This window comes from Procambarus clarkii, chromosome 62 (genome assembly GCF_040958095.1).
Source record: "Procambarus clarkii isolate CNS0578487 chromosome 62, FALCON_Pclarkii_2.0, whole genome shotgun sequence".
NCBI lineage: Eukaryota > Metazoa > Arthropoda > Malacostraca > Decapoda > Cambaridae > Procambarus > Procambarus clarkii.
Window position 1 is genome coordinate 24,762,498 of NC_091211.1, and position 60,948 is coordinate 24,823,445.

General features: G+C 40.6%; 4 protein-coding genes across 7 annotated transcripts; all 4 read left to right on the forward strand.

The window, feature by feature from the left end:
• The first annotated feature begins 10,209 nt into the window (after positions 1-10,209).
• On the forward strand, positions 10,210-32,588 carry LOC123766532 (SID1 transmembrane family member 1). Its single transcript, XM_045755760.2, has 15 exons — positions 10,210-11,065; positions 11,971-12,104; positions 14,222-14,392; positions 15,980-16,124; positions 17,090-17,173; positions 18,375-18,604; positions 20,607-20,725; positions 21,865-21,961; positions 22,727-22,874; positions 23,238-23,435; positions 24,271-24,388; positions 24,820-25,059; positions 25,703-25,938; positions 28,048-28,272; positions 30,353-32,588. Exons 1-15 carry the CDS (start codon positions 10,388-10,390, stop codon positions 30,413-30,415), a joined length of 2,886 nt encoding a protein of 961 aa, XP_045611716.2. The 5' UTR covers positions 10,210-10,387; the 3' UTR covers positions 30,416-32,588.
• Positions 32,589-37,397: 4,809 nt separating this feature from the next.
• LOC123766534 (probable peptidoglycan muropeptide transporter SLC46) lies at positions 37,398-42,271 on the forward strand. Of its 2 annotated transcripts, XM_069308349.1 has the most exons (6): positions 37,398-37,464; positions 37,620-38,709; positions 38,952-39,053; positions 39,314-39,451; positions 41,388-41,628; positions 41,811-42,271. In XM_069308349.1, the coding sequence occupies exons 2-6, from the start codon at positions 37,764-37,766 to the stop codon at positions 41,872-41,874; spliced, it is 1,491 nt and encodes a 496-aa protein (XP_069164450.1). In that variant the 5' UTR covers positions 37,398-37,464; positions 37,620-37,763; the 3' UTR covers positions 41,875-42,271. The 2 variants fall into 2 exon arrangements, with proteins under 2 accessions (XP_069164450.1, XP_045611719.1); XM_045755763.2 differs by having other exon boundaries at positions 37,404-38,709.
• Positions 42,272-46,708: 4,437 nt separating this feature from the next.
• On the forward strand, positions 46,709-51,548 carry LOC123766533 (probable peptidoglycan muropeptide transporter SLC46). Of its 3 annotated transcripts, none has more exons than XM_045755761.2 (6): positions 46,734-46,843; positions 46,969-48,055; positions 48,282-48,383; positions 48,642-48,779; positions 50,665-50,905; positions 51,088-51,548. In XM_045755761.2, the coding sequence occupies exons 2-6, from the start codon at positions 47,110-47,112 to the stop codon at positions 51,149-51,151; spliced, it is 1,491 nt and encodes a 496-aa protein (XP_045611717.2). In that variant the 5' UTR covers positions 46,734-46,843; positions 46,969-47,109; the 3' UTR covers positions 51,152-51,548. The 3 variants fall into 3 exon arrangements, with proteins under 3 accessions (XP_069164451.1, XP_045611717.2, XP_045611718.2); XM_045755762.2 differs by having other exon boundaries at positions 46,768-46,813; XM_069308350.1 differs by having other exon boundaries at positions 46,709-48,055.
• Positions 51,549-53,371: 1,823 nt separating this feature from the next.
• On the forward strand, positions 53,372-59,962 carry LOC123766535 (lysosomal proton-coupled steroid conjugate and bile acid symporter SLC46A3). Its single transcript, XM_045755764.2, has 5 exons — positions 53,372-54,964; positions 55,112-55,213; positions 57,060-57,197; positions 57,372-57,612; positions 58,493-59,962. The coding sequence occupies exons 1-5, from the start codon at positions 54,055-54,057 to the stop codon at positions 58,542-58,544; spliced, it is 1,443 nt and encodes a 480-aa protein (XP_045611720.2). The 5' UTR covers positions 53,372-54,054; the 3' UTR covers positions 58,545-59,962.
• The last annotated feature ends 986 nt before the right edge of the window (positions 59,963-60,948 follow it).

The window sequence follows — 60,948 nt, forward strand, 5'->3', positions numbered from 1 at the left end:
ACAGGAGAATAGCTGTATCGAGATTTTTGTCTACATAAGAACTAACTGGAGATTCATATCTCCAAGATAAAATATGTCTGGAGGTTGTTGTCTTGAGAAGAACTGCCTGAAAACGCCTAAACTGCCTGCATAGCGTTTCGGGTCCTTAAGTCTTTAATCCTAATTTTGCCCGGAATACGACCCGCCAAATCGTTTAACAGCCAGGTTCACTGCTGGGTGGAACAGAGGCTACAGTTAAGAATTGACGGCAAGTAAATCCTCCCCGGCCAGGATACGAACCCAGGCCAAAGCGATTGCGAAACGCCAGGCGAGTGTGTTGTTACCACTTAACCACGGGGACTGCAACAAGATAGAAGGGCAGAGCGTTTTATAATATGAACAAGTAAAAGAGGACTTGTGTGTACATGCCTGAGGCTGGGACCAGTAATAAAGGAAGCAGACAGGTGCCTTTATCACTGATAAAACTGATGGAGCTTTCGCAGCCATCTGCATGTTCAGTAAAGTTTCCCCTTACAGTGCGCTTTTCTAGAGAATGTAAATTTACGTTTTCTTTGACGCACTTCATGAGTACTTATCAACCAGTACTTACATATCAGTGTCTACTGGGAAGTGAGATCTTGTTCCCTATGCCCCGCCTACTAGCCTTGTTGTACCCGTTACGTTAAAGCTTCACTATTCTAACAATCAATATCTTTTCCCGAACCTTTCCTTAAAGTTGAGGATGAAAGTGGCTTCCACAACTTCATCTCTTAGTGCATTCCACTTCAAGTTCAAGTATGTTTATTGAGACAAGAAAATACATCTCAAATGGATAGAGTAGCTTAGGTTATTTCTACCCCACTTTACTTCAAGTCCCTCAAGGGGCGCATAAATTCAGTGAGTACAAATCCACAAATCACAGTGCAAGAATCTCATTTAACATTGCAGGTTAATATAGTAAGCACAGCATTTAAGTGTTACACTCTTGGAGCAAAATGCTTGTAGCTCTTAAGTATTCTGTCTATCATACCATTATCGTTATCATTCCACTTGTTGACAATCCGTATAGGGTACGAGTATTTCTTTACATTCCTTCAGCTCATTTGCGTTACCATGTTCCACTTGTTTCTTCTTGTGCTACATTCTCTCTCAGCTTAAAGAAGCTGTCCTTGTCCATCCTCTCTATTTCCCTCGAGATATTGTATGTCGTGATTATATCTCCACTAACTCGCCTGTCCTCTCAAGTTGTTAGGGTCCAGTTCCTTCAACCCATCCTCTCAGCTCTTGCACTAATTTACTGGCAGACCTCTGAACTTTTTCAATGTTTATTTTAAGCTTCACACGGTATGGGTTCCAGGCCGGTGCCGCATATATCAGTATTGGTCTAACAAATGTTGTGCAGATTACCTTGAAAGTGTTCTGCTTTGGTTTCTGATTTACCTGATTTATCTACCTGTCGTGTCGTGGCCAACCTGTACCGTGTCGTTTCTATACGACATTTTAATGTTCACAAGCATCACATATGCTGCCGATGTCACCCTGCCTATTTGTGCCTCTGACATTAGTGTTAAACTTATAACCACTCCCATTCATTTTCTCTCTTCGATTCCTGCAGTTGCCCTCTAGTAATGGTGCAGACACCTTCTGGTCTTCTTCCATTCCCTATCTTCATTGTCTTACACCTAATGGGGTTGAACTCCAGCAACCATTTGTTTGTCCGCTCCTGATGTTTGTCAAAGTCTTCGTGTAACGTTCTGCAATGATCCTCTGTTTTTACATTCATTATCTTTGCGTTGTCAGCAAACATGGACATGTATGAGCTAACTCCTTCGGGTAGATCATTGACATCAATTAAAAGAACAGTAGTGGTCCAAGGGCTGACCCTTGGGACACTCCGCTCATTATTATTACTCCAGCTTGAGACATGACCTTTGTCTGTCTCTGTCTTCTGTCCGTCAGTCACTTCCCCAGTTTAGTGTCTTCCAAATTATCCCAGCTTGCTTCTCCATCTTGTATACCAGTCTTTCGTGAGGAACAGCATTAAATGCTTTCTGACAGTCTAGGGCGGAGTGCCCAATATAGCTTCTTGCATATATATAAATAAATAAATAAATAAATAAATAAATAAATAAATAAATAAATAAATAAATAATAGATAAATATATTTGCAGAGCGTTAACGCAGCATTGATGAGGCTACAAGTGTAAAACAAAATTATGGATAGACCTCTGAGAACACTTTAAGCCCAGAGAAGCTATACACTTCGTAGGAGTTCGGAGCTCACATTCATATAACAGGGATATGGAATACTCCGAATATTTCAGAACGTTATTAAAAGAAGATAAACAACATAACTACTCTCTTAACCAAGTCTAACCCTCGTAACCTACATCTTCAAACACAAAATGTCATTCAGTGACCGATTTAGAAGCTATTGAACTCAAGTAACATACTGAAGTTAATCTATATACTGTACATCGTAAATAGGCACGTAGATGCTTGGCCACTGGGAGACGGTCCTCGTTCTACAGGCAGACTCCGCCATATACCAGCCACAAGTCCCTCGCGCGTCTAGAATGTAGGAGCAGGTCTCAGAAGTTCGGTAATATTTCCTTGTTTTGTACTCTAACTGATGGCGTAATGTTTAAGACGGGCAGAGAAGAACTAAAGTTACGAAATAAGGAGCACGGGAGAAGCAACACAACTCAGTAACTCAGGAAAACTTGGCGCAAAACTTTGTCATTTTCTCGCTACTTTTGCTTCTCTGAATATGAATTTCCTTCTCCTCCTCCTCCTTCTCCCTCTCTTAATAGTGAATATGATCTTCCTCGTCCCTCACCCTCTCCTCCTCATCATTATTTTTTATTTTTTTTTTTTTGAGATATATACAAGAGTTGTTACATTCTTGTACAGCCACTAGTACGCGTAGCGTTTCGGGCAGGTCCTTAATCCTATGGTCCCTGGAATACGATCCCCGCCGCGAAGAATCGTTTTTTCATCCAAGTACACATTTTACTGTTGCGTTAAACAGAGGCTACAGTTAAGGAATTGCGCCCAGTAAATCCTCCCCGGCCAGGATACGAACCCATGACATAGCGCTCGCGGAACGCCAGGCGAGTGTCTTACCACTACACCACGGAGACTGCTATCTTTCTTCCGCTTCTCTATTTCCTACCCATCCGCAGCGGATGGGTAGGAAATAGAAATATTGGCAGATATATTGAGAGGGCGGATGATCCGCTCTCTCCTTCCCAGTCATCTTCCTGACTTCCTTTCTGAAGTCCTTCTTCTCATCTTCCTCCAAAATTTCTTCTCATCCTCTTCCTCTTCCTTTCTTTTAAAACAAGAAAGATTAATCCGTGTAATCACGTCCATCATTCAATATATGGTGGATATAATTATATATGCTGCCTAATTATATATATGGCGGGTAAACCTGGAGTATACCTGGAGTGGATCTTGAGAATTCTTCCACTTGCCAAGCACAGCCTCGGGCCGGGCTTGACTTGTAATGGTCCAACAGGCTGTTGTTTGGAGGAAGTGACAGTGACAGAAAATAACTGATTTTCACTGATAGTGGCAATCACTGATTTTTCTGATAGGGACAGGAAAATCCATGCAGTAATAGATTGTCTGTTACCTGCGGTGACAGACAACCATCAGCAGAGGCAATAAAAGATGCATTTTTTCCTAACACAACTGTTACAGTGATTCATTTAAGGTACCTCAAAAGAAAAAATATGCAGTCATATTAAGAAAAAATGTACTTGAATGAAAATCAGACTCTCATGTGGAAGACGAGATTTACGAAAACAAACAAGTAATCCATAGAACAAGAAAATATAGCCCAATAAATTAAAACAAATATTGAATTAAAGTTGCACATGCAAGGGGTGTCACATTCCCCCCCCCCCACTTCTCCCCAATGCATTAGACCCACTAATTAACGAAAATGACTCAAGCTTTTCTCACTGGCTGAAGAACAACGTGAAAATTACTCACTTCGGTCCTGTAATCTGACTGGTTATGGCGGGTCATTAAGCTGGAACAGCACACGACCTCTTAACTCCATTTGGCGTGACTAACACTTTAGTATACTTGAACGTGTTGTATTCAGCCTGGCTGCACCCTGGCAACTTGTGTTTTGTTTTTAGCGCGGCAATTGTAACAAAGCAGTTAGCTTAAGAATGCGGAAACGCTTGAAGGCCGACGAGACACGAGGTGTAGTACCCCCATTGTTACTTAGAGTGTGGAGGGCTGTGACGGTAATGAGGCGCCTCGCGCGAAATATTCCATTACAAACATGCGATCTAAACTCCTTGTATTCGTGTGTGTGTGTGTGTGTGTGTGTGTGTGTGTGTGTGTGTGTGTGTGTGTGTGTGTGTGTGTGTGTGTGTGTGTGTGTGTGTGTGTTTACTATTTGTGCTACCAGGAGTTCGCTGTTAGCTATTGGACCCTACTTTTCTAGCCGTCGGTTGTCTAATGTACTGACTCCCGACCTCTTCCTACATCATATTTATTACATATATTTCTCTCTAATACACACACACATCCCCAGGATGGGGAACCCCCAGAATAGAGGAATTGATAGAGGGTAGATAAAATCAATTTATTTAACACATGGGGCACACGTACAAGGGGACACAGGTGGGAACTGAGTACCCAAATGAACCACAGGGACGTTAGAAAGAACGTTTTCAGTGTCAGAGTAGTTAACAGATGGAATGCATTAGGCAGTGATGTGGTGGAGGCTGACTCCATACACAGTTTCAAGTGAAGATATGATAGAGCCCAGTAGGCTCAGGAATCTATACACTAGTTGATTGACAGTTGAGAGAAGGGACCAAAGTGCCAGAGCTCAACCCTCGCAAGCACAACTAGGTGAGTACACACAACACACACACACACACACACAAAGTTTCAAGCGTAGTTTCAGTGGCAGTTTCAAAGCGTTATATGACAAAGAGCGCTGGGAAGACGGGACACCACGAGCGTAGCTCTCATCCTGTAACTACACCTAGGTAATTACACACACACACACACAGGGGCCGGTATGTGTGTCTTGCACGTCATTATCATATCTGCACTATTCCTCCTTTCCACCAGTGGAGTGAGGTGCAGTTCCCCCCAGTTTTTCTTCATAGTTCAGTCCCATTAGATTGTTGTCTAATTATGAACCATTCATAGTTTTGTTTTTCTTTAAATATGGGCTCCATGTCGGGCCTGTATATTGAAGAATGAGTTTTAAACAGGATGCATACAGCAATAAAAAAATAAAAAATAAATAAAAAAAATTATTCAGGTAAAGTACATACATACAAGGTGATACAAACATTGATGGATTTATTGATAGAGCTAGTACATACAAAGCCTAAAGTCACTATTACGCAAAGCGTTTCAGGCAGGAAAAACACTTAGACTAAAACTTAATACTAATGGAGATTAAAGTATAAATTGTGTTAAAAAAAATATAAAAAGGGGGGGGAACATGGCAGAAAATAGGAAATATACAATTTGGTCAACAAACAGCATTGTTTAAAATAGTAAGACATGGGTTGACATTTGGGGGTTGGGTAGGTTACATGGAGTTAAACGCGATTTGTACTGCTTGGCAAATGTTCTCGAGGGTGGTCTCTGCCGAAGCTGTTAGACGATTCTGCGATCCAGAACCCACAACCCGGATGATCAGATATAATTTGGAGGTGTTCATAGACTCTCAGAATCTAGTTCCAGACTAGACTAATTTGCCCTTCCTATCTCCATACAACACCTTCCTCGTATCTTTAATATAGTAACATTAAAGCTTGACATTGGGTGACAAGCACTCTTGGCAAGACTTGATAGTACGAAGTCTCTACTCCCTAAGTGGGACATCCCTACTATAGTGTGGACTGTCTTATAAACTTGCCAAAAAAAAAAGGTGTATAAAACCACCCATTAGCTCCACTAATAGGCAAACAGAGGTTGCAGAGTTACCGTAATTAGATTGAACTGGCCTGGTTAAATACTTGCTTGTAGTTGTGTACAGATGGCCAAGTGCGCGAGCGTTCCACGGGACCTATTCTCTGGGTGTCCCGATTACCATTGGGAATTGTGTACTCGCCTAGTTGTTCCTGCAGAGGTTGAGCTTTGGCGCTCTAGTCCCGCCTCTAAACTGTCAATCGACTGATGTAATATATTCCCTAGCCTATTCGTTATATATAAATAAATTCTTACTTGTACAGCCACTAGCGTTCGTAGCGTTTCGGGCAAGTCCTTAATCCTATGTTCCCCAGAATACGACCCAGCCAAATCGTTTAACAACCAGGTACCCATTTCACTGTTCGCTTAAATAGATGCTGGTCACCTGTCCCTCAATTGAATTGTTGGTGCCTCGGTACCAAGATATTGGTACGATTTTTTATATCGTTCGCCTTATGCGTTTTTGTTCTCGTATTGGCATCCTTGGTGATATTTAGCGCCCTCTGATGATTCTGCGCATTTGATGGTGCTACATAGCCTTCCCGGTTTGGTGCCTTCTTTTGATAATTAATTACTTGCGTATCCTTCTCGGCCAGGATACGAGCCCAGGGGACAAAGGGACGCTAGGCGAGCGTCTTGCCACTACACCACAGACTGCATATATATACATTTTAAACTGTGTAGTTTGCCTCGACATCACTGCCTAATATCTTCCATCTTTCAACTAACATCACTGAAATACCTTTAAAATGTTGCTCTTCATGCAGGTCGAAGTTCTCAAAGTGGTTGGGCACCATTTCTACTCCCCACCCCCCGTCCATCCCAAATCTTTATCCTGACCCCTTCCAAGAGCTATATAGTTGAAATGGCTTTACGTTATTCCCTTGATAGTTTCCTCATTTGGGCACTGCTTCCACCTGTCCCTCCCCCTGCTAAATAGGTTTTGTCCACCGTCAATTTAGACATGATCACCTTCATAACTCGCTGTCCTCCAGGGACGTGTCGTTTAGTTCCCTTAGCCTTTTCCCGTAAGTCATACCTCTGATTTGGGACTAGTTTGATCCTTGTGGTTGCCTTGGGCCGGATGTCCAGTCTGTAAGCTATGTATGCAGATATTTGTGAGCTTCATGAAACGAACAGCTTGTTATTACACTTTCCTGAGCCGTGGACACAAGAGCGTGTCCGCCGGGGGTCACTTGAAGTTGCCGAAGTGGACATTTTTATGTCCTACGAACAAATATTTATAAAATTCAATTCTTATCCGATCGACTTGGGGATAGTATGAACATGTTTGTCATCAAATTTACGTTTTCTTTAGTAGCCACATAGCCTATTTAGGAGAACGGCATTGTCTTCGTGGTAAAACTATTGTAGATCGCCGATGTGCGGTAACAGATATCACTTCGCCCACTTCCCACACTCTTGCGGGCGAGTCGCGATCATCATTCTTCATTTATATGCATATGTCCGTGTATGGAATTTTATTGCGATCTCAAAGATACCAAATTTAACGCTGTAGTACAAGTGTGGAGTTAACTCTGAAAAGAATGGAAATGTTCCGAACCTTAATGGAATCTGATCCATATATCAATCAGGTCAACCCATGTGTTGCGTTTCCAAAAGGGTCGCCCATGTTAGAATCGGTGAACGCCCTAGTAATATTGTTGAAAACATCTTAATAACTTATTAAACCAAAGGTCTTTTTATGTCAGAAGAACGGCAGAAACTGGATCTATATATGAAAACTCTTTCAGGACAAAATTTAAATTAAAACTAAAGATATTTGTAGTGGTATAAAAGTTGCATTTTTCATCGGTCGTAGAGCCGGAAATCCGCAATATTCATCTCAGAACAATGCTTATTTCACGCAGAATCGTTAATAAACGTAAGATTTTTATACGTCTCAAGAAAGATAGAAACATAATCTTCATTTTAAAAGGCTTACCATGGGCATATTTGTATTTAAAGCGAAGATACGTGTATTTTTCTAATCGGCGAGCTCCGATCCCGCACAGATCGAGCAACGGAGTAACTCTCTCTCAGAACAATGCTTATTTCACGTAAATTCGTTAATAAACGCAAATGTTTTTATATGTGTTGAGAAAGATAGAAATATAAGCTTCATTTTAAATACTTTACCATAGATATATATAAAGTTCTAATGAAGATACATGTGTTTTAATAATCGCCGAGCTCCGACCCCGCACAGACTGATCGGCAGAGCAACTCTCTCTCAGAACAATGCTTATTTCACGTAAATTCGTTAATAAACACATATGTTTTATATGTCTCGAGAAAGATAGACATATAAGCTTCAATTTAAATACTTTAACATAGACATATATAAAGCTCAAGTGAAGATACATACGTTTTTATAGTGGCATTCAGTAGCTTGTCGGTCATGGAATGCAGAAGCCTACGCACTAGCCAATATAGTGTGTAATTAACAAAGATACGCTTATAAAGCCTAAAATATTATATGCCTTCAGAAAGACAGAGATATGCTCGTTATTATGAGTGCACCAAAGGAAATATATCTTGTTGGAGGACAAAGATATATCAAATCTAAAATAAGTTTCGACTCTCGCTCGGGCGAGAGATAGAACGACTCTCGCCCCATCTATTGGAGATTCTGTTCACATAATGACCAAAAGCTACTCAAAGCCTCCTAGCATTACTTAAATAATGAAGAAATATGGTATATTTATTCACTATAATGTTGGTGCTTAATGCAGAACACGAGAAAACATATATTTACTATAAAATAATATACTTCCATTATGAAATAAGTAAATATGTGGCCTCATAGGAAGTCAACGGTCCAGGTGTCAATGTTGTGGAGCGACTTCAAGTTCAAGTTCAAGTATGTTTATTGAGATAAGCAATAAATACATCTCAAAGGGATAGAGTAGCTTAGGCTATTTCTACCCCCCTCTACTTCAAGTCCCTCAATTAGCATATATGGAAATAAATTACACAATTTATAGGCTGGTGTGAAGGGCTTCACACTCTTAGAGCAAGCCATCAAGAAACTGTACAGTATCAAATGCATATATCTTCGCTTTCACTTCAGTTATATTTATGACAAGTATTTAAAGTGTAGCTTATATTTCTGCCTTTCTGTTGACATAGAAAACTTTCGTTTATTACATTATCTAGATAAAATTACCATTGATCTTCAAAAGGTTGTAGTTGTAACTTCCATTATAAACAACATTATTATTGCAAACAGTAGGAGTTTCAAAGTCTCATTTGTATGGATACCTTCTCATATAGGTGTTGTCCAGCATGATGACACAAACAAGGCAGCTAAAACTGAATGTGATAAGCCTGAAGTTGAGTGGGATATGGGCATTCCAATCTCTTCTGTCAAAGCCGCAATATTTTAGGAAATTAGGGAAGACAGAAGAGCAGTCACTGACACACAAAAGCCAGAAAGCAAGAGTATAAAGAGCTATGACATGTTTATGTATCTCCGGTTTTACTTGAAATATTTGTCTGGTAGAGGTTTTACATATAGATCGCGTTTCTGTCTTTCTTCTGACTAATAAATAATTTTGGTTTAATCAGTTATCAAGATGTTTTCAACAATATTCTTTCAGCGTTCGTCTTTTCCAACTTGGGCGACCCTTTTGGAAGCGCGATACTTGGGTTAACCCATCCTATAGTTGGGTCTGTTTCCCACTGGGGTCGAATATTTGGATTCGTCCGCCATTTAGATGAACCTAGCCTGAGGACAGGTAGGTGAGTCATGTGAAAAGAGTTTTAATTCATAAACAGGGGTTTGGCTTGTGGATTAACGATCATTTGGCCTTTGTTGATGAGGGCAGGCCGTATTTTTTATTTACCCGAAATGCTGTGCATATTAGTGGCTTTAGGTATTGTATGTACCAGCTCTATCTATAAATCCAACATTATGTTTGTAACTCATCTTCTATGTATGTACCTGAATAAAATTACCTGAATAAAAAAAATTAGTTTGATTTTATTTTATTTTGATTTTGATGATGCGCTCATTAATGAGTGTAGAATTGTCAGTAAACAAAGAACAGCTGATATTGATATATCCTGTTTATATCTAACACAGTTTTTGGACTTTCTCGCATCTTAATATTATGTCTGCTTGATTTTCAATTTCTTTCTTTATTGATATATAACAATTCCTATTACGATAAAATGGCCTGATAATCAAAAATAGAGGGCTGTATATAATTCTTAAATTATATAAAAGTCTTGAAATAAACTAATGTGATCATCACAACAAACTGTACGCGAGATAAAGTTTGTATCTCCAATGGTGAGATACGCACATCTTCAGTAGGACGCAAGAGGCTCCTGTAGCCAGATTCCCTACATCAGGGTGGAAATGGATAGCCTATTCTGGTGGACGGTGTTAGTGTAGTAGAGGAACATTTATAATTATATATGTATTGCAGAGGAAGAAGATATGATGCGTGGAGGAGCAGGGAGGGTTGGAAGATGGGAAGTAATGTTGGGTGTTGTGGTGGCCATCTGGACGTTATCCATTGTGGTACTGGCTGATCTACACCCTGAGCCTCGCCAACCACATTACCCTGAGCCACGCCAGTCACCAAACCTCGAACCACGCCAATTACATATTCCCAAGTCACGCCAACCAGACGAGCCTGAGCTACACCAATCCCACATCTCCAAGCCTCATCAACAACACAACTTCAGACCTCACCAAGACTACCCACAAGACTCAAGATACCTGCCCCACCACCAGAGCACCACACAAAATGAACAATATCGGCACGGTCTCAAGTCTCTGGATTTTGTTACTCAGCCCAGGGGTCAGCACGCTGCAACTTATAACCAGGCAGAGCAGGATTTAGATGGTAACATGCTTACTCTTCACAGCTACAATGAAAATGATTATGTTGAACAAAATGGTAAGAAGCATAACACTTCAATCCTGAAGAAGAGTTCTCATCGTGAGCGTTCAATTGAATTGCATGTAAATAAAGTGAATGGCAGCAGTAGTTTGGAAGAGATAATTCATTCTGTTGTGATCGAAGGAAAGTTTGGAGAAGACATAAAGGAGGATATTAACAAAACTTCTGAATACTTGTTTGAGTTCATATATAATGCAACAGAATTGAAGGTAAGCTGCTTTAATTTATGTTATAGACCTATCATTAAGATAAGTAGGGTCCTGTTAGTAAACTTGGGTTTGCTCTCGATTCACAATAAAAAAAATTCTGGGGTTGATTCTCAGGCGGGACAGAAATGGTTGGAGGCATTTCCTATAACCTAATGCCTCTGTTCACCTAGCAGTAAGCAGGTACCCAGGAGTTAATCAGCTTGTTGTGGGGTTGCATCCTGGGTGGGGGGGGTCAGTGATTTGACCTTGGTGGGGGGGACCTTGATATAAGCCTAAAGTGTATAAATACACTCTGGCTGTCTGTCCTACACAAAGAATTATATACTGTATATCCGACTGAAGAAATTCTTTCCAATGTCTCTGTGGTCACACCACCTGGATGATCAGCAATGAGGTGGATATAGGTGTCAGCAAAGATGGATACATTTGTGTATACATACATATCATCTTTTTAATCAGTCTTTCATGTGGCACTAAATCAAAAGCTTTGCTAAAGTCAAGGTACACAACATCGCAAACCTTACCACTATCATCTGCCTCAACTATGCTGGAATAAAAAGATTTGCAAATTTGTTAAACATGAACGGCCATTTGTAAAACCATGTTGTGACTCGTTTATTAATTTTTGTTTTTCAAGATGAGTCTTGAAGTCTTCTTTCTGACCCCTCCACAAACACATATTTCAAGCAGACTTTGTACACATCAACAGTAAATATATTCAATATATATGACCCCACTGATTTCCTCGCAACTGAGTGCTTCCCACTCTTTCTTTCATAAATTATTCCACTGTTCCCTTCCAAAATTCTGGTCATCTGCCTCTCCCATATGATCCCTTCATTTTCACATATATATTGTACTTTGTTTATTAAAACAAGTGAAGCGCCTTGGCATTTATTTTTCAGAGTAGTGCTGTACGTGTGACTGTAAGCAGCCCATTGAGCGGTTATACGTATCCTTTGTTAGTAGTAGTACGGCAACAACGAGGAGTACTGTCATGGCAGATCCCCTTAGAACCTCCAGCCAGCACACAAATTTTGTAAGTTATTTAGATCCCTTAAGCATCTTATTCATTAAGAAGTTGTAAACGTTTTTCTATTCTGGTAGAGCTCCCCTCAATGTCCCTCTGGAGCTAGCTGCCTGGTTAGCTCCTCACATACCATGTCACATTAGATCCTTGTGAGTCATAAAAGCCTACTGCAGACCATAAGCAGTATGTGGTCTGGACTCTATAGACCCGTGTTACGGCCCTATTGGGTCGCAACCGGGTTCTTTCTCTGATGTAAGTAGAGTTTGGGTATCCGGCCCCAAGCTAGTAGTGGCTTTCGAGAGGTGTGTTCCGTAACGCAAGTAAATTAAAGGGGAAGGGATACAAATTAACTAAAACTTAATATATATTCACCGCCACCAATAAATAAATATATAAACAGTCCCACGCTGTTACTATTACTACACTGATTTCCAATCACTTGTCTTCCTCTGAAGACGCAAGACGTTCACGGTGCTCAAGACGAGTGGTCCTGGTTCTCTTGTGGCCTCATGATGAATCCTTTGATTCCCTCGGTGAGTCTACCCCGGCCACAGGCCAGCCAAATCACAGTCCCACTGGGTGCACCGTCGTGGAGGCCATCAACCACAAATCCAGCCTATAGCTGGCAGGTTCCAATCAGCAACGCTGCGTAGGCCACTCCACGACCGATACTAGGGTTGCGAGCCCTAGGCAGGAGCCTCGTGTGATTACACAGATCACTCTCCTCACCACAACACCCCAGTGGTTAGTCTTCTCCACCAGTCAGTCCCGGGTACGACAATTCCTCAACTGCCACGTCACAGGCAGGCTAACACCACAGTGTTCATCCGGGGGGTGACTCACAGCTGCTGCAGCAAACACGTGGAGAGTCTTCGGCTGCCTTGGGTAGACTGATCCAACTTCCATTACAGCAGTCCCAGGTCGACTCTGTAATCAGACATGTCATTAGGGTTGGGGACACTAGGGCACCTCACTTACAGGCTTAGACGCAAACGCCCACCTATCCACTCCATAGATGGCGCTGCTGTCTAAGCGTCACCTCACCAGAGGTCAGCAGCGGCTGTGTTATGAGCTGATCAGGACGGGAAACTAGCCCTTGTGGCCAGTATATCTCGTCCTCACTAGATGGCGTCGTCCATTTGGAGAGGGTTTCGGGAGCTGACCCACAGATGGCGCGGTCGTCACTGCTCCGTGCTCGGACGCTGGGCTCGGGTCCGTAACAACCCGTAATTTCGATCCTTTATTATTTGGAAGAACACTAGAAATATTTAATGAAATCTTGAGGAATCCCTATCTGGTTGACACATTAGGTTCGACGGGAAAATTACAAAATAGATGGGTAAAGCTGTAGGATTAATAAATAATAATTGACTCATAGTTTTGAATAAAATATAGATCTACGTGGTGAGGGAAAGCAAAACACAGGTAAAATCCTCACAACAATGAGGTTGGCACCTCACTGGGCAGCTCAAAACACACCTCCTCCTCCTCCTTCAGCCAGAAGCTGTTCTCCTTTGGGTGGTGGATTGCAGAGTGTAAAGAGAGGCTACTTTCCTCTCATGGGAGAGGAAAGCATGGGAACAAAAGCAAATTATTAAGCGTGGGAACACTACACCAAAATAATAAATTTCTTCCATACACAACATCCCCGGCTAATAGGTATATCGGCCTAGAAGTTTATCCTAATATATACCTTCCATACACAATTTGACATAGTTGTAAACACCTACAATTTATACAAGAAAAACACTGCCATAAAGTAAAAATAAAATAAACTAACATATTATAAAAATTTGGCCTAACCATTTGGACTGGTGTCGATACAATGACAGCCTAGCTTCTTGCAGGTCAGCTTTCACTCTCCGACATCAAAGTGGTTGAGCATCGCTCCTTCCCTCTATCTTGTCTCAGATCCTTGTCCTTATATTCTTTCCAAATGCTGTATAATCATAATGGCTTAGCACTTTCTCTGGATAATTACCTGACCTTAATAAAAATATAAAAAATTAAAAATAATACAGTAAACATAAAAGCTAGACTTGCATACCACCCTGTCTAGCTTAAATGCCTAAAACAATATGTATACTTAGAGCACTTGCTGTACTAATGGCATTCTCTGTCCACAGAAAAGAATATTTCACCGTGTCTCATACCTTGTGTCCAGTGAAGAACTATAAGGTGTCTTATGAGGGAAGTCTCGACACTACCCAGCGACTTTTCATCGATGTTTCAACCTCATCACCATCAAACCTAAGCTATACTGTTAGAGCTGATTTTAAAGATGATTTTTTTATTGAGTACGTTTAAGTGATTTATTTTAATATGAAATAGATTTGGATTTTTTCATTTATTGAAATAAATGATCATTTTCATTGAAATAAATTTTCTGGGGTAGCCCCTTGTGGTTCTCTGGAGCTATCTTGCTGAGATAGTTCCTGTCTACTAGGTCCCATCAGTCATGGAGTTCTGCTTGGTCAATTGAGGTACAGAGCAAAGACCTTAATAGAGGCGCAGAGTGACATTCCACTACCCCACTGGGAAAGCACCCGGAAAGTCAATGAAGCATTATAGGCAACTTTTGGGTTTACAAGAACCATGCAATGTTTAAAAGACAGCCAAGTACTGTAGCTCGACAAATAATGTAAAGCCAGTCCAAGTTTTACATATACAGTACCCACACCCGGGTGCCTGAGGGTTATACGTAAAACTTGGACTGGCTTCAGTAGAGGCTTCAGACTAACTGTTGATTCAGTAGAATCCCAGGTTACATAACTTACACCAGGTCAGGGTGGTCCAGCGGTAGAGGTTGTGGCTGGCAGTCTGCTAGTCATGAGTTCAAGTCACCTAAGAGATTCAGTTGATGTTCCCTTCATTGTTGTTTCTTGATTGGCATCTCATGCTGTACACTGCCTCTTTCGTTTGGAATTAATACATCCTTGGTACTATTTTGTAAGCATTCTCATGCATTGTTTCATCATTTGCCTATTCATGCTTCATTTGAGCCCGCTTGGTCCATGGATCGCATTCTAGCCTTTCTTTCTCCTCTGTTTATTGTGTCCCCTTCAGTCCAATATTCTTTTTCTAAAGCTATTTTTCTAGTTGGTGTTTGCCTTGGGTTGTATGGTGTGGGAGCTTCATGCACTCTTTGGAAATGTGGTTTTTTTCATTTGGCCCTGGTGGGGATTATGTTCATATCCAATAATCTCCATATTTTCTTTCAAAAAACAAGTTGGTGGGCTTCCAAGGGGGCTGGTTAGGCCAGAGGATTCCGGTGACATTGCTTTGCCACTACCTTTGTGCCAACGATTATGCTTTGGTGAATACTGTGTGGTTGATCCTATTTCCTTCGTCCCCCTGTTCCAAAGGCTTATGTCTCTCCAGATGTCTGCAGCATCAAGCCTAACACCATGCGGTCTACCCTCGTGCCCATGATGTTTGCAAGTATGATGCTCTTGCAGCTATTTTCAGTAATATGTTGTGGGGTGATGTTTGAGAGATTTGATTATTTATTTTCATTGTTGTGATGTTTGGCTTTGCAGATTTTGAGGCTTCAGTCTTTTTGAAGCCAATAGTTGTATGTATTGGCTCACCAATTTTTCTAGTTTCCTTCCCTGGTGAGGTGGCAGAGTTTCACCTGCTTCCTGTGCCTCTGTGAGAAGTGGGGGCATGGTTTTCGCTCTGGTTTCCAGTAGGCCAATTAGAACTCCATGGCTGATGCAATCCAGAAGTGCTGAAGTTGGGAGTCATATCACCGAGATGACTCCCAACTTCAGTGAACCACCAGGGCTCACCCAGAAAATGACGTTTCATTACATTCAACATTGTTTTTTTTTAAATTCAAAATGTAAGAAATCAAAATTCTTACCTTTATTGTTGTATTTCAGACTGGACCGTGAAAGGTTCTTTAATGTCACACCAGCTGAGCCTGTATTTTATGAATTCAAGTTCCCAAAAGATGTAGACATGGTGTTGGTGAAGGTCATTGCTGATGATGACTTCTGCGCTATGGTGGCTATTCAGAATATTACTGTAAGTGCTTATTGTCAGATGAATTTTCAGTCCTATTAACCCTGTTCTGAAGATGGAAATTGTGATAAAAATTAGGCATACTTTCTGTAAGGGCTCCCTCATTGGCTCCCTGTCGCTGCCAGGATAACTATTACATATATCGTGTCATGCTGGGCCTTACGAGTCAGAATATATCCTGTCATAAACTAAAGGCCAAAACCTGGTCCACTTAACCCCCTAACTGCACATCCTAAATTTTTTAAATTTCCTGGTGCACATAAAAAAATCAGTGTTGAATGTAATGAAACGTGTTTTACTAGTATCTCGGTATCCCCGGTATCTCCTTAAATCTATCTCTCTGAAATTGCTCAATCAAATTGGTCACATCTGTCGTGAGAGTTTTGTTTGGCTTACAATGGATTGGAGCCAGAACCTGGCCCTTCTTCCCCCCTCACAGAGGCACAAAGGGTGTGAGTGACAATTCATTGCCACACTGGAAAAGCATCCAGGAAGTCAGCAAAGCTTTGCAGACAACTGGAGGGTTCACAGAAAAGAAGCCTCAAAGCCACCAAACAACTCCATGAGCAATTCAAATGAAACAATATAGATTCACTCTAAACTAGCCCAAACCTCTAAAAGACACAGGGGGTTTGCCTTTAGTTTGGCACCTCTCTAGAGGAGGGCCAGGTTCTGGATCGTAGTCCCCAGTAAACCTAAAAGAACTCCATGACTGATGGTACCTAGTAATTTGGCACTATATCAGCAGAGCAGCTTCAGGGAGCCCCCGGGACTCACCCAGAAATTGACATTTCATTACATTCATCACTGTTTTCTTGCACTGAACTATTGGTTTTCTTCATATGTGAGCATTTTTTTCTTGCTGTGAAAAGGTTAATGCTATAAATATATATGAATTTTAATTTGATATCTTTCTCAGTATATTATTTTCATATGTATTTAATGAATTTGTATAATTTTACTTACAGTGTCCAGTATTTGACAGTGAGGAGAATGTTGAGTTTGGCAACTCTTACCAAACGATGACTTCCCGAGCTGGGATTACAGTCAGGGTCAGTATACTATTGCTTCACAACAATACACAACTGCTTCACAGTGGCAACAGTTGCTTCACAAATATTTATAAAATTGACTACTTGTTAAGCACATGGTTGTGCTCCTGGAGATCCCATTTTGCATAAAAAAAATAAATAGTGGTGTACATACTCTTACATAAAGTCTTATTGACAGAGTGCATTGTAAACGTTGTTGTTTGTGGCTTAACTAGCCGGACTTCAACTAAGGTGGAGAAAATGAGTGATAAACAGTGAGAAATGGTTCAAGATATGTTGACACACAAAAGAGTATCCAGTATAAAATTTAATCAGACCATTATTCACTAATTTTAAAATAGGTTAAAATCCGGGCGCGCAGCCTGGGGACTGTGAGTTGGGTGGAAGATGGTAAGTGTGTGTAAAGACAAGTCAAGTTAGGGAGGGTATGGGTGAGTAAAGGCAGGTCACGGAGATGAGAGTGGTTAAGTGACGGTTAGCTAAAATGCTCAATGGAGCATCTCTGGACACAATGCTCCTATTTTCCTCTGTCAGATGCAGATTGCTAAAAAAAATGCCTTGTTGAGTAAATATGAAATGCATCTATCTGAGCATGAGGAAGAACATTTGGTTACTCCTGGCCTCTCCCCTTCTTTCTGTCTTTCTTTCCTTTCCTTCTTTCTTTCTTTCCCCTTTCCTTCTTTTTGTAGCATGTTGTGTGTATTTAGGAAGAATGTGAGGAGCTGGGAGTGTAGTGACTCTTGTTGTGGTTACAGTACTAATATTTGGAGACAATCAGGGATGCTAGGTTTCTTTACTGATAGTGAGCTTTTATTAATGAGAGCTAGTTTTGATGTCATGTATGACCACAAGTAAGAGCTCTTAAGTGGCTTTGGGTTTTTATGTTTTCATGGAATGTACCTCTGTTGGTCATTTTGAGCTGGATTGTCCTTATTTCCAGTGCACCCCCACTACCTTTAGCCACACTGTAGGGATAGCCTGAATATCATCTGCCTGACAGCAAGGATCTTTATCCAGAGGACACTGAATAGCATTGTTGAGAAAAGTATATTTAATTATTACTCAATGTCATATTTTCTGTTTATTAAAAAAAATATAATAGGCAAGAATTTTTGTTCACATTGTATTTTCACAATACAATGTGTGTATTTCAAGAATATATCTCCACAAAATGACAATTACTTTTTCTTCCTCCACCCAGAAACTAGATTATCCCAATGGTCTGTATGTGGTGGTGGTAATGCTCTCAAGTGATGAAGCTTGCTCTTCCTCATTTCAACATGTGTATCAAGGTAGGAAGAAGAAAGGCGAAATCAAAATTGAGGAGAAGATCACCCAGTTGGAATATCTTGCTGCCATCTTTGCTGGTCTTGGTTACTGTGCATTGTTTTACATTGTAACATTAATCCTGGCTTGCATTTCTTATATCAGGTAAGAGTTACACTGCAACACCAGCAAAGCTTAGTTTACAGTAAGTATAATTTGTACATGTATTCCAAATGAGATATCATATTTTTGTTAAATAAACAATTCACCCAAAAAACCAGCATTGAATGTAATGTAGCGCCTCTTTCTGGATAAGCCCTGATTATTTCCTGAAGCTCTCGCTAAGATGGCTCCCAACTATTAGGTAACATCAGCAGCGGAGTTCTGTTTGGCCTACCCTGGACCAGAGCCAGAACCTGGCTTCCCTCACAGAGGCACAGCTCATTAGCACCAACCTCCCACCAGTAGAGGGGGAGGCCTGAAGCTCAAGGTCTTCCCCAGCCCTTCAAGTCAGGTCTGGAGCAGATGTGAAGATGACACTCGCCCACAACCAATGAACATGAATGAGGAGGAGGGAATCAGGAAGTCACCTGGGTTCATCCAGAGTGAGGTGTTTCATTACATTCACCTCTGGATTTTTAGGGAAGCCCTTGTGTCTCCCTAAAGCTAACTATCCACAGAGAAGAAAGGCAGAGATACGCCAGGAAGGAGGAGAAATTGTAGAATTCAAGATGAAGAAGAAACACTCGGGCAAGAGAGAGAGAACCCAAGACAACACAGGTATGAAGCGGCGCGGAAACCTTAACTAAATACCAGGCTGATAAGACCCTATTTAACTGCCAAAATCCCAACATCCTAATATCAGCCCAAGACATGTTAGCAAAGACAGGTGAGAGAGCAGCACATTTACAAACATTATGGGCATGAGAGTAGACCACAGGCTATCTTGAGGTTATCTTGAGAGGCTGGCTGCACTTAATGACACTGTAGACAACTTGAGAAATATGAGCCTTAGAACATGGAACCAAGAAAGTAGGATCAACCCATAAAGTGTCCACTGAGACAGGAATTGTCGGCATTTAAGTAGTTGTGAAGAGCTGCTACTGGGCACAGCATATGATGAATCCCTGGCCAAATCAACCAAGCATGAGTAACAAAAGGACCCCTCTGGAAACTCATTTGGCCAGAAAAGGAGGAGACAACTGTAAATGAACTGCCTACTAGGGCCAAAAGGACAAAAACTGCCTCTAGAGAAGAGCATGAAGCTCACTGACTCTACAACTGGAGGCAATCACCACCAGGAAAACCGTTTTAGAAAAACCGAAGCGAAGGGGAAAACCATAAACCAAGGAGAAGAAAGAAGGGCGAGGACATTGTCCAGAGACCAGTAGAGCTCAGGCAGGGCATGAACAGGCCGAGGGTCTGACAGAGGCTAGACAGCTTCTGAAATGGTGCAGAGGTAATATCGATACTTAATGCAAGCAGCTGTGTGGTTTTGCCAATGACAAATAATAAGAGGGGACAGTATTAGGCATAAGATACTGATTAAGAAACAACCAAGAGAAGGGAACGAGAGGACAACAAGAACAGTGACAGAAGAATGAGTATGAAAGGTTCAAGAAATGGTGAAAAGAACTCCAATCTACTTCGTACTGATTTTGGGAAGACACATGCAGGTGGGACACCATCAATTCAGTCAACTGCTCGCCATATAGATAGTGATACAGGAGCATCAGAAAGACCAGACTCAAAGAGCCAAGAGGTGTATTAAAAGCGTTCGTCACTGATCTACTATTGGAATTAGACTTCCAATCCAATTAGTATCATTGTGTTGGATACAGATTGCTTCTGGCAAGTTGATCATCATTTTGCCTGATGGGAAACTCGGTGGTTACTTTTTGCATTCCTAGATAATTCTTGGAACCATTGGGGAACTTGTATTGATTGTAATTAGTTCTCATAGAATTATTTGAGAACCATTAAGTGTTTAACATATTACTTTTTTGAATGTGAAATTCTTAGGGATAAGTTATGTGGGATTAATGGGAACATTTAATTACCTGCAATCGAACTTCTGAGAACTTGGAGCATCTATATTACTCTTAACACCTTAACACAACTGCTACAGAGGCATTTCATTACATTTAACTCTGAATTTATATTGCAGGTCAAAGCGGAAGCAGCCCCGTGAGCGAAGTCTGTTGGATGATTCCATCCTTGGAACACCAGAGGACCTAAATTTCTCAGATCCATCACCCTCATATGGTGCCAACGACACTAGTGCAGGTCAGTTGCTCATGTAAATGTGTATGTGTTGTACATAATAATAAATATTTTATTTGAATCTGAACAGCATTAGCAATTTAGAACATTCCATGGAAAACTTTAAAAAAATATATTTCAAATTATCTGTATGTGATCATCTAGAACCAACGTTCTAGTTCTAGGTTTTTTAGCAAGACTTAAACCCCTAAGGCCTGTAATGTAGTATTATGCAATTTTAGGCTGATATTCCCTCTTGAGAGAGGTTAGGCCAGGAAAATAGGTGGAACCCGGTGGCTCCCTGAAGCTATCTCGCTTAGATGGCTCCCCACTACTGGGTCACACCAGTCGCAGGAATCCTGTTTGGCCTACTGGAGACCAGAGCGAGAGCCTGAGGCTCCTCACAGAGGCACAGAAAGCTGGGGACAATTATTGTCACCCCACCAGGAAAGCATCCAGAAAGTCGGCAAAGCTTTACAGACAACTGCATTGTTCATAGAAAATGAAGCACCAAAATGGCCAGGTTACAGAGTGATTCGGCTAAGGGAATCACTCTGTAACAGTAGTTACTCTAGTAACACAAACATATGGTATTTCATTTTGTTATGTTTATTTGATATACAGTAGTAAAGTTACAACAGTTAATGTTTAAATGGTATGACAGTGCCATGACAAGACGAGTTGTAAAATGCTGATGATGGGGGAGACGATGACGCCTGGCACTGTACACAGCCAGGTACTGTATTTATTTGTAATATTTTTTTTCAGCCACAGGCTACCCTCCGTTAAGCAGACGATGAGTCACAATGTGGCTGAAGATATGATGACCAAACCATACAGCATAAGATGAGGAGACGATGATGTTTTGGTTCATTCTAGACCGAAATTCGACTTGATAATGATCCAGGACGGACCAAAACGTCGTCGTCTCCTTATCTTCTGGTATGTGGTTTGGTTATCACACCCCCAGTTAAGGAATGCATAGTAGTTGCTTCTTTGTGTTAACCATAGCAGCTCAATACAGGGAGTGGCATAATTCTGTGTGACTCATTTTTCAAGGCTGTTGTACAAATTATTTTACCCTGACTGTCAATGTGGCTTCCTTTTTTCAAGGGTTTTCAATTTATTATGATTTGTTTTAATTTAGTAATGTTATATTGCAGATAACCCATCACTACCACGCACTGCCTCAGACTCCTCCCTGGATGAAGATGATATTGATATGCTCACTGATGCTGAGAGTGATAAAGATATCTTCAGGTAAACCTTTTGGTAGTTGTCCTAATCATACTCTATACATTATTAAAAATCTTCCAATTTGGGTGTCTATATAAAGTAAATTACAGGTACTGTATCTTTTAATATTGCAAGAAGGGTTTTTAAAATTCATCTTTCAAATTTGGTGTTCACTTTACTTTTATATATTCTTTCATTTGACTTCAATATCAGCCAGAATTATTTTTTATTACTCTGTGTATGTAATCTTTAGATGTACAGTACAGTGGCACCTTCCAAATCTGAACTTCCTTAAAATGGATTCCTCTAAACAACAGACCCATTTCAGCCAGCAGATTTTCCTATCTAAATTTTGAATTTCTGGGGAGGAGCCCCTTATGGTTCCCTGAAGCTAATATCTCTGATAGTGTGCCATACTACTAGATCCCATCAGTTGCAGAGTTCTAGTGGCCCACCGGGGACCAGAGCTAGAACCTGGCCCCCTCACAGAGGCACAGAAAGTGATGGCATTTATGTATTAAGTTATTTATTTATGCCACCACTGAGGAAAGCACCCAGAAAGTCAGAGAAACAAACAAACCACTACTGTCTTCAAACAAGTGCACTGGAGCTCTCCACACATAGAAGGAATCAGCTTATCCATTTCTGCAGGTACTTGTAGGTACCTGCACAAAGCATGCCACTGTTGATGCATACACTTATAAGACATGGTGGTAGTTCACTCTGGGTTTAACCAACATCCAGATGAGCATGACAGTTTCAGAATGCAACTAACCAATTGTATTGCAGGACGAAGACCTTCTTGTATGTGAGCGACTTAGCCCGAAAGGAGATGCGTGTTTTGACCAAGAAATCACAGCTTTACATCTGGGGCTTGTTAACTGTTGGAGTTTTTTATGGTGTTCCTGTTATTCAACTGGTTATTACATATCAAAGGGTAAGTTATAGGTTTATTTTCTCCATCACTTATAATAATAAGTTTACTAGGAATGGTTGTTCACACAGATGGTCTTAAGTGTAATCTGAGTGAGCTTGTGCATGACAACAGTAATTAGAGCAATGTATGTCTTCGTTGAAATGGATGCCAAAGAAAAAGCTGTACCAGTATAGGATTGTAAAAATGTAGTAGATTTGTGGGAAAGAAGTTAATTAATAGCTCTGAAAAGAGCACGAAAGTTTGCATAAAATCATTGTGATTGGAGAGATAATAAAATATGTTGAAAAGCTTAACTAAATGGGATGTGTGATTAATCAAAAAGGTATTGGTAGCCTAAAAACAAAATGTTGCATTTTTCTTCAGGTGTTGGACGAAACAGGAAATCAAGATCTGTGCTTCTACAATTTCTGGTGCGCCCACCCACTCGGTCCACTCAGTGACTTCAACCATGTCTTCTCAAACATTGGCTACATCCTCTTTGGTGTGCTATTTGTTGTTGTGTGTGCTCGACAAAATCATCGTCACACTCGGGCTGCGCAGATTGATTATAAAATTGATAAGGTAAGACTCAAGTGTTTAAAGAAGGTTTTTATATTTAAAAGATGTAAGTTATATATGTTCATTGGCTGCTCAGAATTACAAAGACTTCAATAATATTAAGAAATATAATCAATGATTTGAGTAATTCCTAAGTAAATTAATAATAATAAAAAATTATTATTATTAGCCAGGGAACAGGCAGTCAGTGTACATATATATGTTATGCTTACATCTAGGTCCCCCACAAGGTTGAACTACTGACCTTCCCCAGGATGCAACCCCACAACAAGCTAACTCCTGGGTACCTATTTACTGCTAGGTGGACAGGGACATTAAGTGAAACCCATCTATTTCTGCCCCTTCTGGGATTCAAACACGGAATTCCCGATTGCGAGTCAAAAACGAACCAGACTGTACTACTGGGACCCCCGATGCAGGTGTGAAAAGGATACGTAATATGTGGAAGTTTTGTAGAATAATTTGTCAAAAAATAAGTGCCAAAGGCAAAACTGGTGAAGAATATATATGTTAAATGTTCTGGAGATTATTTTGTTGAGCAGAAGACCATAAAAATGATGAGCAAACTAGTTGTTAAGCTTTTCAAATAAAAGGGTATTGCAACAAATATTGACAGACAGGGAAACTATTGTGTGAAAAAAATATAAATGATTGTGGTGGATAAATCATCTTATTATGCAGAGGTAATATATATTGATGGAACCCATATGGCATTTTGGCGGAATGAAAAGATGCATGCAGTTAAATCTTTTAAATTGAAATTGTACTGGAATAGAATAAGAGACTACACTATATGGTTTCTGATTTATATAATTTCTTCATTGTTTTCTTTTTCCAGTATTATGGCATTCCCCAGCATTTTGGTATATTCTATGCCATGGGTGGTTCTCTCATCATGGAAGGTCTACTCAGTGCCTGCTATCACATTTGTCCCAATAACTCTAACTACCAGTTTGGTGAGTTGCCCTTTTCTCCAGTACTGTTGATTTACTTAACTCTCAGTTAAAAGAAATGTGTGTAAGAGTGGTGACTTGATACTGAAACCTCCAGGAAGGTGAAGTTGTTATAATATATGTAGAAAAAGAGGTGGGGGCAAATAGAAATAGTGATTCAGGGTGAAATCAGTATATTTAATATGATGATATATATGAATTGGTTTGGAATAAAATACTGTATAAACGATATAACTGTACCTAAGGGGTGTACAGTAGATGTAAAGTTCTACTTTGAGCTTCTGAACATACACTCAAAGCATAATCGTGTTTGTTTAATTATTATTAGTATTAAGCTGTCTGCTAGCTAATTGTGCCAAAATTGTTTACATTTTATTGAACATTACTAATACTGTACATACTTTCTTTTCTCACAAACTGTTTCATCCCAACAGATACGTCATTCATGTATGTGATGTCAGTGCTCTCCATGCTAAAAATCTATCAAACACGTCACCCTGATATTAATGCAAGTGCTAGTGCAACCTTTGTCACCTTGGCTGTGGCAGTTCTCCTTGGTGTCATTGGCGTCCTCTCAAGAAATCTTTTATTCCTGATCATATTTAGTATGATACATGTGGTCTCTTGCCTCCTCCTATCATGTTACATTTATTACATGGGAAGATGGAAGCTTGGTAAGTTGATTATCTCAAAGTAGTTAATGGGAGAGTAATCATGTTATTATTAAATATTAAGTAATATTATTATTAGGTATGTACCATGCCGTATTTTGCTGGCCCATGAATTTCAAGGAAAATATTTAGAAAATAAACATTATTTCCAGACTATAAGCAAGGTTACCAGAGTTTTAAAAGATGCATTACATGTTGCTGAGATAGTTTCAATGTCTGGTCACATCAGTCATTGACATCCTGTTGGCTACCTGTTCCTACTTACCTGTTGATTTTGGGGATCGCTGTTCCCACAGCCCAGTCTCAGACCAGGCCTTGGGGAAACTGATCCCTGAAATCGTCAACAGATAGGTACAAACAGGCAGCCTACAGAATGTCAAGGTCTGATGTGATTTACTGGATAACAGAGCCAAATCCTGGGTTAAGCATTCTCCAGTGTGTCTATTACCAGTATGACTCAGCAGGGACAGTATGAAAAGATCCCTGCTACACCCAAGCAGAATGTTGACCTTGCCATGACTGAGCAAGATAATGTTCATGGAGATCAGAGGGAATCGCTAGTAACTGAGTGGTATAGTTCAGAAAAATTATGAAACTTCTTTTCATTATATAAATTTTTATTTAAAATTTGTTCTTTCTTTGGCAGATATGGGGCTTTTCATGCGTATGAAAGCATGGTGCTTAAGTGAGTTCAGTGATTGGAGGCAGATTTGTCGTCCCATGTATTGTGACCGAATGGTGCTATTGCTGTTGGGAAATGCAGCAAATTGGTGTTTGGCCATTTATGGGATAGTGACGACACCCAAGGATTTTGCCTCTTACTTGCTCGTTATATTCCTTACCAACCTTCTCCTCTACATAGCATTTTATATAATAATGAAGGTGAGTTGAAGGTCTTTTACCTGCTTTTGAAGTTTAATAGTTTAATTGAAGTTTAATCTCTGAATAACAGAGATTAAAGATTACCCTTGAAGATTATCACTATTTGTTTTATACAAGCCTCATATTACTTGCTGGCTTGTGTCAATCTTGTCCCTTACTGTAACAAGGTACTTTTCTTTTGACTGTATCCTGTATATAACTAGGGAAAGGAAGTAGTAAGTCTAAATAACACAAGCAGCTAGCTCTCAGTAATACAAAAGATAATCAATAGCTTCATCATCCTCTGCAAGTGATAATTAGAAGTGCAAATCAAGCCAAGTATCACTTAACTATGGAGTTACTGAGCTGTTGTGTTGAAAGGGGAATTCCATTACATTCAACACTGTTTTTAAATTTGAACCATGAAAAATAAAGTATTTTTATGCATGGGTTAATCTTTAACCATTTTCAATACTGATATTAATGCTCTTTGCTTCAAGTGACATTATAATCCTCAAGTTTTCCCACTCGGTCAAATGTTGATTTTTCCTGTGGAATGCTCCCTGAAACTACTATTATTGATAGTGTACAAACTACTAGGTTGCATTAGCTGCAGAGTTTTATTGGTCTATTGGGACTAGAACCTGGCCCTCTCACAGGAGCACAGGAAACTGTGTCATTTATGTATTTATTTATGCCACCACCAGGGAAGGCAACCAGAAAGTCAGCGAAACAAAACAAACCACTGTTGCCTTCATACAGACCAAAGCCTCAAGAACTGCCAAAAGAACTCCACCAACAATGTAAACAAATGCTCAAACTCTCTTGAAACTAACACAAGCTCATTTCCATTCACTTCACCCACGTCTTTGGGGAAAAGAGAGGAAGCAGGTCATAGTCAGCCAGCGTCTCCACTTTCAGTTCTGTGCTAATGTAGTGTGTGCAGGGCTGCCTATCTTCTTCTCTTGTGCCAGTGTTTTGCTATTCGGCTAAGTGGTGGTTTTTGCCCTTGTTGGCAGTTCCTGTACACTACTGTGTAGCATGAGTCAGGGGTTAACACTGTGCACATGCAGCTCCAAGTGCTCTTTATCTTCCATATGTGCTGCCCTTGCATTGCCAGGGGGTTTTCTTCCCTGGAGTGTTCAGGAGTCACTACCTTAGAGGTCCTCCTTGCTTGTGGTGACCTTCGCCCAGGGTGGGCCAGATGTCTTGTGACTTTCCTGTTCTTACAAGAGTCAGAAGTGACATTTGGCTGATGGGTCACACTGGTTACTCATGTACTTTAGCACACCTTTTGTGGGTGAGGTGCTTTAGCACCACACCCACTTTAGCACACCAAGGTTGGCCTTCACAGCCACAGGCACCAGGCTGTGGCAGCTTACTTATATCAAAAATAAATTTCCAGCATAGCATTCCAGTGCCTGGGTGTCTTCTTAGCTATCTTCCCCACTCCAGGCCCTTGAAATTCCCTGCAGGTTCAGTGGTTGTTTTTTTGTGTCCCACCTGTGTTTTTCCTTGTGGCGGCAATATGAGATTGTCTGGCACTCATTTTGCCACTACTTTGCTCTTCACCATCTTTGTCCTCGGTCAGGTTTGTCTTGTCCTTTGTGTTGTGGTTGTTTCCCGTTTGGCATCTCATGCCAAATGCTTTCACCTCTTTTTGATTCAAGCAGTAGCAGAGCTGCTATTACTTGCCTTCCATGTCGACACCTCCATGGCGCTGTTTTGCAAGTTGTGCATTTTTTTCACTTCCGGCCTGCTCATGCACCTATAGACACATCCTGGTCTCTTGACTGGATTTTGTTTTCTCTCCTCACCTCGGTTAATGAGAGTTGTGGGTTGCATCTTTTTCAGGATGCAACCTACAAAAATTCCCCAATTTTCCAGGTACTTATTTACTGCTAGGTGAACAAAGGCATCAAGTGAAATGAAACATTGCCTAGACATTTCTACCCTGCCATGGAAATTGATCCCAGGAACTTTCAAATATGACCCTACTGTGCCACAGTAGTCAATCCAATATTTTCTATAGTGCATGGAGATGGAAATGGATGGAAAATGTTTTACATTGAGTCTGCTTCCATTGCAAAAAAATATCTATATGCCACTAATGTTTTAAAACACTTCCAGTTACGGCACAGTGAACGGTTGCTGCTTCAGCCACTTGTGTATCTTGTCTTGTGTCTGCTTGGGTGGAGTGCTGGCATTTATTTCTACACACAACACACCACCACCTGGGAACTGACACCAGCACACAGTCGCCAGTACAATCAAGAGTGTGTGCTGCTTCACTTCTACGACACTCATGACATTTGGCACTTCTTATCAGCTGGAGCCATGTTTTTTGGTTTTATGGTAGGTATTGTATAAGTACTAATAAATTCTACTATTTTATGATAACTGAAAAGGCTTTATTAAGGTTTCTGTAAACTGGTAAGCATTGTGCATGAAAAGGTACTTAAAATTTCCATTGTTAGGGACAGGAAGCTTGTACTTGTGCTTATCAGAGTTCGTCCTAGGCCAATTACTGACATTCCCCAGGATTCAATCCATTACTGTTGCCTAACTTCCAGGTATCTATTTACTGCTCAGTGAATAGTGGCATCAGAAGAAAGGAAACATGCACAACTGTTTGTGTCCTGCCTTGGATTGAACCCAAGTCCCTTGATTGTGAATTGAGGATATAGACCTTTTTGCTACAGGAGTTCTCTACTTCTTTAATTGGGGAAATAGAAGCAAGACACAGAGAAAGAAGAGAACACCATCTTGAGACCAAGAAGGCTCTCAAGGAGCATTCATAAGCCAAACGAAAAGTCAGTGCCAAAAGCCTTCAAAAGCTCCTCCACCAATTCTGACTGATAAGAATGACATGATAAAGAAGATAACACTACTGTAACAGACATAGAATTTATAGAAGACAAGCAAAAAAGAGAAAGTGATGAAATGAATGCCAAGCAACCTTACACTACCACTGAGAAGAAAGTCACAAATGTGACAATAAATACCCACCATCTGAAATTCATACTGATGATGGTATGCTAGAGTATTCAGATGTAAAGATCTGTGGAGTTCATACCATGATCACAGAGTCTTAAAGCAAGGCTGAGCCAGAAAACGTCTCCAGCCTGGAAAGCATAAGTAGTAGCAGCCTAACTGGAGAGAAGAGATACAAAAAGTCCCATCTACTCCAGTTGATGGGACCACAAGAGTCTCACAATCTGGGAATGGGGCCATGTAAACCAGAAGTTACCGAGTTCATGCTGACACAAAGAAGTCCACCTAAGGGCAACCAAAAGCATCACCAACTGCCCCCTTCCCCTTGTGGCTATGGAATGCAAGTGAGAGAAACCATCTACAAGCACTTTTAATATTACAGTGCACTTGAACTGTGTGATGAGCAAAACCACAGGAATGCAAAGAATAAACCATAGAATCCAACCCCCACAAGGGAAGGGACTGAAACAACCCCCCACCCCCTACCATGATTAAAAAGAAAGCACTGGAACCAGATCATGGAACTCAGTGTAAGATGAACAAGCTGCAGAGCATGCCACAGCACAAAATGTGGGGGGCACAACAGGATCTAACCCCCAAAAGCCCCGAAGAGGTTGCCAGAGAAAATGGAAGCCACACTGGATGATCCCAGTGATGGTAAATGGAGTGAAACCAGAGGAATCGGTAAAGCACCAAACCCTGCACAGGGTTTGGTGCTTTGGTAACCACACAGGCATAGTCTAAGCTCTCGCTCAAGCATCCACCAAGGAACTCGGGCACTCTAACTCCAGATCAGTACGAGAAGCCAAGCAGCTTAGGGCTGCCAACTGGGAGTCCCAGATGAGACCCAGCCAAGTCCAAACCCACAATGAAACTATCTACAAAAGGCGCATTCCAAGAAACCTACCAGCACCTGGAAACACACACAGGAAGGAGAACCAAGAAATCTAGCTTAAACTGCAATGGATACATAAAGAATCACCTGTGCTGAGCGACAATCTCTTTGAAGTAGGTACCAAGTACTAAGAAGGCCCCCCTCACTATATACAAGGCCCCACCAAGAATTGAAGATCTCAGGCAGGAGCTGGCATTCTTTTCAGACACCTGAGATGACCTGCAGGTGCCCCCCCTCCCCCCCTTCCTTGCCCTCCAAAACAAAGGGCAAACTATAAACTAATTTTATTGTAACATAAGAATGAAATATTAATTTAGGGCCTTTTTCATTAAATATACCTATATAATGGTACATTATACTGTATAACAGCAAGTTTGTAAACAATATATTTTCTAGACTCATATGCAGTAAGTTAAAATAAGATGGAGAAATAAGTTCTTAATGTAATAAAGAAATTGTAGGAGTTTCAGATGTGTATTTTAAATTCATACTTAGAATTGGTTATCAAAAAGATTTAATGTAAGAATTATACGTATTCCTTTGCAGCTGCTGCTAACTTTGGATGATGACCTGGCTCAAACACCACGTGAAAAAATTCCAGTCTTTTAAGAAAACAAATTAGTTTATAAATTTCCTCATTGATACAATAAGACATAATTAATAAGGTGATTTTGTTGTATATAATTTTTATATGGGGTATTTTCATCAAATTAAATCTACATTTGTGATTATATTTTAAGTACCTGTAGTATTAAGGATATTATTTTTATATACAAGATGTTATTCATGACAATACTGTCATTCATTTTGTGTAGAGTATGAGTTGATTTCTTTAGCACTTTATTTTTCTGGGTTAGCACTCTGTAGTTTCCTAGTGTATTGCCTCTAATACCACAAGAATGGCCACAAAACTACTAGTTCTCTGGATTTGTCAGGTCTGCTGAAAACCAGTGGGCAGCCAGTCAACTAAACCAAACACCCATTCCAGAAGATGAACCAGCAGAATTTCCAGATTTAACAATCGTTTGTATTACTCAGGCCTCAGATTTTTTCATAAAAGAGAGAAGGCTCCCTCCCACAGCCCTGGCAACAGTTGAAAACTGCAAAAGTTGGTTCCTGAAAAGTTTGTGTATGGATAGTAGACCACCACCTTGGAGGGTTGCTTAGCCAACACAAATGACCTTCAGCGATAAATATTGCACACCTGAGGATGAAACAAGAGAAGGGGGAAGGGGGGGGGAAGAGATGAGTGAGGGGCTAAGATATGGAGAGGGGAAGGGAGAGACCTGGGCACCAATTGTTATCCCCACGTAGTAAAATATGTATTAAAAAAGCCGCTGAGATCTAGCTGAAACTGGTCATATGAATCACTAACATACTATCCGAGGTACACATTCCAAAGGTAGTGAAGCCACACCTAAACCCAGTTAAAAATAGAAATGATGCAAGGCATAAGACACCATGGAAATAAATCAAAAGCATCCTTATCCACCACCCAATCAGGATCCCAAAGATGACCAGGGTTCACTCAGAAACAAGGCAGAGCTATGCACAGATATTCTCAGACTCAAGTACACAGTGAACTTTATCAACATTTCTGAATTAAAGACAAAGTCCCAAGAACTACCCATACACCAGGGCAACTCTAAAGAAATGAGGGCTTTTGAACTCGTCAGAAAAGATAATCGAGGATATGAGAAGGGTTAGCCGATAAGTTAATTTTGGAAAGATGAGGTGGCGAACTATCAGAGTAAGGACATATAAAAGACAGTTCTTGACCGGGACCAAGCACCAGAGTGAGCTGGTTAGGATGCTAGCACATGATTTGTTAACATTGAAACAAGGGAAGAGATTGTTTGCCCAATCTTTTCTTTTGCCAGTGTGTTTATTGTTTGTTTTGCTTCTGTATTTTCTGAACGGGTTTACTTAGTTATGGTGTTAATCTTAAATCCCTATGCTCCTCTCACCTCTATAAGCACACAAGGTTCTGGTCATGATGTTCGGTAGGCCTGCACAAGTCCAGAGTCGTGATAGTATTATGGGTGTCTGTGGTGCCATATCTAATGCACTAAGGAGCTACTGAGGCTGTTCTGGAAAGAGTACATCATTACATTCAGCAATATTTTCATATTTTTTACAATAGGATTTGTAGGAATAACTTTACCCTCATTTCATCAGAGAACTCATTAAAACCTTAAACATACAAAACTTGCTTGTAAATTATTTGTACTTCTATAAGTAGTTTACAATCATTTTATTTGAAATTATATGCCTGTAATCTCTCCCATATACAGAAGGCCTGGGGAGGGTTACATTTATTGTATTGCCCGTTAACATGGTAACAATATTAAAGGACTTGAGTAAAAGTATTTAATAACACTACTTTATTTGGAATATGCCATGTGTATTATTAGTGTAATGCAGTGCAGTATGGTACACCATTTAGTTCTACTAATATTGTACAGCCCGACCTTGCTCAAATGGATCATGGAGGACCATAAAGAATCTGCCAACAGAAACTCCTCTTGATCCAGAATATGGTGTCCTCTCCACCAAAAATGCCATGACAGGAAACTTATCCCTGTATGGGTGAAGTTATATATTATATGCATACTTTTCTCTTAAATTGTGTAATTGTAAGTTGTGTATGGGAGCTAAGGAGAGCAGTGTATGGGTGACTATTTGTTGGGTGGGCAGAAGGTAGTGTGATGATGAGAGGGCGACCTGTCCTATCAAATAATACATCGTGTTTTGATGCTATAAGGATTAAACATAATTTACAGTTGTTGAATCATTGTCATCTTCATATATAAATTAACTACAGAACAAAGTAAGTAAGTAATTATCAAAAGAAGGCACCAAACCGGGAAGGCTATGTAGCACCATCAAATACGCAAAGTAATCAGAGGGCGCTAAATATCACCAAGGATGCCAATACGAGAACAAAAACGCATAAGGCGAACGATATCAAAAGTATCCGAGTCTCCAAGAATTCTATCGAGGGACAGGTGACCGCGAGGGGCGGTCGGAAAGCAAGACACACGCTCGTCCTGGAAGTCAGGACATTCAAGAAGGACATGCACGACCGTAAGAGGGACAATGCAACTAGGACAATAAGGAGCAGGGCAGCGCTCCATCAAGTGACCATGGGTTAAGCAAGTATGGCCAATACGCAACCTCGCCAGAGCTGTTTCCCACCGCCGGTTACGGTGGAAGGAGGACGGCCACGAGGAAACACAACAGTTAAGAGTACGTAGCTTGTTACCAGTAACAGACAACCAAGAAGCCTGCCAACGGGTAAGGACTGAGGAATGGATAACCGGGTAAAAGTCGGAAAACGGAATGCCTTTACGAGAGATGGAACAAGAGCGGACAGCTTCCTTGGCGGCAGCATCCGCACGCTCATTTAAAGACACACCAATATGGCTGGGAACCCAACAAAACTCAACCGACTTAAATTTACTGTGAACAAGAAACAGCCAATGCTGGATCTCGACAACTACTGGATGAACTGGATTAAAGGACCCCGAGAGCCATGAGGGCACTAAGAGAGTCAACAACAACTACAAAGGAAGACTGACAACGAGAAAGCAGGAGACGAAGAGCATAGAGAATAACATAAAGTTCCGCTGTAAAGATGCTAGTCTCCGGAGGCAAGCGACACATATAAGTGCGATCAGGAAAAACATCAGAGTAGCCAACACCGTCCGCTGACTTAGACCCATCGGTGAAGACAGAAACGGAGCGGGAGTGAGAAGAAAAGTGCTCGAGGAAAAGGCGTTTTAAAACCGTAGGAGGGGTAAAAGCTTTAGTGATACAGGTCAAGGATGTACAAAACCGCGGAAGAGGGACCCTCCACGGGGGCAAAGAAGGAACAACACGAGGAGAAACATCAGAAATACGAACGGAAAGAGAATCCTGTAGGCGAGATAACCGGACAGAAAGAGGGAGGTGGTGAAGAGGAACAGGAACCGCAGGAGGGGTAAAAGTTAAAGCACGAAAGAGGCGAGAGGAAGGATGTTGCAAGGACCGCGCAAGATAGCGAAGACAGTAGCGATCACGGCGGTCCTGGAGAGACAGGAAGCCAGTGTCAACATACAAGCTAAGGATGGGAGTCGAACGAAAGGCACCAGAACTGAGGCGCAACCCAGTATGGTGCAAAGCATCAAGACGGCGAAGAGTAGAAGGAGAAGCAGACGAGTAAGCAGGGCAACCATAATCGAGCTTAGACAGGACGAGAGAGGAATGTAAAGCAAGGAGAGTACGCCTATCTGCCCCCCAAGAAGTATGGGACAAAACCCGAAGGAGGGTAAGGGCCTTAGAGCACTCAACACGGAGGTAAGAGATATGGGGAGACCAAGACAAACGAGTGTCAAGGAATAACCCCAAAAGCTTCGCGGAATCTTTGTATTCAAGGGGATGACCATAAAGTGACAAAGAGGGACGAAGAACAACCCGTTTCCGCGTAAAAATCATGGCACAAGTCTTAGAAGTAGAGAACTTGAAGCCATGATCTGTGGCCCAAGACGACACGGCATCAATTGCAAGTTGAAGCCGGCGTTGAAGGAGAGGCGAATCATCACCCTGACAACAAAGGGTAAGATCATCGACATAGAGAGCGGAGAAGACACCAGAAGGAAGAGAGGAAAGAAGACCATTGAGGGCAACCAGAAAAAGAGTAGTGCTCAGAACACTACCCTGGGGCACACCTTCATATTGCTGAAAAGAGGGAGAGAGAGCGGTACCAAGGCGCACCCGAAAGGAACGACGAGAGAGGAAGCTGCGGAGAAAGAGAGGGAGATGACCACGAAGGCCAAAAGAATGAAGTTGAGATAGAATATGATAACGCCAAGTGGTGTCGTATGCCTTTTCCAGGTCAAAAAGAACGGCAACAACGGAGGTCTTCGCAGCAAAAGCAGTACGAATATAGACCTCCAAGTTCACCAGGACATCTGTCGTGCTGCGGCACTTGCGGAAACCAAATTGAGAAGGGGAGAGGAGGTGATGGTGTTCCAGGAACCACATCAGACGAACGTTAACCATACGTTCAAAGAGTTTGCAGACACAACTTGTGAGAGCAATAGGGCGAAAGTCCTTAGGGGAAGTACGTACCCAGAGACCCCGGTTTGCGAACAGGGAGGACAACGGCATCGAGCCAGTCCTCAGGGACTGACGACGACACCCAGATCCGATTATACAGACTCGGTAAATACTGAGACGTGCTCGGAGGGAGATGGCGAAGCATCTCATAATGAATACCATCGGAGCCCGCCGCCGGAGAACCGCAGAGGGCCAGGGCAGAACGAAGTTCAGAGAGAGAGAAGGGATCATTATAGGGAAGCTGAAGATGAGTGCAGAAATCTAAAGGACGAGACTCAAGGACAGGTTTACGAAGAAGGAAAGATTGGGGAAGATGAAGACCAGAGCTAACAGAAGAAAAGTGGGAACCCAGTTCGGAAGCGACCTGCAATTAACGGGTCCGCCACAAGAGTATCATGGAGGTGAAACATCGGGAACGAACTTACCCGCTATCTTGCGGATACGCTTCCAGATCTGGGCCAGAGGGGTTTCGGACGTAATCGTTGAGACATAAGATGCCCAACATTCACGTGTAGCCGTACGAATGGCCCTACGGGCCACCGCACTCGCTTTCCGAAAGAAAAGAAAAGAATCGGTCGTCTGCCTACGGCGGTGCCTCTTCCAGGCTGCACGCTTACAGCGGACAGCCCGAGCACAGTCCGCATTCCACCAGGGAACGCACTTCCGTGGACCCCGAGAGGAAGAGCGAGGAATAGAGCGGAGGGCAGCGTTGAAGACAGTGTCATGAAAAAGGAGGAGAGTGCGAGAGAGAGGCAGAAGGGAGAGGTCAGAGAGAGCAGCACTGAGGGTAAATAGGGTCCAGTCTGCCTTAGCAAACTGCCACCTAGGGAAAGAGAGGGAAGGGCGAAAAGAGAAAAAGGAAACAAGGATGGGGAAATGATCACTTCCATGGAGGTCATCAAGAACCTGCCACGTGAAATCTAAGTAAAGAGAAGAAGAGCAGAGAGAAAGATCAAGACAAGAAAGGGTGCGAGTCCGAGAGTCCAAATGAGTGGGCTCACCAGAATTCAGAAGAGACAGGGAAGAAGAGAGGAGAAACGGCTCAAGGAGGCGACCCCGGGTATTCGTCAGAACGTCACCCCAAAGAGAATGACGACAATTGAAGTCACCCAGCAGGAGCACAGGCTCCGGCAAGGAGTCTAGGAGGTGTTTCAAATCAGGAAGAGAGAGCGGGACACTCGGGGGGAGATAAATGGAACAAACTGTGTACCATTTCCCCACAAAGATACGAGCAGCAGAACAATGGAGAGGCGAAGGAAAAAGTAAAGGAACAAAGGGGACATCAGCACGAATCAAGAGAGCAGAAGAATTAGAAGCCCCAGCAATGGCTGGGGTGGGGGGGGGGAGAGAAAGGAATAGCCACAGCACCAAACCCACCTCGGGATAACCCGCCCGAGCAGAAAACTCGAGGCCTATGGACTGGGCACGCAAAACAGGGGGAAGGGGGATCCCCCATGGCACCGACACGCCAAACCGCACCCGCCCCCTCACAACTCTAGGTAGCAACTGGCAGGTCAAGCGAGCGTGTCTTGACCCCCTGGCGGCCAACGAGCAAATCCAATATTACATAAATGACACAATTATCACTACGAGCGCTGTTTCTAACTAATAGTTTACCAACAGTATTTTCGTAGATAAACAATACATATATATCAAAAAGTTTCAAGGCCTTGACCATATTTTCAAACCCAGAGAAATATGGTAAACAACACATTCTTTGGGAGAATTTTTTTCACTGCATATATTATTATCATATGTACGACGTGCTTTGCTACGGCAAACTAACAAAAAACAACTTTGTGGATAACAAAGCTTGAGACCAATAAAATTAATATTCTTAAATTCTTCATCTAAGAATTCTGGACTAACAACCCGAAGAGCTCTTAAATACATAGAGGAAAAAAATAATTTTTTCACATTGTATCTATGCCCTGAGAAATAATGAACATAAGATGAGCAGTGAACATAAGCAATGCAGTAGAATAAAATATATCACAATCTTGCCAAAGAAAACCCAAAACGCAACATCTAAGCCATTACAATTCTTGCAGATGCGTATGCATACCTTTTTTGATGGGTTCTCGTGGTAATTACGAATATGTAAATATTCATATATTGCCCATAATCAATGTAAGAACCTATTAAAATACTGACGGTTAAATGTAAAATAACACAGAGCTACGTGTAAAATATTTTATTTTTATTTTATTTATCTTTTTACACTTTCCAAACAACAAACACGCATAGTGTTTCAGGCAGGTCCTTAAACTGTCCGAAATAACTGACAACAGATCCTTAAACTGCTCGATATAATTGACAGCTACATGATAAATAATATTAACAGCCAAGTGTAAAATACAATTGTCAGATACGTTTAATTTGGGAAATGAGCAGCATTAACTCAGCAGACACTAATATTGCGAGGGCAGGCACCTCACCCCGTCTTGCAGCAGGCACCTCACCCCGCCTTGCTGCTGCACCCTGCACCAACACACTTGCATCCGGCTATTGAGTAACACCAGCAAGCCACAGTGTCATGTGTGGCTGGTCCAGGCTGAGTACGTTGCACTTACGCCGCCTTCTTCACCGTGTGTGGACTCCAGTATTGTCACATATATTATATGTGGAATATCGTGATCTGTAAAGTTATTTATCAAGTGTCTAGTATGAAAAGATTTCAAACTTTTGGTATCCTTTCCTTTTTGATTTGCAGAAATTGATCTGGTCTTCAAGTGCTTGATGGAGTTGCACGAGTATAATTTTGTAAATCATGGTAAACAAGTGTGAAGATAACTTTGAAGAGCGAATGTGGTGGTGAAGATATGGTCTTTGTGTAGCGTTGTTACATGTGAGTACGATGATGACTGACCAGGAACACAATGAGAGGCCGCTCTTGACTGAGAGTAACACCGACACTACCACCGACACTACCGCCGACACCACAACCACCACCACTTCATACTGTGGTGGTGTGAGAAGGTTACTAGCCGCCATCACCCTTGAACCCGCTGTTTTTTTTTACGTCCTTGGGTTAGATTTAGATGTTGTCTTCGTCAAGAACTTGTGGGTTGACAAGACATGCCTCCTTCACTTCAATTTCAGCGAAGACATTTGTACAAACCTGCCTAGCGGCAAATTCCCAGATGAACAGAACGCCGTTCACCGGCAGGTGACCCGCTACACCTTGTACTGTGCCATAGTGCAACACGTACCTGCCGTAGTGGTCGTTATGGTGCTGGGGGCCTGGAGCGACCTCCGCGATCGCCGCCTGCCCATCCTCGTGCCTATGATGGGTTACTTCCTCATGGCTCTAGGTCTCTTCGCCAACTCCTACTGGTGGTTCCTGCAACCGGAGATCCTTTTATTATGCTTCGTGCCAGTTGGCCTCACGGGGGCAGTTATGGCAATCTACATGAGTGTTTCAGCTTATATTAGTGCTGACTCAGACGAAAAGATGAGAACTACACGTATGTCTGTAGTTATGGTGATAGTGCCAATTGCTGCCACACTAGGCAGAGGTCTAGCACTGATGCTGTTCACACATAGTGGCTACGTGGCGGTGTTTGGCACACAGTCAATCCTGTGTGCAGTTGCAATTGTGTACGTGATGCTGCGACTTAAGAAACGACCTGAAAGTGTCAGCATCGAGACAACTCCGCCAGGGGCGTCGGAGGTGCTGGAGGTGCTTAGTCCTGCTCGCTTGAGGAAAACGGTGCAGGTAGCCTGCCGGGGACGTGAAGGGAGTGTGAGACTTAACATCTTTGGTCACATCGCAGTCATCTGGCTTTTTTTGTTTACTGCTGGTAAGATAACTCGGTCTAACTATGTGTAGTTGATTTTTTTTATACCAGTTAGTGACAGCATTAATAATTGTAACTAACAATTTAATTTACAAAAGTTAAAACCAGATGCTAACTTTCTTAACACTTTCAAGGGCCTGATTAACTTCAGCGAAAGCTTATCAGCAAAGTCTCTTATCTTTTGCCACTGGCTTCTGCCGAGACACTTGCTGACAACGTATTATAGCGTGTTGTCCTTGCTTCAGGGTCGGCCCAATACGACTTCCTCTACACTCGGAAGAAGTTCTCCTGGAACTTCCAGACATACTCTGTCTGGAGCCTCGTCGACACGCCCCTCGCTGCTACAGGTAAGATGCAGCATTTTTATTAATTTATTTTATTTATTTAAATAGTTAATAGAAAGTACCATAACTTTTTTGTCCAATTTTTTTTTTTGTTTAACGATAGGCTACATTTTCGCAATTCGAACATTAACGAGTATATAGAAATTATTACATTTAAAGCTTCGCTGTTAGGGGTTGACATCAGTTATCTGTTCAGTTAAAAACTGTACTGGGGGCCCTTGACCGTAAGGTGGTACAGTGTCAATACAGAAGCATCTTCGCAGGGACACTGGTGGTCCTGCCGGTGTTGAGTTACCGGTGGAAAGTGGGGGACTCCCTTCTCGGCTTCGTTGGAGCCGTCTCTATGATCTTCAACTTTGTCCTGCGAGCGACAGCTCCGGAGTCCTGGATCCTCTACCTAGGTCAGTTGACGGATGTATTTCGTTGCTTGCCAACACGGCTTTCAATTTTTACATCGAGATAACGTCACGTTTCTCGAAATGTACCATAATAGGTAATATTTTATAAACATTACAGAGAACATTGGCCTGGGTTTGACACTCATTTCTGAATTGCATTCAAACAAAAAACTTATACTTACATTGCCAACATATAAATAGTCCACAAAGGATGACCCTCACCAGGATGCAACCCTAGGGCAGGTCAGGTGTTCGACCTTGGGGAGACCTCATTAAAGGCCTAAAGTAAAGTTTATATAGCTACTTACACGCGGGCTCACCATAGTCCGTGCTACATGGACACTTCGTTCTGAGTAGCGAAATCTAAAACAACAACAGCTACTTACAGTATAGACTGACTATATACAAATGACACCGTCATCTTAAAAAAAGGCAGAAAGCGCTCAGCAGAAAACTATCTACCAATCAACCTAACCTCACACATCTGCAATCTCACGGATAGAATTCTAAGCGAGAGGAATGGGTCATCATTTCAATGTACTCACGCTGGTAAAATCAACACAATTTTGATTTTGTTAAAAATCCTTCCTTACGAACCTGCTCACATTTTTTGGAAGCGATAATTCAAAAATTTATTTAATGTAGTGTTCAAGTGAATGCCTTAACGGTTTGTCACAAAGTTTACAGACTGAATATAGTGTTAGTGGCTAACTAACCTGCCAGATATACCTATCGCTACGGCGATTTCGCGCAATGACTACATCATATTGTCTGGTCTGATTACTGTGCTGACCATACAGATACTCGTTTTACAAAAGTTGTCATAGCTTTTAATACTGTAGCTTTCAGGGCTTTGAGCATTTCTTAATTCAAAATCTGAAATAATTTATTTGTAATAATAGTATTAGATAATCCAAAGACACATTCTGTATTTTCTTTCTTGCAAATCTAAGTGGTCAGTCGACCTACAAAGTCAGGCTTTCCACTTCCAACATGGGATGCTATTATTCGTTGCCAAAAAGTCACATTTCATGTACTTTAGCAGATGCTTCTTCACCCTTGCGGTTATAAACCCAGGGAACCGATTACCTGTCAAAGCCGTCGACGGGAAGACGTTATTCCCGTTCAAAATCCATTTGGAAACAATTCTCAGGAGCAATGGGGAAACTTTTGGGAATTCGCGTGATTACTGTCCCCGTCGAGGCCATTAGAGATATAGTGACCTTCAGGTAAATTTACACACAGGTTTCTTTTTCCCGACAATGGGAATTAAAATTATATTTTTTTCTGACGAAATGTTCCCCAAAAATTGTAAACTGATTTTGATTAAATTTTGCTTTTGCTTCAGAGTTCTGTCCACGGAGTAATCATTAACAGTGATAACAGTTAACAAAAAATTCACAGCGTTATGTTAAAAATCTTAACTATGTTAGACAGAAGAAGAGAAGCGGATTGGCCAGTAATACCAAACCGGGAGACGTTATGTGTACTGGAAAAGTGTTATAGGACTGAATTTCATTAGTTTTATTCTAAATGCAGCATCCACTAGAAATTCTTTATTTGAAATATTTAAATATAGTTCTAAAGATCCAACAAATTTCAAGCAACATTGAATATGTGCAGTCCTAACTCATTTTTAGAATAACATTTACATTTACATTTCTAAGACAAGATACAAACAATTGTAAGATTCAAATGAAGATAATTGATTACCTAAATGAGATTACCTAATGAGATTACCTAAATAAAATTGTATTGTATTGTATTGTATAAGAATCAGTACTCTAGACACATTTTAACTATCAAAAAGTAATTAATATAACAGGACACTACCATAATTCATCCAGGTCAATGTGTTTCATGGATCAAGTTGAAATAATAAAATACATCTCAAAGGGAGAGAGTAGCTTAGGCTGTTTCTACTGTTTCATGGTAACAGCGTCGGTGATGGGCGTGTGTTCCGGCATGGTGGTGGTGTGCTCCAGGGCAGCCATTTCCAAGCTGGTCAACAAGGACGAGTTGGGAGCCGTCTTCGCTCTCTCGGGTGCTGGCGAGGCGGTAATCCCCATCGTGTCTTCAGCCATGATGACGCCCATCTATAATGCCACTCTCGACATCTTCCCGGGAACTGTGCTCGTCCTGGCCGCCGGCGTCAGCGTCATCATCGCCGCCTTATATGTGTAAGGCTTTGACCGGCTGGTGCAGGAGTGTTAGTGCTGCTCTGTGCAGCACTCACACCACCACTATAATTATATCTATCGAGGCTTTATCCTATATTTCATAACCTTCACACATTATGCATGTTTCATAACATACTTATACGTTGTTATTGACAACTACACCTCTTGTGTGTGACCCACAGGTGGATGATGACCTCAAGCTCCAGTACTCGCCGGGAGGTGGTGTCCAGCAGTATTGATGACTGACTTGGTGTGATAATCAAGGTAGTGTGGTGAGGACGCCCTCGTAGGTCATCAGAGCTCATAAACTGTTAAGTGAATACCGATTAAGCCGCCATGGTAGAATAAGAGATAGTTATGTCGTAAGTTGACACTAAAGTGCGCGTGACCTCTGACCATCGAACTTCGTACTACTTTCCTCGTTTGGATTAGTTGTTGACGTTCAGAGAAGAGATGAAACTGATATGATGAAGGCATCATACTTGCCCTGAGTGGAGAGGAATACAATCTATAACACGTTTTGTAAACGTGTAAATTTATCTCATGAAGAAATATGTCTTGAGCTGACGTCGTTTCATTATAACTATTATTTCTAAACTGAAACAAGCAAGGTTTTTGTTGACAATAAACAGTATTACTATTTTGTTGCTTTTGATTGTATTGTATGAAAAGTATTGCATTTCACTGAACCCTTAATATGTATGTTTTAATTATTACCATATATAAATCTTGTAGAAAGAATCCAGAGGTGGACAAGTTACAAGTGCCAGCTGCCCACAGTGTCTCAGGATGATCTTGAATACCAAGGGTCTTCTGAGTCATGTTCAGGCCATGACATCCTCAATGGATATCATACTTTAAACGTCGTTCGTCTTTTTTTGTGTTCTCTGCCTTGTATTAGCTCCCTGAATGCTATCTAAAGTGGCCAACTGGAAAATATACCAACAGGAACTTGAAAATAACTTAAACTTGAAAAGAGCCGCCTACCCGCTGAAGCCGTAAACGTCAAAACTCTGCTGGATTTTATAATTCTTAAAATACATCTGGAAAACATCAGGGCAAATGGGGAGACTTGAGAAACCACTGGCTTCCTGTCCTCATCGTGGCCACTAGTATTAGTGGCTTTCAGGTAAAATAATATATATATATATATATATATATATATATATATATATATATATATATATATATATATATATATATATATATATTTATATATATATATATATATATATATATATGTCGTACCTAATAGCCAGAACGCACTTCTCAGCCTACTATTCAAGGCCCGATTTGCCTAATAAGCCAAGTTTTCATGAATTAATGTTTTTTCGTCTACCTAACCTACCTAACCTAACCTAACCTAGCTTTTTTTGGCTACCTAACCTAACCTTACCTATAAATATAGGTTAGGTTAGGTTAGGTAGGGTTGGTTAGGTTCGGTCATATATCTACGTTAATTTTAACTCCAATAAAAAAAAATTGACCTCATACATATAGAAAAGGGTTGCTTTATCATTTCATAAGAAAAAAATTATAGTAAATATATTAATTCAGGAAAACTTGGCTTATTAGGCAAATCGGGCCTTGAATAGTAGGCTGAGAAGTGAGTTCTGGCTACTAGGTACGACATTTATATATATATATATATATATATATATATATATATATATATATATATATATATATATATATATATATATATATATGCAACAATGATCACAAAAACACTGATCCAAGTATGCAGAATAACTACATGTGAAAAAACAGAAAATGATTAACGCGTTTTCAGCTAATTCGCCTTCATCAGAGCAAAGTAGAATCAAAGTAGATTCTACTTTGCTCTGATGAAGGCGAATTAGCCGAAAACGCGTTAAGCATTTTCTATTTTTCACATGTGGTTATTCTGCATATATATATTATATATATATATATATATATATATATATATATATATATATATATATATATATATATATATATATATATACACACACACACACACATATATATTAGCTGTATCCGGCCACGCATTGCTGAGTCACAGCAACCCTCCCCTGTCCCCTCTCCCCCATCTCCTCTTCCTCCCCATCATTACCCCAACCCCTGTTCACTTTTCCTCCCCACCACCGCCCATTCCTCTCTTCCCCTTGTCCTCCCAACGATTCTCCACTCAATCGTCCCCTTGTCCTCCCCACCATCTCACACTACTGGCCCCTCGTCTTCCCCACCATTCCCCACACTCTCGTCCGATGCGTTCCCAAATGTTCTGATTCTCCCATCAGAAGAATGGGAACATCAAATAATCCGATGTTCATATCACTGAAAAATAAGAAGTTAAAAAAACGAAATAAAAAATAACGAAAAAATAAAAAAATAAACTATACTCACGAAATGATCAGTATGGTAAACAACACAGCTCAATTCCAACACAGTGTCACACAAAGTAATTAAATCAAAATGAAAATAAATCGAAATTTATGAAAATTTAATTTATCAATGCAATTGGAAACACTGAAAGGGAATCGTAACATTCAGTAAAGTGTGTTGCTTTAACGTGCAACAGATGGCGCTGTTAAAAAAAAAAAAAACTGTTTTTCCCTGTCACAGGCATGGTATCTATATAGTAGGCATAGAAAAGCACGTGCGAATTCAAATGGAACATTGTGTCAAAATTTCAAAGCAATTGGTGAAGAACTTTAGGAGATTACAGCGTGGGGTTGCTCGTACGTACAACAGATGGTGCTGTTTTACAAAAAATGCAAGTTTTTCCTGTCACAAGTGTGGCATCTATAAAGTAGGTACATAAAAACGCGTGTATTTGAATGCAACGTTGTGTAAAAATTTCAAAGCAATCGGTAAAGAGGCTTCGGAGATTTTCCTCACGTGAAAAACACAGTCTTTCAAAAAAACATGTTTATACCCGTCACAAGCGTGACATCTATATAGTATGAATATAAAAACATGCGAGTGGAACGTTGTGCCAAAATTTCAAGGTAATCGGTGAAAAACTTTCGGAGATTAGCGATTTTGAACAAACATTTATATATATTATATACTAGCTGTACCCGGCCACGCATTGCTGTGGCTCAGAAATGCATGTGCATTGCTGAGCCACAGCAACCCTCCCCTGTCCTCCCCACCATTTCCCCCTCCCCCGTCCCCTCGTCCTTCCAACCATTCCTCACTCCCCCGTCCTCTCATCCTCCCCACGAATCCCCCCTCCCTCGTCCCCTCATCCTCCCCTACTCCCCCGTCCCCTCGTCCTCCCTACTCGCCCGTCCCCTCGTCCTCCCCACCATTCCCCTCTTCTGTCCCCTCGTCCTCCCCTCCATTTCTCACTCCCTTGTCCGATGCGTTCCCAAATGATCTGATGTTTCCATCAGAAAAATAGGAACATCAAATGATCTGATCTTCTTATTTTTCAGTGATGGGAACAACAGTTAAAAAAAACAAATGAAAAAAAATGAAAAAATAAATAAATTAACTATACTCTTGAAATGAAGAGTATGGTAAGCAACACAGCTCAATTCCAATGCAATGTCACACAAAATAATTAAATCAAAATGAAAATAAATCGAAATCTATGAAAATTCAATTTATCAATGCAATCGGAAACACTGAAATGGAATCTTAACGTATTTAATATAGCATGTGTTGCTATTATGTGTAACAGATGGCTCTGTTTTTAAAAAAGAAAACATGTTTTTACCTGTCACAGGTGTGGCATCTATATAGTAGGTATTTAAAAAGATGCGCGTATTCAAATGGAATATTGTATCAAAATTTCAAAGCAATCGGTAAAGAGGTTTTGAAGACTACAGCGTGTGTTGCTCTTACGTCCAATAGATGGCGCTGTTTTTCAAAAAAACATGTTTTTTTCCTGTCACTGGTGAGGCAGGTATATAGAAGGTATATAAAAACACGCGCCTATTCGAAGGCAACGTTGTATCAAAATTTCAAAGCAATCGGTCAAGAGGTTTCGAAGATTTCCCCTCACCTGAAAAACACAGTTTAAAAAAACAAGCATGTTTTTTCCCGTCACAGACAAGACATCTATGTAGTATGTATATAAAAACACGCTCGGATGCGAATGGAACGTTGTGTCAAAATTTCAAAGCGATCGGTGAAGAACTTTCGGAGATTAGCGATTTTGAACACACTAGGCGTACTACCACAGTGTGTACTACCACTACTACGCCTAGTGTGTACTACACTAGGCGTACTAGTACGCCTTAACGTACTAGTACGTTAAGACATACTAGTTATGGCAGCTACTGGAAGGTAGTTGTGCTTTCTGGGTTCGAGGCCCACTGGTGTTGTCCAAAGATTGATATATATATATATATATATATATATATATATATATATATATATATATATATATATATATATATATATATATATATATATATATATATATATATATCATATAGCATTGCTCATATAATTTGGCAGTGCTAAAGATTATGCACTGCCAAATTATATAAAAAAATTATGTGATATAAAATATCACATAATCTTGATAAAGAAAACCCAAGAAACATCATAAGCCATTACAATTCTTACATATGCGGCTGCATACCTTTTTTGATGGGTTCTCGAGATAAGTATGAATATATAAATATTCATATATTGGCTATAACCCATATAAGAACCTATTAAAACAAAGACGGCTAAGTTTTAAAAAACACTGACAGCTACGTGTAAAATATTTTATTTTTATTTTACTTATTTATATACAAGATGCACGGGGTTGTGAGAGTACATAAGATTGGTGTTCTTTTTACACTCTAGCTAAGCCACAAACACGCATAGCATTTCGGGCAGGTCCTTAAACTGCCCGAAATAACTGACAACAGATCCTTAAACTGCCCGAAATAACTGACAACAGATCCTTAAACTGCCCGATATAACTGACAGCTACGTGTAAAATATAACTGACAGCTACGTGTAAAATAATACTGACAGCCAAGTGTAAAATATAACTGTCAGATACGTTTAATTTGGGAAATATGAAGTATTAACTCAGCAGACACTAATATTGCGAGGGCAGGCACCTCACCCCGTCTTGCAGCAGGCACCTCACCCCGCCTTGCGGCTGCACCCTACACCACCACACTTGCCTCCGGCTATTGAGTAACAGCAGCAAGCCACAGTGTCATGTGTGGCTGGCCCGGGCTGAGTACGTTGCACTTACGCCGCCTTCTTCACCGTATGTGGACTCCAGTATTGTCACATATATTATATGTGGAATATCGTGATCTGTAAAGTTATTTATCAAGTGTCTAGTATGAAAAGATTTCAAGCTTTTGGTATCCTTTCCTTTTTGATTTGCAGAAATTGATCTGGTCTTCATGTGCTTGATGGAGTTGCACGAGTATAATTTTGCAAGTCATAGTAAACAAGTGTGTAGATAACTTTGAAGAGCGAATGTGGTGAAGAGATAGTATTTGTGCAGTGTCGTTACATGTGAGTACGATGATGACTGACCAGGAACACAATGAGAGGCCGCTCTTGACTGAGAGTAACACCGACACTACCACCGACACTACCACCGACACCACAACCACCACCACTTCATACTGTGGTGGTGTGAGAAGGTTACTGGCCGCCATCACCCTTGAACCCGCTGTTTTTCTTTACGTCCTTGGCTTTGGTTTAGATGTTGTCTTCGTCAAGAACTTGTGGGTTGACAAGACATGCCTCCTTCACTTCAATTTCAGTGAAGATATTTGTACAAATCTGTCGAGCGGCAAATTCCCAGATGAACAGAACGCCGTTCACCGGCAGGTGACCCGCTACACCTTGTACTGTGCCATAGTGCAACACGTACCTGCCGTAGTGGTCGTTATGGTGCTGGGGGCCTGGAGCGACCTCCGTGATCGCCGCCTGCCCATCCTCGTGCCTATGATGGGTTACTTCCTCATGGCTCTAGGCCTCTTCGCCAACTCCTACTGGTGGTTCCTGCAGCCGGAGATCCTTTTATTATGCTTCGTGCCAGTTGGCCTCACGGGGGCAGTTATGGCAATCTACATGAGTGTTTCAGCTTATATTAGTGCTGACTCAGACGTCAAGATGAGAACTACACGTTTGTCTGTAGTTATGGTGATAGTGCCAATTGCTGCCACACTAGGCAGAGGTCTAGCACTGATGCTGTTCACACATAGTGGCTACGTGGCGGTGTTTGGCACACAGTCAATCCTGTGTGCAGTTGCAATTGTGTACGTGATGCTGCGACTGAAGAAACGACCTGAAGGTGTCAGCATCGAGGCAACTCCGCCAGGGGCGTCGAAGGTGCTGGAGGTGCTTAGTCCTGCTCGCTTGAGGAAGACGGTGCAGGTAGCCTGCCGGGGACGTGAAGGGAGTGTGAGACGAAACATCTTTGGTCACGTCGCAGTCATCTGGCTTCTTGTGTTTACTGCTGGTAAGATAACTCGGTCTATGTGTAGTTGATTTTCTTAATGCCAGTTAGTGACAGCATTAATAATTGTAACTAACAATTTAATTCACAAAAGTTAAAACCAGATGCTAACTTCCTTAACACTTTCAAGGGCCTGATTAACTTCAACGAAAGCTTATCAACAAAGTCTCTTATCCTTTGCCACTGGTTTCTGCTGACAACGTATTATAGCGTGTTGTCCTTGCTTCAGGGTCGGCCCATTACGACTTCCTCTACACTCGGAAGAAGTTCTCCTGGAACTTCCAGACATACTCTGTCTGGAGCCTCGTCGACACGCCCCTCGCTGCCACAGGTAAGACGCAGCATTTTTATTAATTTATTTTATTTATTTAAATAGTTAATAGAAAGTACCATAACATTTTTGTCCAATTTTTTTTTTTGTTTAACCATAGGCTACATTTTCGCAATTCGAACATTAACGAGCATAGAAATTATTACATTTAAAGCTTCGCTGTTAGGGGTTGACATCAGTTATCTGTTCAGTTAAAAACTGTACTGGGGGCCCTTGATCGTAAGGTGGTACAGTGTCAATACAGAAGCATCTTCGCAGGGACACTGGTGGTCCTGCCGGTGTTGAGTTACCGGTGGAAAGTGGGGGACTCCCTTCTCGGCTTCGTTGGAGCCGTCTCTATGATCTTCAACTTTGTCCTGCGAGCGACAGCTCCGGAGTCCTGGATCCTCTACCTAGGTCAGTTGACGGATGTATTTTGTTGCTTGCCAACACGTCTTTCAATTTTTACACCCAGAAAACATCACGTTCCACGAAATGTGCCATAATAGGTAATATTTTATAAACATTACAGGGAACATTGGCCTGGGTTTAACACTCATTTCTGAATTGCATTCAAACAAAAAATTTATACTTACATTGCCAACATATAAATAGTCCACAAAGGATAACACTCACCAGGATGCAACCCTAGGGGCAGGTCAGGTGTTCGACCTTGGGGAGACCTCAATAAAGGTCTAAAGTAAAGTTTATATAGCTACTTACACGCGGGCTCACCATAGCCCGTGCTACATGGACACTTCGTTCTGAGTAGCTAAATCTAAAACAATAACAGCTACTTACAGTATAGACTGACTATATACAAATGACACCGTCATCTTAAAAAAAGGCAGAGAGCGCTCAGCAGAAAACTACCTACCAATCAACCTAACCTCACACATCTGCAATCTCGCGGATAGAATTCTAAGCGAGAGGAATGGGTCATCATTTCAATGTGCTCACGTTGGTAAAATCAACACAATTTTGATTTTATTAAAAATCCTGCCTTACGAACCTGCTCACAATTTTTGTAAACGATAATTCAAAAAATTATTTAATGTAGTGTTCAAGTGAATGCCTTAACGGTTTGTCACAAAGTTTACAGACTGAATATAGTGGTAGTGGCTAACTAACCTGCCAGATGTACCTATCGCTACGGCGATTTCGCGCAATGACTACATCATATTGTCTGCTCTGATTACTGTGCTGACCATACAGATACTCGTTTTACAAAAGTTGTCATAGCTTTTAATACTGTAGCTTTCAGGGCTTTGAGCATTTCTTAATTCAAAATCTGAAATAATTTCTTTGTTTGTAATAATATTATTAGATAATCCAAAGACACATTCTGTATTTTCTTTCTTGCAAACCTAAGTGGTCAGTCGACCTACAAAGTCAGGCTTTCCACCTCCAACATGGGATGCTATTATTCGTTGCCAAAAAGTCACATTCCATGTACTTTAGCAGATGCTTCTTCACCCATGCGGTTATAAACCCATGGAACCGATTACCCGCCAAAGTCGTCGACGCGAAGACGTTATTCCCGTTCAAAATCCATTTGGAAACAATTCTCAGGAGCAATGGGGAAACTTTTGGGAATTCGCGTGATTACTGTCCCCGTCGAGGCCATTAGAGATATAGTGACCTTCAAGTAAATTTACACTCAGGTTTTTTTCCCGACAATGGGAATTAAAATTATATTTTTTTCTGACGAACTGTTCCCAAAAAAATTGTAAACTGATTTTGATTAAATTTTGCTTTTGCTTCAGATTTCTGTCCACGGAGTAATCATTAGCAGTGATAACAGTTAACAAAAAAATCACAGCGTTATGTTAAAAATCTTAACTTTGTTAGACAGAAGAAGAGAAGCGGATAGGCCAGTAATACCAAACCGGGAGACGTTATGTGTACTGGAAAAGTGTTATAGGACTGAATTTCATTAATTTTATTCTAAATGCAGCAGCCACTAGAAATTCTTTATTTGAAATATTTAAATATAGTCTTAAAGATCAAACAAATTTTATCAACATTGAATATGTGCAGTCCAAACTCATTTTTAGAATAACATTTACATTTACAATTCTAAGACAAGATACAAACAATTGTAAGATTCAAATGAAGATAAGAATCAGTGCTCTAGACACATTTTAGAATGTGTCTAGAGCACTATTATATTTAATTAATATAATAGGACACTACCATAATTCATCCAGGTCAATGTGTTTCATAGATCAAGTTGAAATAATAAAATACATCTTAAAGAGATAGAGTAGCTTAGGCTATTTCTACTGTTTCATGGTAACAGCGTCGGTGGTGGGCGTGTGTTCCGGCATGGTGGTGGTGTGCTCCAGGGCAGCCATTTCCAAGCTGGTCAACAAGGACGAGCTTGGAGCCGTCTTCGCTCTCTCGGGTGCTGGCGAGGCGGTAATCCCCATCGTGTCTTCAGCCATGATGACGCCCATCTATAATGCCACTCTCGACACCTTCCCGGGAACTGTGCTCGTCCTGGCCGCCGGCGTCAGCGTCATCATCGCCGCCTTATATGTGTAAGACTTTGACCGGCTGGTGCAGGAGTGTCAGTGCTTCTCTGTGTAGCACTCCCACCACCACTATAATTATATCTGTTGAGGCTTTATCCTATATTTCATAACCTTCACACATTATGCATGTTTCATAACATACTTATACGTTGTTATTGACAACTACACCTCTTGTGTGTGACCCACAGGTGGATGATGACCTCAAGCTCCAGTACTCGCCGGGAGGTGGTGTCTAGCAGTATTGATGACTGACTTGGTGGGAAAATTATGGTAGTTCGGTGAGGACGCCCTCGTAGTTCATCAGAGCTCGTAAACTGTTAAGTGAATACCGATTAAGCCGCCATGGACGAATAAGAGATAGTTATGTCGTAAGTTGACACTAAAGTGCGCGTGACCTCTGACCATCGCACTTCGTACTACTTTCCTCGTTTGAATTAGTTGTTGACGTTCAGAGAAGAGATGAAACTGATATTATGAAGGCATCATACTTGCCCTGAGTGGAGAGGAATACAATCTATAACACGTTTTGTAAACGTGTAAATTTATCTCATGAAGAAATATGTCTTGAGCTGACGTCGTTTCATTATAACTATTATTTCAAAACTGAAACAAGCAAGGTTTTTGTTGTCAATAAACAGTATTACTATTTTGTTGCTTTTGATTGTATTGTATGAAAAGTATTGCATTTCACTGAACCCTTAATACTTCGGGGCTTCTCCTCCGAATCAACCTACCCTGGCTTTGCGCCCTGGTAAGGCCACTGCAGACCGACAACCAGAGCGCAACTCCATAGTCTCCTGAGACTGATGGATGTCTACTACTAATATGCATGTTTTAACTATTACCATATATAAATCTTGTAGAATAAATCCAGAGGTGGACAAGTTACAAGTGCCAGTTGCCCACAGCGTCTCAGGATGATCTTGAATACCAAGGTTCTCCTCTGAGTCATGTTCAGGTCATGACATCCTCAATGGATATCATACTTTTGACGTCGTTTTTTTGTGTGTGTTCTCTGCCTTGTATTAGCTCCCTGAATGCTATCTAAAGTGGCCAACTGGAAATTATACCAACAGGAATTTGAAAATAACTTGAACTTGAAAAGAACCGCCTACCCGCTGAAGCCGTAACGCCAAAACTATGCTGGGTTTTAAAATACAGCTGAGAATGATCATCAGGGCACATGGGGGGGACCTTTGAGAAACCGCCGGCTTCCTGTCCTCATAGTGGCCACTAGTATTAGTGACCTTAGATAAATTTATTATATATATATATATATATATATATATATATATATATATATATATATATATATATATATACAGAGAGAGAGAGAGAGAGAGAGAGAGAGAGAGAGAGAGAGAGAGAGAGAGAGAGAGAGAGAGAGAGAGAGAGAGAGAGATCTGTTCTGTAACACACACGGTGCTATATATGGCCTTCCGAACATGGCACATTCTTTTGGCAGTTAGTTACTCGCTTACAATATACCACAACCATAACATTTCTTACTGTTTATTCTGAAATAAAATTGTCATTTTGAACACTAGTAGTCGTAAACGGCCTTTATCCTCACGGTCCCTCATCACCAGTGACACATTTCTTATCAGAAGGGCAAGGTTAACCGATAAATAAATAATCTGATGTCGTTCTCTGGGACATCTGTCGTCTGGCATTATGTGTGGGGACCACAACCACGAAGTGGGCAGCTTCACGTGGGCGGATTGATACCATCATGGAAGCTGCGTGCTTGTGGTAAACACCAAAAATTCTTCCTCTAAAAAGCTGTCTAAAGAGCTGTACCAGAACCCACAGCTTTCAGAAAAGACCTATATCTTACTCATAAACCACATAGCTTCATCACAGAACCCATAGTTTGATCATAAACACGATATAGCTTGGTCACGAAACTCGTAGTTTGCTCATAAACCCTATGTCTTGATCACAAAACCCATAGTTTACTTGCAACCCCCAAAGCGTGATAACAAAACCCATTGTTTGCTCATAAGCCATATGGTTTTATATAAACACACACTAGTACAGCGAATATGTATACAGGGTGCATACAGTACATACATCAAGAAGCAGCGTATACCTCGCGGAGATGTATTGTATATCCCATGTACTCTCATCTTGGTATTTCTCTGCATCTAGAGCTCTGGATATAACATCGTAATTTTTTCAATTAATAAATACTAACAACAATATAAAATATAAATGGTTGGGCGCGTTCCCTATCACCTAATGTTCCCGTTCACCTAGCAGTAAATAGGTACCTTGGAGATGGCTTGTTGTGGGATTGCGTCCAGGACCTCGATATAAGCCTAACATGTATATATACACTTACTGCCTGTCCCCTGACATAATGAATTATTAAAGTATTATTACATGCACAAAAAACACATATACAACATATATTACTTGTCATGATACAAGGGGCGTCAACGTTCCCAGATTGTAATGACTAACCTGATAGACTCGAAGCATTCCAGATATTCTGGTTTTATTGTTATTAACGTATTTGTCATTAACAAGGTCATCGACTCCAACCAACCGTATCAACAACATGGTGACAATGTGACAACTCAACAATGAATTTTAAAAGTGAACGGAATACCTGAAAAGTGTTGTGCTTCCAGAGGCTCCGTTATTTTTAGTCGACCAGCACTGAGGCACTGAACCCTGCTTTCCCCAGCTCTGAGTAGCCTATTGAACGGTTAACACAATATTTGTGAAAATAAGTAAGTGAAGACTTCACGCTGGTTACATATCTTGTGGTGCTTATGGATGCAGAGATAGTATCTCCTCTATCACTAGGTGATCGCTTGAGATAACCCAACCATTCTTCCTACACACAACAGAGATCATCACGGACTGAGGTCCTGTACAGAGGATCTGGCGTTGTCCTGCCTTACACTACTGATTGCTTGATTGAAAAGCTGGACATGTGACATAGAGATAGTTTAAGTTGCGTTAAGACAAGTTGCGTTAACATATTTAAGACACCAGATCAAATGTGCATTGTTGGTTAACTAAATTTATACTTAAAACAACAAGTGTCAAAATGTTGTCATAAATTACAAAAGATCTGTTGAATAAACTGAACTGAGCGAAGATAAAAGTTTGAACGTTATCGTATCAAGTGAGCCAGAACAGTTATGATGTCTGAACATGGTGGTTGCGAGTACGGCAACCTTCTGGAGCAGCGGCCTCCTACCAAGAGTCTCCGTGCTAAACTTGCCACCTTCCTGGCGTCCATTACTGTAGAGCCAGCCATGTTCCTTCATGGCTTGGGATCGAGTATAGAAAGCATTTTCTATACCAACCTCTGTGTTGATAAAGTATGCCTCAATTATTATAAATATGGCAAAGACGTGTGTGGCAACTTAGATTCTGGAAGCTATGAATCTCAACAAGATGCCGTTCAACGGATGGTATCGACGTTTGAGGTTTATAAGCATTGGGTGGAATATATGCCAGCAATATTTGTGGTACTCTTTCTTGGAATATATAGTGACACCCGTGGCCGGCGTCTGCCAATACTCCTCCCCTTCTGTGGCTCGCTCATCAAGGCTCTTTTCTTAGTTGCCAACTCCTACTGGTGGTCCTGGCCGTTGCCAATGCTAATAGTCTCATTCTTTCCCTATGGTATCTCGGGAGGTATGATTGGCAGTTTGGCGGGAGCTTACTCTTACGTGAGTGACGCATCTGTTGACAAGTCTCGCACAACCCGTTTGGCCATCACTGGAGCGATGAGCTTAGTAGCCATGTCCCTTGGAAAGGTTAGTGGGACATTCATCTACAGCAAAGGAGGGTACATTGCGATTTTTAGTACCCAAGCTATATTTTACGCCGCCTCTATACTGTATATTATATTAAGACTGAAAGAGCATCCAAGTGGATGTAGCCCTGAGACCATGGATTCGAGAAAAGAGTTGAAGCAGCGCTTGTTGTCTATTACGACCGTCAAGAGGACGCTGATGGTCGTGTTCAAGCGTCGGGAAGCTGGTGGTCGAGGCTTCATCATTGGCCACATTGCCGCCATCTGCTCTAGAGTGTTTACCGCTGGTATGTATACAACTACAACATTAGATTTGTTTGTAATGTTTTCATAGCCAGGTAAATACAGTTTAAAAGTGGTTTGTTATATAAGACATTTTTTTTGTTGAACATTGGAATAAATTTTTAAAGCTACATTTATATTTCTACCCTCAGGCAGCCTTCAGATGTTCTTCCTGTACATGAGGAAGAGGTTCGACTGGAACTATTATACGTACAATATGTACTCCATCTTAACTATACCCGTTCTTTTTATTGGTAAGTATTTTCTTCACTTTTTTAACCAAATATGTTTATTATATGACTACAATAGCCATTGTCTGCAAGCTATCATCACGCCACGAAACCTAATACATTAACAAGCTGTCTTTTATGTAATTAAATAGTTGTGCAGGTGACCAAATATATAATCGACTAATAAATCTAAAGATATGGTACAATGTCGCTGACAAAATATTCACTATGTAGTGATAAATTTTTAAATATTTTTATTATATTATATATTAATATAAATATTTTATAATAAGATAAATATTTTTCATTTTACTCTTTATGCTCAATTAGTATTAAGCTTTAGTCATTTAAGTTTTTCATGCCCGAAACCCTTTGCGTAATAGTGGCTTTAGGCATTGTATGTACTAGCCCTAACTATTAATCCATCACTCTTTGTAAAATCTCTTGTATGTATGTACCTTACCTAAATAAACATTTGATTTGATTTGATTTGATAAACGTAGAGAGAGAGCTCTGTGGCTCTGCTAGTCAACAAGGGTGGGAATTTAAAAACAAAAATCTTCTCAGGCTGCCACGGAAGTCATAACAATTGGTGGAGAGAAGGCAGCGGTGCGTGTAATATTCAGCCCCTCCTCATAAGGTTTCCCAACGTCAAGAAACTGTCGTACTAATGTGCCCCTTATCCTAACCTACCAGAGGACCCAAAACAGAAAACGGGACAGTATGTCAATTTCGTGAGCCGCAAGCATTTTCTAGTACAACAATGTTTGAACTTAGGTACAGTATACGTCAAAATGCGACGTTCTATTAGGATGCCGGGTTGATGCCCCTACTCCTCTTCCATTCCAGTGAACCACAAAAGAGCAAATCAAGATCATGACAACATAAACTGATTCTGAATAAATGTATTTTAAGGGGAGGCAGAGAGAACCCAAAGACTGAGAGCAAGGTTCTTAAGCATGAAGGAGCCCAACCATGCTGGAATTAATTAGGAAACAACGGATCTGACGGGAAAATGAGACATGGAGCTAAAACTAACAATAATGAAAATTAGCTGTATATTACAAAATATCAAAACACCGAAAGTGGTAAGAACCAACTAACGATATACTGACAGTACCGTGTAGAGTAACTGCCCTAAAGATATGGGAAATTAGAATGAGACGTAAGAGAACTGGAACGCTAAGTACGAGATTCAGATAATCTCGTGCTAAGTACGTCCCCCTCCCTTCCCTCCCTTCCGGAGGGAGGGAAGGGAGGGGGACGGGGAGAGTAGGGCGGCTATTTCCAAATCTCCAAAAAGGAGGCAGCAGGTAAATATATATTTCAAATAATATGCACTTTTACGTCAATATAATTATCAAAATACGCAAATTACCACATTCTAGTACTAAAGAAATGAATTGAAATGGTAAACACGTTAACGTCCTGCTAGTTCTGCCTACCTGCCTAGAGCAGGATGTCTGACCACCCCAGGGGAGAGAAGACAGGGCACAGCCAGGTACCCCATCTAGTAAATACTAAAAAGAGTAGCCGATAGAATAGGACTTTGTGGAACACAAAAAAAAAGTGTTGAAACAAGTCTAATTGTGTCAAGTCTCATGGCTCAGATCACCCATGGATCTGTCAGAGAGCAAGCTAGATATAAGTCGACAGAGAGAGAAGCTGGAAACCCAAATGATAGTAGCTTGGAGAAAAAAATTTAATCCATACCTTGCCTAAAACTTCAGAAATGTAGATATCTATAACAAAATATTCACCGAAATCACGAAATGACGTGGACCATATGTAATTAGTTGAATTATCTTGTAGTTTTTTATGCCATATTGCTAAATCTACCAAAACTAACAAGTATGTATATCTTTGACAGGGAACTTCATACTGCTGCCTGTGTTGAGTTACCGCTTCAAAGTCAAAGATGCTATGCTAGGCTTCATCGGAGGAATATCGTCACTCTTTCACAATGTGATGTTGGGCACAGCCCCCTACGCCTGGATTGTCTACCTGGGTTTGTTATGACTACTTATTTCTTAACTATATCCTGGTTGTGATATCACGCACGTTCATATATGAATAACATCACAATCAAAACACTTTTGTTGGTAAAACTAGTGCGATAATCAGGAATAATACCACTCCAGTTAATGTCTTTCAATTCTACTTTTAACTATCCCCTCCACAGCGTCGGCAGTATCACTGTGCTCCTTCATGTCTATCCTGTCGTCCCGGGGTGCACTGTCCAAGCTGGTGGCGAAGGATGAGCTCGGGTCAACATTCGCGGTGTTGGCGCTGGGAGAGACCCTCATTCCTCTGGTGTCAACACCAGTCTATACTCTCATCTATAATAACACGCTCGACATCTTTCCGGGGGCCATCTTCTTACTAACAAGCGGCTTCGATATTGCTTGCTGTTGCATCTACGTGTAAGGCTTAAAACTATGGACTTGTTGTGAAGACTGTACTCTATGTATATGGATTATCTAGTCAATCCAATATTAACAGGAAGAATATAAACGGTGATGCAGTCATCTTTCATGGAATTCATGGCAAAACCCACGCAAAAAGTGTACATCACATAAAAATATCGACTCAGTATTCACCATCAAAGATAGTCGTAAAAATAATCACAGATATACTTTACAGGCCACCTGATCAATTATTTGTAGTGGTTAAAAAAATGTTATAAGCAATTTGATGAAATATGCAAGGAATTTAAGTTTTTATAGTCTGAGATTATAATTTGCCAATATATAAATGGGACAAATGACGCTCTACAATGTACACACTGTAAAGAAAGCTTGCACAAATACTTTCATTGAATTTTAAATACAAATGAGCATAGTAAATAATTTATTTGACGGTGAAGAGTTCAGTTAATCATTCTCAAATCCAACTAAATCTAATATGTAAAAATAAAACAAATAGCAGATCATAAAATCAAAAGATTTTAAAACTTAAAGTTTTGTCAAAATATGTCAAGGGTTTTCAGAGTTAAATTGGAACATGTATGAAGCCTGAATAAAGTTTAGTAGATCATATAAATTGTTATAACACTTTCATATGCTGTTGCAAAAAAGACGGACACTTGTATGCACCAAACCATAATGTATGAATAATGGAATAAAATATTGTCTAACGTTCATATTATTGTTCATCAGTCTATTTCAAGAAAACAATAATTTGTTTTGGATCTAATGGGCACTTACGTACTATATGAACTCCTATAAATCCCTGTGTAATTCTCCTTTAATATAAATATTGAATGCACTCCTATTATTGTTTATCAAATCATTTTTGTTTCAGTTGGATGTTGACTAGAGAAGTTCCGCTGAGTGGCTACACGGCTATCGCCTGATTGTCAACACCCTTGGCCTTGGCTATCTTTTGGACACGTTAGATTGCTGCCGCAAATACTTAATCAACGCCTGTTATGCCCTCTGGAGCTAATCGCCCTTAAACACCAAAATATCGTTATTCTCTTACAAGTGTATATAATAATTTAAATATATGTTTTATCTCTTGCAAGAATACAACTATTATAATAATAATTAATTGTGTCGGAGGACAGGCAGCCAGTGTGTATATAATGTATTAGGCTTACATCGAGGTCCCACCCTCCCGAAGTTCGAACTAGACTGATTAATTCCTGGATACCTTTTTACTGCTAGGTGAACAGCTCATATAAAGTCTTACACAGGGTGAAAGACTTTATATGACCTGTGGGAGGTCTTGTAAAGCCTGCAATCAGCCTTCTACAACTGTATCCTCTAGCCATAGTGAAAAATATTGTTACTAAAAGATCATCACGTACAATTCACAAGCGCGGACAACAGCAAATCATACCCAATAGCGTTCCACAGCTTTATAAGACTAAAGGTGCGTCCATGCAGCTCCGACAGTGAGCTGATCACCTAACAGTCCCACAAGCTAAGCCCCCCCTTTCACTGACCCTTGCAAGCCACCTCATTCCCATAAGCAGCAACTGTGCTTTCATCCCAGAAATGAGTCAATCTGTTATCAATAGTATTATACTTTACGAGAACACCACAAACGTATTTGTATTATCTATTTGTATATTTTTCAACCTGTCTTCGAGGGTTATATACCTTCGTGATAATCATTTCAAAACCACTACGTACTTAGTGCTATTATCTACTGCCTATCCATGGTTAGGCTAGGTTAAGGTTAGGTTATGTTAAAACAGTATTATTCTCAAACATGTGAAATATGAAATTTAAAATTGTTTGAATATCCCATAGAATTATCAGATTAAAGAAAACTTAGACCTTAGAGCTTATGAAAGAAAACGAGCTTACCTAGGCTTTCAATATTTTAAACATTGAATTTTTATTATAATATAATTATAACATGAGAATATTCTCTGTTTAGGACAAAGGTTCACTTGCTTGTTTACAAGTAGACTATTATTGGAACTATAATATGCTTTCAGACCATCACAAATATCCAGATAAGTATCCAGGTGGTCTAAGAGAGGGGTTGATGTCTCGATCTAATCACTTTAGCCTGAGAATGGATTGATATTTCTGTATTCATTCTTATTAAAAAGTTTTAATATGATCACACTTAACTTTCTGGTGATATCAGCAACCCTGGACCTGTTAGGCAACTATGGCTATTAAGTACGACATGTGCAATGTCTCTCATTCCTAATTTTAAGCAATATTTTTTTCAATTTTTTTTTTGTCTCGACTTAAATGTTACTGGAGAACTACCAGTTTGTATAAACAGATACTAATAAAGCTTCTGATTATATATGCAATTCCTATTAACATTCTACGACAAGCCGCCGGCTTCCTGTCCTCGTCGAGGCCAATAGTATTAGTGGCCCTCAGGTAAATTCAGGTATGTGAGAAGCCTTTTGATTCTACTGCTGATGTTACAAATACAAGTTCCTTAAACTCTACATTGTCTCTTCCGTGATTATTCCTATCAAAGTTTGGACTAAATCAATATAATCAGTGTCCACTACCTAAATACGCCAGTTGGTTAACTGGTTTTAACGATATGCAATCAAAGAAAATTCGACTTAAACAGCGTTTTGAAGACTGGCAAAAAGTCAGAAGACTGACAAATGTTTCCTAATATCGAAAATGTAATACCTTGCATGAGAGGAATAACAACTCACGTCACTACTGCCAAATCAGTAACATTACCTTGCAGCAATTTGAGGAAGAAAAGGACCTTTGAGTCAAAATACACTATTCCCTGAAAGAGGGACAAAAGGTAGGAGCATCAGTTAACAAAAACTAACCAAACCTTAGGAATAATCAAGCGTACCTTAAACTTTAAAATAAAGAAGGTAGTTATTCAACTGTATAAATTTCCGGTGCGCCCCCATTTTATTTATTTATTTACATACAAGAAGGTACATTGGGTTTATAGGAGTACATAGCATTGATGTTTTTACTTTCTTGTAAAGCCACTAACCCGCATGGCGTTTCAGGCAGGTCCTTATTCTAACAAATAAATTTAAGTAGGTAATTTCAAGCAAAATTGATAAATGTTAACAGGTACATTGTACAAAAAATTACGAAGATTAGTAGGTACATTACAGTAACTATAACTTCTTCGATGTATAACGTCTTCGAAGTAACTTCGATTATTGAATCGAAGCATGAAGATTTCATCTTCAGAAGGACATAGCCGTTTTGAAGTACAACACCGGGCAACAAAAATTATTCCAGAACTAACTCAGCTCGCATACAGGAACGGTTGAGGGCCACAGGGCCAACAGCAAT

Coding starts and splice junctions, on each gene's coding strand:
- LOC123766532 (XM_045755760.2), top strand. CDS start 10,388: ATGATGCGTGGAGGAGCAGGGAGGGTTGGAAGATGGGAAGTAATGTTG. Junction 24,389..24,819: donor TAACTCTAACTACCAGTTTG/GTGAGTTGCCCT, acceptor TCATCCCAACAG/ATACGTCATTCATGTATGTG. Junction 25,060..25,702: donor CATGGGAAGATGGAAGCTTG/GTAAGTTGATTA, acceptor TTTCTTTGGCAG/ATATGGGGCTTTTCATGCGT.
- LOC123766534 (XM_069308349.1), top strand. CDS start 37,764: ATGATGACTGACCAGGAACACAATGAGAGGCCGCTCTTGACTGAGAGT. Junction 38,710..38,951: donor GCTTTTTTTGTTTACTGCTG/GTAAGATAACTC, acceptor TCCTTGCTTCAG/GGTCGGCCCAATACGACTTC. Junction 41,629..41,810: donor ATCATCGCCGCCTTATATGT/GTAAGGCTTTGA, acceptor TGTGACCCACAG/GTGGATGATGACCTCAAGCT.
- LOC123766533 (XM_069308350.1), top strand. CDS start 47,110: ATGATGACTGACCAGGAACACAATGAGAGGCCGCTCTTGACTGAGAGT. Junction 48,056..48,281: donor GCTTCTTGTGTTTACTGCTG/GTAAGATAACTC, acceptor TCCTTGCTTCAG/GGTCGGCCCATTACGACTTC. Junction 48,384..48,641: donor CACGCCCCTCGCTGCCACAG/GTAAGACGCAGC, acceptor GCATCTTCGCAG/GGACACTGGTGGTCCTGCCG.
- LOC123766535 (XM_045755764.2), top strand. CDS start 54,055: ATGATGTCTGAACATGGTGGTTGCGAGTACGGCAACCTTCTGGAGCAG. Junction 57,198..57,371: donor CGCCTGGATTGTCTACCTGG/GTTTGTTATGAC, acceptor TCCCCTCCACAG/CGTCGGCAGTATCACTGTGC. Junction 57,613..58,492: donor GCTTGCTGTTGCATCTACGT/GTAAGGCTTAAA, acceptor TTTTTGTTTCAG/TTGGATGTTGACTAGAGAAG.